This window comes from Gouania willdenowi, chromosome 14 (assembly GCF_900634775.1).
Source record: "Gouania willdenowi chromosome 14, fGouWil2.1, whole genome shotgun sequence".
NCBI lineage: Eukaryota > Metazoa > Chordata > Actinopteri > Blenniiformes > Gobiesocidae > Gouania > Gouania willdenowi.
The window spans coordinates 4,007,605-4,078,165 of record NC_041057.1 but is presented as its reverse complement, the minus strand read 5'-3'; the positions used below and the strand labels follow the sequence as shown (position 1 = coordinate 4,078,165).

Below are 70,561 nucleotides of genomic sequence, written 5' to 3'. Positions count from 1 at the left end.
AAAGATGAGTTTTGATGAGTGATTTGAAGTTGGAGGGTCGGTACAGTGTTGAATGTGTGCAGGGAGTGTGTTCCAGTGGGAGGGGGCATCAATGGAGAAGACTCTGTTTCCCCCAGGTTCGGTGCTTGGTTCTAAGAAGGGGAGATGGGAGGTTGGCTTTTGAGGAATGGAGGCTACGTGCAGGGGTATGAGGTTGAAAGAGAGCTGTATGGTAGGAGGGGGCGGGCCCTGATGTTTCAGGGCTTTATGTGTGAGGAGAAGGAATGTGAGTTGGATACAATAAGGGACAGAGAACCAGTGGATATTTTGAAGGACAGGGATAATGTGAGAAGGCATTGTGGTGGCAAAATTAATAAATCATATTTACTCATATATTTACTCATAGATCTCACTCAATTAAATGTATGCCTGCCTTGTCATATAACTTTCAATCACTCTCTTTGTCTGTTGTTCTTCCTTGGGAAGGTCAGAAACTCTCACATGCCTCACTTGATAAACACAGCTGCAACTCAAGGTTGGTGAGCACCCACAGACTCACACACACACACACACACAATACACACTCACTCACACACACAATACACCACACCTACACACACACACACCTATGCACATCTACGCATATGACTATCATATGCGATACCGGTGGCGCCAAGCCCATGGGGCAAGCAGACCTCCCTTCTTGTCCTATCTTCTGGGGTGGGGCTATCAATCTGTAAAATATACTATGTGAATGGTTTTCAGTCAGTTCTGTGCTTTTCCCTCTGACCGGCCGGTCACATCTCCCTCATCAATCCTGCTTGTACTCCCTTTTTTAATTTAGTTTAGAATACATTTTCTTTTTTATTACTTCTTCACCTTTTTCAGTCTGGTTCTTATCATTTATCAACGCAGAGCAACCATCACAAGTTAAAGCCGAGGTAACCGTAAATTTGGCCCTGACAGCATGCAGCAGAGTTTTGGACGTATTGAAGTTTATAAAGGACTTTGGATTATGTGCCGAACAGGATGCTAGGGAGGGTTTTCACAGTCGTGTCATCAACCGCGTCATCCAACCGGAAGTTAATTTGCAGTATTAAACAAAGCAAAACAGGTTTTAGATCACAAATCACGGCACATTCTATAGTGTTTACTGGTTTTACGGTATTTAGGCTACTGTGCAGAGGTCTGTGGCTACACTTACAAAACTACACTACAGCCATTAATCGTTCTGCAAAAAAGAACAATACGCATCATTCACGAAGATGAATATTAGGGCCATACAAACTCATTATTCTTACAGTCACACATATTAAAACTGGAAGATCTCATTAATCATCAAACTACAAATAATGTTTAAGGGGGAAAAATCATTTACTAGCAACAAATATTTAAAACATTTTAATACAAAAAGATTTAATTTAAGAAGGCTATTTCATTTTAAAATACCAAGTTTTCATATGAACGGGAAAAGTTTTTGTATTGATGTTTGGGGGTTTAGAATATGGAACAGTCTGAATGGGGAATTGTCCATGCATTTAAAATGATTTTTAAAATATAGAGTGAGGACAATCCTTAACAGTACATTTCTATTTGTTTACCCTATATATTTATGGTGCTGTTTGATTGTTTTTTTCTCTTTGTAAAATTGTATTTTGGTATAAGTTAACTGTTATTTTGTGACTTCTAACTTTGTAAGATGAAATTAAGAGTTTATGTAGTTCATTATTATTAATAAAAAAGGGGAGTTATGGATAGGGGGTGGGATTATATAAGTACCTTTCAGTAACTTTCCACTCCTTTTCAGAAATGTTTAACTGAATTGCAAAATTGTGTTGAGAGTCTTTTTTGTTTTCTTTGTTTCTTATCATATTTTGTTGACATGTGCGAAATGAATACAAATCTAGAGTAATTTAAAGCTCAGTGTGTTTCAGCATAAAAGAGTTTATCTCCTTCGACTCACCTGACGTCCATAGGCTGCACATTTTCCGTCGAACACTTGTACTTCACATCTAGTGGCTCCAGTTTGATGAATGGTGGGAGTGAAAGAGGCGTCACAGGAAGTTGACTGACCTCAACCTTCATGGACCTTTCTTTGGCCTTCAACTTAGCTGCTGACATCAGCTGGATTTGCTGTTTCCTTACTTCAGCAGCTAGAAGACTTCTTGTCAAGACACAATCTTTTCCCTTCGTTGCGCTGCTTTGGCTTTGGCGAGCTTTGGCACCTACATTCAGCTTAGTCGACTCTTTGTTTATATCATCTGTGGCTTTGACACTCACTCTTTGGTGCTTGTTCACATTCATTTCTTCTTCTCTTTCTTGTGTCATCTTGAAAACAGCAGATTTTGTGTCTTTGTTAGTTTGGCAGCCGCCTTCATCCATTGATTTTTTGTGTTCGGGAACACCGTGCGTTGTTGTCAGAAGTTGAATGTTGTTTTGCATTTGGTCGCTTTTCTTTTGGCTTTCCTTCTGTGCAGATACGTCATTCTTCACATGTAGACACTCTTTGGTATCGACCTGATGATTTCTTATAACCTGATTGTTCACATGATCATGAGCCTTTACCTCGCCTGTGGAGAATAAAGCACAACACTAAGGGCTCCACTGGTACTAATCACTCATATTTCATGAACTGGGATTGAAGATTTTTTTTTTTTGTTAGACAAAAGTGTAGACTAGTAGCAAAAATTGCAAAACCAAAAATGCAATTTAATGTTTTGAGCCAAAAAGACATAACCATTAAGAGTCTTTTACATGTGTCTTGTCAAGAAAGCAAATTATGGCCAAAAAACGAAATTCCGATAATGGCCACCCTAATTTGCTTAATATTCAAATAAAAAAATTATGTTAGGGATGTTCTAACCAGAATCAGAGACCCTTAAAACCTAGAGGTTGACACAAAAATGTCTCTTGTATCTCGCCAAATAAACAAGTTAGGGCCACAAAAACAATTTATATTACGCAAAATACCCAAGGGTGCCAAGCAAGCATCACCTGGATTCTGAATGAGCACCCCTCAAAGATATAAAGTCCGTGGAAAAACTTTGTGGGGACGCCAAAACCACGTTAAGTGCAATACTACTTTTCTATTTCTAATTTAGACCCATATATGGTGAAGTGAAGACCAGAAATGATCTCTCCCCTTTATCTAAAAATATCAGCATGATAGGCTCTGACTTTTTTGCGTTGCCAGCTGCTGAACTCATTGGCTGAGACTAGAGACATTTGATATTAGCTTTTTTCCAATATGCTGATATAATATTGTCCAACTCCCAATTTAAAATGTCAACAATAGCAGATACTGATATATACGTAAAGCCCCTCCCCCTCAACCATATTGTTTTAGTGTTGCATTATATCTATCTACACTAACCCTACTTTTAATGTGATGCCCCACTGGATGTATTTTCCTTAAAAGACTCTACTTTTTAACTAATACCAATGTCAACCGTTAATACAGTTTATGGCAAATATCGGCCCATAATATTGCGCTGTGTTCAAAATGGCACACATATATACATATATATATACTATAAGTATGGTTAGGATGATGAACATTCCCACTGAAGTATACTTCCAAGTTTCCCAAGATACATTTTAAACCTACAACAACAAAAACCCGAAGCCCACTGAGGCTAAATATCTCTGTTGATTTTCCACTTTAGAAAGTTCTGAAAACATTTGAAGTGATAAAGTGATCAACATGTGGTTATTTGATACATAAAACTTGCGTATACACATTTCATTCCCACATTTCAGAGATTTTCAGAGACCCTTCATTGTGCTACTGTCAAAACTTTTGGTTAACGTCAAAACAAGAGCCCTATTTACAAAAGAGTTATAAAACTAATGGAAGACAATAAGAGATGCTTTTATTTTGAAAAGGGGATGTTTGATTTTTAGCTTGAAGCAGGCCCCAGGACCATTTTACACTCCGCTTACAATGCATCATGGGGCGGTTGAGTACGACTAGTGTGCCCACCGTACACACTTAAAAAATGTCCCGATATAGTAAACATTCAGGTATTTCTCGCATTCTCTGTATTTCTGAACGCACTACATTGTCATTTTGTCATCAAACTTAGTATGAATAGTTAGAAGTACGTTAGAATGCCATTTTGAACATGACTTCTGACTGTCACTTACAGTTCCAACTGGGAAAGCAGCTTCTGTTCTTGGAGCACATTTGCCACAACATTGCCCAGGCCAGATGCTCCAAATCTTCCAAACATCTGGCGATGCTGGAATTCAAAGGTTCCCTTGGAAAGGGCGTGTTTAGGTAGCCAGCGAAGGGACTTAAATACCTGAAACTGTTGTAAGAGTGAAAGGACAAACATTGGACGACCTTCTGTCAGGATGTCAAATTTGGAAATTCCTCAATTGTTTGGATGTGACAGGATTAGCCAAAGGAAGGCCCCAAGATGGCTTTGGATAGAGAAGGCTGACCTGATTATCACATCAAGGCTTCATAAAGCTCAGCTCGTCGCCTGGGATGTAATTAAATTAAAAATCCCTACAGATCAATTATCGAAGATGCTGTTTTGTGCCCTTGGAAAGCTAAAAAAAAAAGTATTACCTCCCACCTCAGGGAGCAGTTCTCTCAAGAGGACATTTTCAAGAGCAGATGATTAAAAAATTCAAACTCATATGTGCCTAATCAGCAACAAAAGGTCCTTGGTTGTTGTTTCAGATTACATTAAAAGTCGAGTAAATCATCCATGGAATTTGTGTGCGTGTGTGTGTGTGTGTCGCTTCACAATGTAAATCGTGAAGCGACACTGCGCCCTGCAGTTCATGTATGGTACTGCAGCAAAAAATTAAGCGAAAAGCGGCCGCCTTTCTGATCTTATCATGAATTTACATATGTTACACACATCGTGGCACATCTCGAGACGGTTTGTATTATATTTAATTCTATTTATTCTTTTGGCCACCTCCCCCCCCCACCCCCCTTAAGAATCTCAAACTCCGCCTAACAATCGCAATAGAAAATGTTTTACGACCATATGTGCAACAAGATATGATGTGATGTCAGCAAATCAAACCTTTTCGAGTCATCAGCATTACTATTTCATGACAAGACATCAAACAAAAAACAATGTTGGAACAAATGCTGACGTTTGTCCAACTGTGAAACTTTATACAAGGCAACTCATAAAAGATAAGAATAATTTAGCACATGCTGAAAAGAGGCCGCGCATGCCCTTTGTTTGTATTCTTTCAGCGAGGAGCGAAATGAACATCAGCAGCAAGCAAAAAATGAAAGGATCTGCAGGGCGAGCGAACAACACACTAACCTGGTAATGAGACGGACTTCGTCTCCACCTGCTCCCCCTTTTGATTTGGTGCAGAACAGAAACACAGCCATCAGTAGTTATAATGAAGAGGACACAAAAACCAACGTATCACCAATGATCAAATTTAATAACAATAAGAACAGGAAGTCGTTTCTTTTTCTCTTGTTTTTTTTTTTTTTTTTAGAAATAACAATTGGAAAATAATCTTCAGCAGGTGCTTAAAGGCAGCGGGTCTGTATGAGAACAGAAGGCGTCTCTTACAGTACCTTCAGGTCAGCTTCACCCTTTCTAGTTCTCTTCATGATTTCCTCGATTCTCTGCAAATATAATTAAACAAAACAACAACAACAAAACATTGAGCAACTTGTCAGTCACTGGAATGGTGAATATTAGCATTTGATGATAACCTTTTTCCTGTGCTGCCTCTCCTCCTCCTCCTGTTGGGCCTGATGTTCCCTGTCTTGCCGCTGGCGCTCTGCATCCTCTTGAGCCTGGATTTTAGCTCTTTCTCTCTGTCACAGATCAGACATTTACAAAGTAATGAGAACATTACAATGGGAATGTAATACCAGGGCAGTGGTGGTCTGGTGGTTACAGAAGTGGGCTTGTAACCAGATGCTTGCAGGTTCAAATCCGCTGTGGGACCTTGAGCAAGTCCCCTTCTCTCTTGAAAAAGAGATTATTAACCTCAATGAGACTATCCTGGTTAACTAAAGGTTAAAAAGAAATATATATATCTATATTTAGATTTGTAAATGGACATATTGTAGATCAGGGGTCACCAACCTTTCTGAAACTGGACTCTGCAGTACCTATAAAGTAGCTCACAAAGGGCTACCAGTTTAAAAAACACTTCTTAAATACAAAGTGTTCATGGTTTCACTTGGTAGGAAATGTTACAACATGCAACACTTTATTTATACTAATTTAAAGCAATTGTTTTATTTTCATTACATTTCATAGAAAATTATCATCTTTCTATTTTACAAGCTACTAACAAACAACTTTTAACTAAACGTGTAAACATGTAAATTTAACAATGACACCATATTTTACAAAAATCTACCTTGTGTTTTACCACTGATCATACACCAAATCTGCAACACTTCAAACATTTGTCACAATGTTTAAGTGAAAATAAAGATTTAAAGGTGGTCATTTAATACTAAGGCTCAATCACGTGCAGTAGTATTTTAACTCTACTAAGTACAAACTACATCTGTGTGAGTTTGAATCCTGAAAAGTAACACAGGTTTGAGATGGAGCTCATATGGTGACTAGAGCTCCTGAGGGCCCCTCACATGGTCCATGTTGGTGACCCCTGTTGTAGATGATGTGACGGTCGGTTCTGGATTTTTTTCTTTTTGTTGTTCCTGTGAATCCCAGGAAGATCAGTTGGTTACTACAGTACCAGTTAATTGGGATCCTTAATAACTAAACAAATCAACAAACTTGACTGAATAACCTAGTGTTTAAAGACGGGTTTCTGTGCTCTTTGTATATCAGTTTGGGGTTAAATATTTGTTAAATCGTCTTCTGTAATAACCAAACATTTCCCTATGAATTTGATAGTTTTGTAACTTCAAACCTCTTTTTCCAGCAGTGCCTGATGTTCCTTCTCCTGGGTTTCCCTCTTCAGTTTGTCCTGTTCTTCTCTCAGCTTTGCCTGTTGGATATTCACCTCCTGTTGCTGCTGCTCCTGTTGCTTTCTCAGCAGCTCCGCTCTCCTTCTGACAAACAAGCGGATGCACTTGTCAAACACTTTTTTTAACATCTAGTTTACGCGTGGCCCCAGCAGCTCACCTCTGTTCTTCCTCCTCCTGATGGAGGACGAGTTTCTCTTCCTGCTCTTTCTGAGCTCGAGCTTGACGTCGTCGCTCTGCCAGTAACCTGGAGGCCTCTTCAGCGTTAGTCGTACCTGTGACCTTCCCAGCAGATTCTTTAACGTACAGAGAAAAACCATTAATATGCATTAGATCATCTGAAACAGTGGTTCCCAAACTTTTCACAGTCCTATACCCCTTCAGACATTTAACCTGAAGCCATGTACCCCCTACTCCTGCACATTAAAAAAAACATAAACATATACTATGTAGCCCTAGAGTGACATTTGTATCTGAATGTTACCTATCCTGTTGTAGGATAATCAGAGTTGTAAAGAATACTGATAAATCCGAGTGCTCAAGTAAAATGTAGCTCAATTAAATAGTACTCAAAGTAAAAGTTACTAGTTACTTTCACCCCCCACGTTTATCTTTGGTAATAAATCTTGGTACGGTTCCCTTGCATACAGTCAACATCTCATGTATAAACTTCAAAAGGAAGAGACCAAATCTGTCACAATTGGAACTTAATTGATCTTCTAAAGGCGTCTGTATAAAATAAAAGGTTTGTCAAAATGTACATTTATTTTTAAAATAAAATAAAATCAATTAATTCAATTCAAAATTAAAAAAAAGGCTGAAATTCCTCCGTTTAATGCTGTTTTGGTTTGGTGCATTACGTTTAATCTGATTGGTCGGCTATGATGTGATGCATTTGATTGTTGTCTGGTTGTTTCATTTAATGTAGTTTTACAATGTCTTTTGATCATTTTAAAACAAAAAATACTAAGTTACTCAGTAACGGTTGGGTGTAGATATGTAAGAAATTACTTTACTTCTTTTAAAATGTACTTAAGTACAAGCAAAATTACTGATTTAGAAATATATATTTAAAAAAGTAAGAGTAACCAAATTACAGTAACGTGAGTACTTGTAATCAGTCTGTAAACACACAAGAAAACATTTTATTCAGAATTATCACTTAATTTATTTATTTGATTAATTAGCCTCCTGGCATTTTCAAATCAAGGTCTTTTATTTTGTAAAAATAAATCTACCAAACATTTATTATTAATTGAACATATAGCAGTAATACAACATATGCATCACCCTGAAATTGTGAAATACAGCTCGCTATAACTAAATGAGAATGGTGAGGTTGAGAGGATGTACAAAACTCTGAAATGTTTGGCTGAATTTGAGAACGTCTGAGTTTTAAATCGCTCTCCACATAAAGTCGTGTTCTATAATAGTGTGTTTTCATATTTGTCAAAGCTGAAAATCTACTTTCACACAAGTACGTGGTAGCATTGTAGCTCTTTTATTAGGTCATTTATTTCAGGATCAGTAATTGTGATTATTGTAATTGAACTTTAGTAATTGAGAAAGCATTTTTAATTTACTTTCTGAGGATAAAAAAATTATTGTAATTTCATTGTAATTGCAAAAAACGCTGATCACTGTAATCGTAATTGAATTGTAATTGAACATGGGTAATTGAAAACACAATTGTAACTGTAAATGCAATTGAACCCAACCCTGGTAGTCTTCCAGAGGCTAATGTGTGATTTATGGCAATGCATGGAGGCTCCTGACTACTGCTATTTATATTGTAGTTTTTAATGTTGTCACGCTGTTTTTAATTTTTTTTTTTTTCACGTACCCCCAATGACAATTTGCGTCCCCCACTTTGAGAACATCTGAAGGCTCACCTCCTTTCTTCTCTCCACCCTCAGTGCTGTTCTTAGTTTCCACTTTGGGCGACATGTGGTTCTTCCTGTCAGGACACTGGTTCTTATCCCACGGGTCTCCTTTAGAGGGTTTGTTGCTTGCGTTGATCACGGTCTTCACAGCTTGTGAGGCCAAATGTGAGTCTGTATTTTTCTTCACTGTATTATCGGCTTTGGACGTTTCACAGCTTTTCTCCAACTTCTTGTCGTCCACCTTTTGTCGTTGCCTCGTAGGGGAATAGTGGTTCTGTTGTACATTGATGGGCGACTGGGAACGCACCTTCGACACAAGCCTGCGCAAAAAATAAATGTTTTAAGGATTGAAAGAGGTGTATTTGAGTGTAGTGAAAGGTTGACTCACTTGGAGGCAGTGTGTGGAGAAAGGTGCTTGGTGACGCTGGCGGGGGATTCAGATCTCCTCAAAGGGGATCTGTAACCTGGGGAAGTCGTCCTTTCCCTGCGTAGCCGCTGTTTCTGTAATAGGTAGATTCATTAAAAGCTGCTGGAGATTATACATTTTTTATTAGATAAATCTATATTGTAGGCCTAATAGATCAATAAATCAAAGATTGTTTTCGTGACAGTGATAAGGTTGATAACATATTTACTCGAGTGTTGTCTATAGTCTAGTTTCGGCAGGATTCAGTCCGTGGAAAAACCAAAGATGTGTTGGGAAACACAATAAGAATGAAGTAAAAACAATTGTATGCGTCCATTACGGGACTCCACATCCCACAATGCAATGTGCAAGACTTTTCCACTTTTCTAGCAGCAGTTTCAACCTTTCACATTTTTTTTTCAAGCAAATAATGTTTGATTTGTTGATCTATGAAGCCTAGACTATCTATTTATCTGATTTTTATTTATTTTTTTTAAATCTTTGTTTCAAGCAGCTTTAAAACATAGAATGTATACAGTGAAAGCAAATGGCTTCTTTAGCATAAGGGGCCTGTACGACGAAGCTGGATAAGTACAGTATATCCGGGATATCTCTCTTCACTAGCTTCACTTAACCAAACATTCACCTTCACAGAGCAGCTGTACTATGAAAAAGGCTACCAACACGTTTGACCAATCACAAACACAGAGAAATGAAACCGTGCAGGCTTAGATCACAGTTGAGAATGAATTCTTTAAAAATATGAAGAATTAAAATCCATAATTCAGACCAAAAACAACACTGTTGCTGCAGAAAAAGCAGGAAGGAGTGAATGCAGGCAGAGAACTGATTGGTCAGGAGGCGGGGCTTTAGTACTCGCTCAGACCCTAGCCAGAACAAAACCTACACCCTACCAGGTTAGCTGTTCAACCTAAGTTACCATGGTGATTTAGCCCCGGAAGAAGTTACCCAGTGTGGTTGTAGTACAGCACACACGGAATAAATCTCCGGAAGTTAATGCGATAAGAAATCCAGCTTCGTAGTGCAGGCCCCAAAAAAGTTAATGTTCCCTGTGATTAGTTAGTTTTAACCTTGGGAGTATTTGGAGTGGACTGAGAGCCTCCCTGATGGCCCGCCCTGCTGTGATCCGCTGGGGTCACCGATGTCCGAAAAGGTGACCTGTGAGGGCTGCAGGGCGCTGCATGACGACAGAGGACAGACATTGTGTCAAAGACGGGGTACAAATAGACATAGTGTAATGTTGTGATAATGAAGTGGAATTTAAAACAATGGCGTTACAGACTCTGAAAATGAAATCTCAAGTATGTATTCAGTGAGTTTGTGGAATCACACATGCCAGCGTAAGAAATTGTCCAATCCAAATATTCAACACAATTATACAGCAAATGAAAACACTGAGAAATGTGTGCAAATTCACAATCACCAAATGTCCTGAATATGGGGCGCTGATCGTAAAGTTACACATGCTAAAATAAACTGCAACTTTTTACAACATTTAGCAACAAACCACACTTAGGAATATGTATGTGACTTTTGTTATGTTACATTTAACCAGATTTACAGCAATACTCGTGAAATTTGTGATCATTTTTTGTCTCGTAAAAATGTAATGACAATGTTAAATGTAAATGTAAATGTTAAATGTAAATGTCATGGGTGAAACTAAATATTTAGCTAATATGCAAATTCATCAGAATTAACTTTTATTTTGGTACTTCCAGTGAATTTGCCAATTAGCTAAATATTTAGTTTCACCCATGCCATTTAGATTAACAATTTAACATTTAGATTTAGCTTTAGATTCAGATTTAACATTTAGATTTAGATTTAGATTTAGATTTAAAATTTAAAATTTAAAATTTAAAATTTAAAATTTAAAATTTAAAATTTAAAATTTAAAATTTAAAATTTGCATTCATGTTTCGATTTAACATTTAGATTTAGATTTAACATTTACATTCAACATTTACATTCAACATTTACATTCAACATTTAACATTAAGATTTAACATTTGATTTAGATTTAACATTTAGATTTAACATTTGATTTAGATTTAACATTTAGATTTTATGTTAAATATAAATGTTAGATTTGACAAATAGATTTAACATTTAGATTTAGATTTAATATTTAACATTTAGATTTAGATATAACATTGACATTATATTTTTACTAGGAAAGAAATATTACAAATTTCACAAATATTGCTGCAAATCTGGTTAAAAGTAACATAAATAAATGTCATACATTTTTTAAACGTGATTTGATACTAAATGTTGCAAAACGTTTATTTTAGCATCTTTACAATTGGAGCTCCATACCTGAACAGATTACAACAAGCGCAAAAATGAAGAAAATAAATAAATAAATCTTTGTTTCTCTCATCATCCCTCATCCTCGCAGTCATCCCAGAGCCACGTCTGGATCAGAGTCTATTTTAGTGCACTCTGTGCTATTGTAGGTCACGTATGGTTAATCTGTAAAACGTGACTGAAACACAGCCAGCACCATTTTGCTGATACTCGTCCTGTGATAATGATACACTCTGTGCTCCAAACGATGGAGATTTATCCTCCTGATCCCAGAGCTTTCTAATCTGGAAACAAGTTAATCCTTTGAATGAGAAAGAGTTTGACTCAATATGTTTAGTTAAGCAAAGCCATCACAGAAACCTACTGTGCTGAGTCATGCAGAGGTGAAAGTAATGGAGTAAAAGTACTCACGTTACTGTAACTGAGTTGCTTTTATGGGTACTTGTGTTTTATTGAGTATATTTCTAAATCAGTCATTTTACTAGTGGAAGTAATTTAGTACCTTTCTACACCAAACTGTTACTGAGTAAATTATTATTTTTCGTGATTCTTTTTTTATTTCCGTTTCATGATCTTTTGATAAATATTGAACATAATCCATGTATCATGTTGGGGTTTCTAGTTTCTACCTATCATTATTGTCAGCCACATGGCACATTTTGCATGGAACCGTTTTAAACTTCATAAATGTAGTTATACTTACAGCCTTTTTTTTTAATTGAATTTATAGGTGTTATTTTATTTAAAAAAGAAAAAAGGTTTTATTTTGTACAGATGCCTTTGTGGAAAATAAATTAGGTTCCAATTGTGCAATATTTGGTCTCTTCCTTCCTTTTAAAGTTTCTACATAAGATGTTTACTGTATGCAAGGGAACCGTACCAAGATTTATTACCAAATATAAATGTAAGGGTTGAAAATAACTAGTAACTTTTACTTTGAGTACTATTTAATTGAGCTATTTTTCACTTGTCCTTGAGTATTTTCTGTAGGACTTACTAGTTCTTGTACTTTAGTAGAGTCTCAATCAATAAGTACTTCTACTTGAGTAGTAGATATCAGTACTCTTTACATCTCTGGTCTTTTGGGCTAGAATGTAACTCATTTCGTCAGAATTTCGTCTAGTTTTAGTCAAATAAACTGGATATTTATTTCCTCCCCACTGTAGCTGATGCTTGTTCATGTGGGATTATTGCGCTGTATAAACAAAGTTGAATTAAATGACATTAAGATAGTTAATTAGTCCCGCCTTCCACGCAACAAAAGCAGCTCTGATTGGATTTCGTTCCAATGGAAATATTTTAGTCTCGTTTTTATTAGTTAACAAAAATATCAATGTATTTAGATTTTTTTATTCAATTTTTTGTTGTTTTCCATAAAATTAGTCATAGTCATTGTCACTTAAAAATGTATTTTTTAAAAATGTAGTAGACGAAAACTATGAAGAAATGTTTTCGCTGACAAAATGAACATTGGTGAGATACTGGTGGTGTTTTTTTACAGTTTCATTGGTTTTAATATGCCCATTTTTACACTTTAGGCATTTGATTCAGCTTGTTTACAATACAGAAAGATGCAAAGATTGTGAGTGTTGACACGGGACTTTCTATTCCAACATTTATCCACATTGACTAAAACTTCCTGTGCATCATCCTCACATAATTCAAACCACATTGAACTCTGGGTTCCTCCACAGAGCCTCCAAGTGTCTGAATTATCAGTGAATGTGATTTTCTGGGTGAAAATAACTAGTTATTTTTACTTTGACTAATTTTTAATTAAGCTACTTTTTACTTGTACTTGAGTATTTTCTGTATGACTTACTCGTACTTGTCTTTTCATAGAATTTCAATCAAGTAACAGTACTTCTACATGAGTAGGATATATCAGTACACTTCACACCTCTGGATCTTGGTTATATGATCAAAAATATGTTGTTTATGGTAGTGCGTCTTTTCATTTTCACAGTAATGTGTTCTTGTGCTGACCTTGTCAAGATTAAACCACAGAGTGCAAACATAGCAAAGTGCATTCAGAGCACTGGTTGCCTGGAAACAACCTCAAACATGCAAATAAATTAATATAAATAAAAATATATTCCACAAAGAAAGAAAGTCACACAAAAAATGAAAAAAATGAGCAAACATTGTCGGCCTGTGTTTGTCGCTGATAGTCAGAGGTGACAAGTAATGAAGTACAAATACTTCAGTGGTTTATTCTGGTATCTTTACTTTACTTGAGTATTTTTTTTTTTACTTTTACTTCTTACTTTTTTAAAGAAATATCTGTACTTTCTACTCCTCACATTTTAAAAATGAGCTCATTACTTTCAAGATCTTTGAAGATGACGTCACAAAGTAAAAAGACGCAATTATTTCCAAGTTTTTAAAAATGTTAAAGTCAAAGCTGCTCTGGGTTTTATTGAGCATGTACATTTTTTTTTTTTGAAACATTTTATTTGCAAATATTATCTATAATGAGAGCAAAATCCTCCATATGTTCAATTGTAACAGATTTAACTTGTTTCCATGTATCAGTATTCTACAAGTTCTTAAAAAAAAAATGGAATTTGCTGTCTTATTATTCAAGGGACGTTTGTTTTACTTTTTGCTTTTTAACTTAAGCACATTTAGTAGCATGTGCTTTTTTACTTTTACTCCAGTAAAGGAGCAATCTCAATACTTTTACTTTTACCAGTCATTTTTATTCAAGTATCTTTACTTTTACTTGAGTACTGAAGACTAGTACTTTTGCCACCTCCGCTGATAGTTCAGGCGTTAAAAACAAAACAGACAAGCAGTGGATGGACTTGAGAAAAAGGGGCATTTGAAAGGGGGGAGAGGAGGGGTGGGGTGGGTGGGTGGGGTTCTTAACTTTACCAGATTCGCTGACAGCAGGAAGGGGGGAGGCAATGCCATGGGAAAAGGCGGAGGCAGCAGAGAAAGGGAGTGAGGCATTCTCAGAGTCACCTGCACGCAGCGGGCGGAGCAGAGCAAACACAGCAATTACCACAACTTTTACAGGCAATTCCTGACTTTAAGGTGTCTATTATCTCACCAGCAGAGATGATTACTGTGTGGAAACTAAATCACCTGGAGAAAATGTATTATTTGACTTATAAGGTGAGTTTTAAAACTCAGATTTTTGTTTTGTCATTCCAAAAAAAAAAAAATTGTGTATCCTTCGATCTTTGGTTATTCCGTTTTAAAACCAAATGAAATAACAAATAAACGGTTATTTTGTTTTACTGACTTAAAACCAAAATAGAAATACAGAAAAAATAAAAAAAAAAATAAAAAAATAAAACAGAAAAGCAGCGTTTTTCTGTTAAATATCAATGGTGAAATCTTGTTCTGCTTGTGAGATATTTACAAGCAAATTAGAGCGAGAGCTTCAGCACGCCACATTCTGTCAGCGCAAACAGTGTTACGGTCCAAATAGCATCTAAATAAAATGGTGACTGACTACCAACTGTGAGGAACAATAGATGTTAGAACTTCTACTATTTGACGCTATTGCGAAAACAATTACACAGCTTTTTTGAGGACAGTAAAAATATCTATTTTGCACGTTATAATACAGCTAACCGCTGCCATACGATCACAAGAAACGAGGGGCACCAGTAGATTCATTACACCACCTCTGTTTTCTTTAATCACATATCATTTTTTTAATGTATTAATAATGTTTCAATTCACCACTTCATTAGTAATGTGACTTATGCGTTGCTGTTTTTTTTGTCGGAGAGCAAAAGTCCTCCCCCATCTGTGGGTCCCCTCTGTGTGGTGAGATAAAAACACGAAGCTGTCGTCCTAGTTTCCCCATCAATGTTAAAACAGAAAAATGATGCTTGTCTGTTTTTTTTATTTTTCTGTATTTCTGTCAGTAAAACTAAATAACCACACTGTATTTTGATTTGGTTTTGAAACGGAATAACCAAAGAACAAAGGTTACACGGATTCCAAAAGAATAAAAATGTTGTAATTTACCAGCTCCCATGCAGACATGCATATTTATATTTCTACTGTCAGAAAAAACAGAAACAAGTTCATGTTTCTGTTTGTGCACATGTCAGCAGCCAGGATGTAAATGGTTACGGTATTTTTCAATGCACCTTCATATACTGTACTCCTACAGCCTGTATTCAGACCACATGGGTTTTGGATTATTCCATGACATGACAAGTATTCCCACTTTATACTCCAAGGTATAATTTAGAGCAATGGTGTCAAACTCATTTTGGTTCAGAGTTCGAAATCTGGGCCACAGATTTTATGCTGGAAAATGAGTAATTTCAACATTATTGTTCCCTAGTTTGCACTGCTACTCATACATAAAATACTAAAGATATAAGAAACCGACAATATCCAAGCAATAAGTGATGGATAGGGTCTCCACTTTAAATTTCCTAGATTTTGTGACCAATTTTTACTTATTTAAGGGAAATATTATGTAATAATTTGAGGAAGAATTGTAAGAATTTTGAGTTTTTTCAATTGTTTAACATTAAAAATGACTGCCATCATGAGATACAAGCACCAGCAATATTTGTGTTGCTATCTTTCCTTCCAGACACGTACCTGCCCCCATGCAGCCCCTGTGCCAGCGTCTGTGTCTCTGCTCCAGCTGGAGGCTTCGCTCCAGAGAGCGTTTCATCAGAGCCTCGAGCCGCTCCTGAATGCAACACAGCACAGTAGAGACTGCTCTTTAAAATGAGGGTTTGTTATCAACTATTGTCATTGTGTAAAGCAGTGGTTCTCAAACCTTTTTTGGCCCAAGTACCCCCATTCTCATACTTTTGAATCCCAGTACCCCCTTAAGTCCGACTACTAAATTTTTTAATCAGAATTCTGTAAACAACAACTACACAGCATAATAATGGAATGGATAAGTGATAACACATTTTAAAGAATCTCATTTTGTAAATAAGTGGAATGAAACAGTATTTAGTGCTTCCTGAACAGATTTATTTCTATAGTTTTTATAATCTCCCTCCTGATGTGGGACCAAGTCTGATCCTTGTATTTTCAGTTCATGTTTTAATCAAGATCATTTCTATTATTGTTTTGTGTTTTTGGTGTCATTTTGTGTATTTTGCTGTTTTTGTCTGTTCATTTTATTATTCAGTATATTTTACTCTTATTTTTTGTGTGTGTTGTGCATGGTATTGTGTGTGTTTTCTATGGAATCAGAACAGTATCATAATGAATGAACTGTTGCAGGGTTTTTCACAAATGCACATGCGTTGTTTCGCAGTTGTATTTCAGATTCACAAATTCACACAATCTGTTTCGCAAATATATATTTTATGCAAACTTGTAATATAAATTCTGAAATGCACACACTCCACTTCACAAATATTAATTTGAGGCACACTTGTAATATAAATCCACTGATAATGCAAATTGCTGAATGTGCATTTACAAACTGCTTCTGTGCTGTGAAACCTCTGTGTATTTGTGAGAGAAATCTCAAAATTCACCACACAGACCAGACATATATATTTGTGAAACAGATCGTGTGCATTCGTGAAAAACCCTGCAAGAGTTCATTCATTATGATACTGTTCTGATTCCATAGTTTTTGGTGTCGTTTGGTTGTTTTTTAAGTTGTTTTGTATGTTTCTCTATTATTTCCGTGTATTTCGCTCATTTAGTCTTTGTTGTTGTTTTGTGTGTTGCTGGTATAGTAAGTATTTCTCTCTCTTAGTGCGTGTATTTTCATTGTCGTTTGAGTGTTGCTGGTAATATTAATTCAGTGTGATTATCATTTTTAACGAAAAATAAGCATTATAAAACCCAATATTTTTAATGCTTTCATTTGTTTATTTTCCTCTCTCTCAAGTACCCCCTGTAGTGACATGTATTCCATATTTCCCTATTTGAGAAAACGCTGGTGTAAAGTGATAGAAATCCTCAGCTGACCCTCTCCTCCTCCAGTTGCTGCCTCCTCTTCTCCTCCACTGCAGCTCTGCGGAGCTCCTCCTTCTGCCTTTGCTCCTCCAATCGCCTCCAGCGCTCCTCCACTGTGCGCTCGTACTGAAGCCGGGCTCGACGCTCCTTCTCCTTGATCAGCTGCTCCCGGGCCGCTGAGGGACACACAGAGGAAGCGTAATTTATCTGATATCTGATCAAATGATCATAATAACCAAAGGTCAATAGGTCAAACTGGACATCTTTTGTCGTGTGTGAGCAAATGCAGGTCAAACTAAGAGGGAGACCTACTTCTACACGGACTAATCTGTGCTGCTGTAATGTCCACCAGTGACATGACTCATCACTATCAAAAGCTCAGGGAACTTTGTAGCAGTGGTGTGCCTTCTCATAGTCAATTAAACTGTAAAATGAGACGCTGCACAGTGGAGAAAAGCTTCAAATCAGGAAGTCAGAGCTTCTCAATGGATGTGTTCCAAATGGCGCAGTGTCTATATACACTCCAAACACAATTACCTTCATTTTTCAACCTTGCATGAAAACAAGTCTAAGGTCTAATTCATGAAACATTCGTATCTGACCAAAGATCAGGTGTTGATAAATGCTGCAGTTGGATTCGATTGCCATTAACATGTTACGCTCTTAAATCTTCCTGGTTCGGCAGCCCCGCCCACTGAGGTAAAAAAAAAAAAAAAAAAAAACAACAACACAGAAAAGAAAGGAATTCCTCACATCTGAGCTGGAGCCAAACAAAAATGTGCTTTTTGAATGTGTGAAAACTGGGCTTTAAGATATAGTTTTGCAGCGTTCGTGTGTTTGCAGCGTTTTTGCTGTTTCCTGTGCTCGCTGCGTACAACTTCACAGCAGATTCTGGAGAGACACGCTGAAATATACCATTTATATCAGCATCATCTGTCTGTACGCTTCAGGCAATAAATAAGACATTTAAAGAAATTAACGGAAGCCGTAAAAAAACTAAATGTTGTCCCTTGTCTGTGTTTATTATGCCTTTAGTTGATTTCACCTATAATTCCTGATATTACTGATGAAGTATAAGGTATGGCTTACATTATACAAGCATGAATGACCGTTGACCCGCTCCGGCTCAGACGGTGGTAATAAAGTGGAACTTCAATTAATTTGGTTGAATTTGTTTTAATAATTTGTTTTGATATGTTCTGAATGTGTGTCTGCTTATACTTAAATGACAGCTGAGGTTAATTTCACACTCAGTCAGATTAGGCTGTGTGGCTCCGCAAATCCACTCAGATTATCGTACACGAGGTCAGACCTGACGTGACATCTGATCGTAGTGTACGCTCACATCACAATAGATAAATACCGAAGTTTGTGTGAATATGGTTGAATGCGCGTTGTATGCTTAGATTTCAACGTACGAACAGTTGATAAATGAGGGCCAATTATATACTGTCTACTATATACTAGAAGTATGGTTAAGATGATGAGCGTTCCCACTGAAGTATACTTTCAAGTTTCCCAAGATGCATTTGGAAACTACAATAACAAAAACCTGAATCACACTGAGGCTAAATATCTCTGTTGATTCTCCACCTTTACTTTGAAAGTTTTGAAATAATTTTAAGCGAGAAAGTGACCAAGTAAAATATCAACATGTGCTCATTTCATCTATAAAACTTGCAGAAAAAAAACGTTTCGGAGATTTTCAGAGACCCTTCATTGTGCAACTGACAAAACCTCCGGTTAACTCCAAAACAAGAGCCCTATTTACAAAAGCGTTATAAAACTAATGGAAGACAATAAGAGATGCTTTTATTTTGAAAAGGGGATGTTTGATTTTTAGCTTGAAGCCAGCCCCACCACGATTTTATGTTCCGTTTGCAATGCATCATGGGATTGTTGAATATGACATCCAAGAGATCACCTACCCAGGCTTTTCTCTCTTTCTTCTCGTCTTTCTTTGGCTAAACGCATCCGATCATCTGTCGTCATGTAACCCTCCACATCTGAAAGATAATTCAATGTGTCAAAAAAAAAGAAAAAAAAAGGAAAAGCTGGATTAATCAACAAAGCAAAAGACCCACATCGAGGTTAACTTACTTTGTTTACCTCCATGGATGTTATTGACGTTGGTAGTTAAGTGAGAAGGGGAGGCATGTCCATTAATGGGTGGTTTCTTCTCTGAGTTTGATGGAGCTGGAACCACAAGAACCAAAAGAGATAAAAGACAGCTTTTAGCCAAATCAGCACCAGCTCAGGATGGTAGCCTAACCTAGCATTCTCTGTGTGGTTTTCCCTTGTGTTTAGTGCTTATCTAACAAATCTCACATCATAGATCAGATTTATGTTCTTCATGCAACTAACGTTTTAATCTGTGCTCAACAAATAGCATTTAAGCATCAAGATTGAAGATGTATGAAATAAAAAAAGGTGGAGGTGAGGGGGTTACAGATATACTCACTACTTCTTCCAGTTCGGGCCGGAGAGCTGTGGCCATTGGTTGGAGACTTTTTGTTTGGGAGCAAAGAAGGTGGGGCCATTTTTTCACCTAATGCACAAAACATTTTTTTGTTACTGCGGTGATTTAGCCCAGTAAGAAGTTAGCCAGTGTTGCAGTACAACACACACCAAATAAATCCCGGAAGTTAGCGTGATAATAAGAAATCCAGCTTTGTAGTACAGGCCCAATGGCTTTTTGAAACCAAAAGAAACGATCAAACAACTACTTGTATGTTTTTTTATATATAAAAATTCCCATCATAGTTTTTGTCAACTTGATTTTTGTAAGTGACAATGACAAGATTGTGATATTAAAAAAATAGAACAAAGAAACATTTGAATAAAAACTAAATCAAAATATATTGATATTTTTGTTAATAAATACAAGACTAAAATATTTGCATGGGACGAAATACAATCGAAACTAAATGGTAAATGGTATAGACTTGAATTATATATACTGAGGTATAACCACTGAGGTAGTCAGTGTCTTGCAGGGGCGTGTCTAGGAAATTTGGGTTAGGGGGCACTGCAGGGGCACAGTCTCCGATTATGGTGGCATTTCAAATAATAAAACAACCACTTAAAATTACAGTTAATAATACTGTTTACCCTAAATGATATAATTATTAGCAACATGGGCATTTATCTTATATGTTCAAGCAACAAAACGTGTTACACATCTAAAAAAAAATGCCAGCTGCTCATTGCAACAACTTATACATACCAAATAAATGTTTACCTATAATAAGAAACACAATGCCTTATACATGTTTAAAGTTGAAATATGTAAAACTACTGTCACAGCAACAGCTATAAGGAAAGTGAAATCATAGGAAAGTGGCCTAACCTGGTTTGAAAATATTAGATTCCATGACGACTTTTTTTAAAAGCAAAAAAATATTTTATCCTGCCAAAAATGTATATATTAATTAAGGTTGTAGATGTATCACTGTTTTAACAAAAAAAAAAAAAAAAAAAATTAATCACAAGCTACAATTTAATTGGCAGTGGCTATCCATACAGTTGCCGTATCAACATACTGACATTCTATCAGTGCGCAGCGCCCCTCATTGGCCAGTTTAGGTCACGTGACTAAGACTAAACAAACCTAACCGTAAACCTAGACCTAACCCTAAAAATTGTTGTGATATAGGGTTATAACCGAACCCTAATCCTAAGACGCTACATACGTCTACTTTGGTAAACGTACCAATAGCACCGGGTGTTCTCCGTACGGCAACCGTACAAAGAGACACTTTCAATTAAATTGAAGTGAATCTGGATGGGCAAGGCAAGGCAAGGCAAGGCAAATTTATTTGTATAGCGCATTTCATACACAAGGCAACTCAATGATAAAACGTTCAATTGTTTAAAATCAATAAGAACATTTAAAATTATCAGTAAAATCAATTCAAATCATCAACAAACACATTACATCAACAACATGACCAAAAATCTCCCTCTCAATCATATGCAGTAGAGAAAAAAAGTGCCTTTAACTTTGATTTAAAAATGTTCACATGTGATGCTGACTTCAGCTCTGCTGGCAGTTTGTTCCACTTCTTTGCAGCATAACAACTAAAAGCAGCATCACCATGTTTACTGTGAATGGGGTGGCATTTGGGGAGGCCAATCAGTTTTTAGGGGTGGCACGTGCCACTCTGTTGGCCTCGCCCATGGTGTCTTTCCCAAGGACACTTCAACACACAGACAGGCAGGTATAGATTGGTATCAAACCCCAACCTCTCGATCAGTAGACGACCCCTCTACCATCTGAGCCACGGTCAACTAAATTTCTTCATCAAATCAAAACTGCTTTTGTTGCGTAGAAGGCGGGACTAAAATCTTAATGTCATTAATTTTACTAAAAGTGGACTGAAATAGTCCTGATGATTTGGATTAAAACTGAGTTATATAACTCAAACTAAATCCAAATTAACACTGTATCCCAGGCTTCATAAAGGCATGTTTCTTCTTTAATATCCATGTCTAAATTAGACTATTACCTACAGGAAGACATTGTTGTGCTCCGGCTCAGGAGGAGAATTAAGCCTTAATTTCTCTGCAGAGTCAGTGACACATGCGCTTTGATGCTCACATGACTTACACTGAATCAAATGGTCAACCCTGAGTCATGAACTGTGCAGGGCAAGCACATCATTAGGCTGCAGTGATTCCTTCATCCACCCATGTACACAACGAAACTCAGAGCTGTATAATAATAATATTATTAATAATAATACAGATAGGCCGTCATGTATTATTTCATATTAATAGAATGGATCTCAAATGATGTGGATTTGGATGAACGCATCATTTCTGTCCCCTGCAGCTCCATCATCTGCTGCTGACAGCCTGGACACAGTTGGTGTTTATTATGTCTTATAATAAACAAAGCACAGGAGCTGGATCAGCACCGCACGCGCATAAAGCGGCGTAAATGCGTCATTATTCGCTCGTGCGCTTGTAATCTGGTATTAACACTGGCAACAGTATCATTGGTGCTTACCTGGTACTGGGCTGGATGGTGAAAGCGTTTTAGCCATTGTGTGAAACTGAAACCAGATCACATCCAAATGTTGGAGCGGATCAAACAACGCAGTGCCGCACGTGACCGTCGGTTCTCCACACTGGGAAAAATAATAATAGTCAGAATCCAGCAGGAGGTTTAATACCGGTGTGAGCTGGAGACTAGCGTCGAGCCATGGATGGATGAAGCGAACATAATCGAGTTATTAGCAGCAGCATCCGATCATCCGACCACAGCGTGCGTCGCAGCGCAAGCGCGCACAGATGAGACCGCCTTTACATGTACGCATCCAGCTATAGATCACAAGAAGAAAAAAAAAACTGTTTTATTTTATCTGGTTTGTGATTTAAACTGATCACAATCATAATATTACATCATCTGCATATCCAGGGCCGGCTTTAGATCCCAGGTTCCCAAAGTGAGGTACGGGTACCCCCAGGGGTACGCAAATTGTAGGGGGTATATGAATAAAATATTTCAATTTGAAACTATAATATAAACTGTATATATATTTTTCCTCAACAGGATAGGTAAAATACAAATTTCACTGCAGGGCTACATTGTATGTGACATTACATCAGTGGTTCCCAACTTTTTTGGGTCATGACGCCATTTTAATATTACAAATTGTTGGTATCTCTTGACAATTGGTAATATTAAAATGGCGTCACGACCCAATTTTTTTTTTCTTTATAGAATTACCTTTTAATAATAGAAAGTGCATGGCTATTGTTATAAATTATTAGACTTTTCAGGGGACAAAACACTGCATTACATTATTATGTTTTTGTTTTTTTTGTTTTTTTTAAATGTGCAGGAATAGGGGGCACATGCGCTTCAGGTTATATGAGTGAAGGAGTAAAGGACTGGGAAAAGTTTGGGGATCACTGTTTTAGGTCACTCTGCACCCCACCACCAAGTAAATAAATAAAACATATTTTTTTACATTTTATTTTTAAAAGTCCAAGACAAAACAATGAAACTCTGCGACACAACTAACCATTGAAAAAAAAAAAAAAACAAAACACTATATTACAATATGATTGCTTGTAAGCAGCACAGACAATCTTAAACAATCACTAACATCTCCAATGTAATTTCAAACTTTACACGTCACTTCCTGGCAGCAAATGCATCTATGGTTTCATCAAAAAAAATAAAAAAATAAATAGATTCATAATATTAATATTTAATTTAGAAAAAAAAACGTGTACAGTGAATGTAAAGGGTGTGTTTCACATTTATTATACCTTTTTATTTATTTATTTATTTTATTTAGTTATTTATTTGCAATGTGCAAATTTGTTCGTACGGTCTGACTGAAGAGGGCGGTACAGTCTCCCCCAGTGTGACCGGAGATAAGCAGTAGAAGAAGAGTGAGCCGGAAGTGCAGCTTTGACAGAAGGACGGAACCTGTGCCGCTCCCTGTGTCGTTCTGTAGCCGTAGCGGACCACGGACCTCTACTGTAAACATGCTGACTAACTTCTCCACAGTGTTGAGGGCCTGCGCCCAGAGAAACGTGAGTGGCCATATTTATCTCTACAGTAATGTGTGCAATCTAACAGTTGAGCTGTTTGAGTCTGAAGCGGCACAGAAGTTTATGTTCTGACCTTGTCAGGCTAACGTTAGCATGTTGTGCTAACACCGGTACAGTTAAACAGAGATGGACTGTTTTGTAGTAGCAGCTTTAGCTAGTGCTTTGGTTTAACTACACTTTAATCTGTTAACCTAACATAGGCATTCGTTTAGAAGCAATAAACTACATGTTAAACAGGGCAGAAAAGCTTATAGATTGTCTGTGTGACATTAGTCATTCACAAATAAACGCTCAATGTTTATAGTAGATATATGTAATAACGTTGTCATTGGCTATTACTGACTGTTTCAAGTCCCTAAATTATGATTAAAGCCACAAATATGTTTTTGTCTGATCCTAGGGTCACATTATCAATTCATGTCAGCAGTTAGAATAATCACATTTTGTGCATTTTTTGTTGTTTTGCTTTTTTTTTTCCCCTGTCGTTTTGTTTTTGTGTGTATTTTTCTGTCATTTTCGTGTATTTCTGTTGTTTTTTTTATATTCTGTCATTTTGTTTATTTTATTGTCTGTTTGTTAATTATTCTGTCGTTCTGTTTTGTTGTCCTTTTGTCAATTTCTGTCGTCATTTTGAGTATTTTGTGCATTTCCTAATACAATGACCAAGGTACGTAATAAGGTACTTATTACTATCAAACAATTGTGAATAAAGAAGGTTAGTCATTCAAAAATAATATGAGGAATCTGATAGACAAGCTCAGTTTTTTTTTTTTTTTTTTTTTTTTTTGCACTAGGTGGAAAACTTCAGTCATCATGAAATCCTTTAAAATTATTATTAAAGATTCAATGCCAAGGATTTTTTTTTTCTTCAGTATTCGAAAGTTGTGCTGTCGTTTATTTGTTTTGGCCTAATAAAAGAGTGAACACAGGTAATCATTGATGTATGTTTGCTCTAAAACCATCTAAAATCTAAATAAGTTTTACACAGTTATGCTAAAGTTGCTCAAAATAGTTTAACACACCTGCTCTTTAAATATTAATGCATAAAAAGTTCTCATTTTAATACATGACTGTGCACAAAATTCACATCTTTGGAAAAATGTGATGTCATATTCCCATGAAAGTCACAATAATAATTTGTTTCTTTTCAGGGGGCTGCAGTGGTCATGTCAGCTCGTACATATGCTAACTTTACTAACGAGGCCACCTTTGAGATTAAGGTAAGACTAACGTGGTCTCCATTAGGTCCTCATCTGACCTTAAATTAACAATGTTATTTATGAAAATGGCCAAAAACAGGGTTGGGGTCAATTACAATTATGTCTTCAATTATCCATTTTTTTTTTTTTAATTACAATTATAAATTTTCCGCTGAAAGTAAATTACAATTACGTTCTGAATTACAATTAATCACAAATACGGATCCTGAAATAAAAAAACTAAATCTGTTTTGAATCATGTCTTTAAATACACAAAAATATGATCTATCATCTAATTTGTTTTTAATCTCTTGGTTTCCTTGTTAGGCTTCTTTATCCATGAAAATATTGGTATTAATAGTTTTGGTGTGGGCGTTTGAGGTGTTTTTTCTGTCAGGATACCCCTCGATTTATATATTTGTTTAATGGTAAAAATGATCCTGCAGATTCACCGACAGGAAGTGGGAAAAGTTGATGTGAAACGCATTTTAATAATTGTTAACTATGTATGTGTAAGCCATAGAAATGTAACATTGTTCAACAGTTGTTTTGCATTTAATTAAATTATAATTGACTATTTTTTTTATAGAATTTTCATGACAATTACAAAGTCTAAAATCTGAACTCAATTATGATTACAGCAGCAATTACAATTGCAGTGGACCCCAACCCTGGATACAAATATTAGATTTGACATAATTCTGTTTTGTTTTATTCATTTGTGAATGAGTGTGTCCTGAAAGGATCTATTTATAAACGTTTTTATCTTTGTCAGAAAAGCGACATATTCAAACTGGACGAAGGCCCTGCCACTCAGGTGGTGATGACTCGGGATGAAGGTCTGCAGTACTATCGCACCATGCAGACCATGAGGCGTATGGAGCTGAAAGCAGATCAGCTGTACAAGCAGAAGATCATCAGAGGATTCTGTCACCTTTACGACGGCCAGGTTTACCTCCATTACACGCGCACAAAATGTGTTACGGTAGGCTTCCAGTTATGTCAACTCATTGATTGCGTTCTCACAGGAAGCTTGTGCGGTCGGCATCGAAGCCTCAATTAACCTGTCGGACCACCTGATCACTGCGTACCGTGCACACGGCTACACCTACACCAGAGGAGGAACGGTGAAGGAAATAATGGCTGAGCTCACTGGTGAGTTACACAGTATATTACATTTATTCCTCAGTGAGTCTGTTTTTAAATGAAAGCAGTCAAAAGTTGTTTCTACTTGTGTCAGTGGCTCGTGTGTTTTATCTTTCCACATCAACGCCTCTGTTTGTTTTCATCACAGGCAGAAGAAGCGGGATCGCTAAAGGCAAAGGAGGCTCAATGCACATGTACTGTAAAAACTTCTACGGAGGAAATGGAATAGTTGGAGCTCAGGTACTGCACTGGAGTTTCAATCTGTTACAGCAGGGGTTCTCAATCTTTGGGTCAGGACCCGATACACTGGGAGGGGGTCGCCAGATGCCTTAAAGAAACAGAATATTGTTTTTGTTTTTTGTTTTTTAATCAATTTGAGCCCATTTTTGCTTATTTTTACCCTTTTTCTGCTTTTCCACCAAACTTTCCATATTTTAACCTATTTTCATCACTTTTTCTTGACATATTTTTGCTCCTTTTAATGCATTTTTTTTTTACCTTTCTCCCATTTCTGCCACAAAATCTGCCATCAAATTTTAAAATGCCTTTTCTGCACTTTCAAGACATTTTCAGCACTTATAAACCCTTTCCACCACTTTTTCCACCTAATGTCACATGTGTTGACCCATTACTGACACTTTTAACCACTTTTCACCATAATTCATGCTTATTTTTTGCCAATTTAACCACATTCACTATTTTTCATAGCCATTATTTGCCAGTTTAAACTTATTGTTTCTACTGTTTAAATTACATTACCACTATAATTTAGCAAAGTAAAATTCAGTTTTGATGACATCTTTGATTTTATTCTTTGAATTGTTTTGATGCTCTGCTGTGATTACAACCTTTAGACCACATGTGTCAAACTCAAGGCCCAGGGGCCAAATCTGGCCTTTTAGAACCTTCAATGTGGCCATCAGGAGAAATTAAAAAAACCGACTGTAAATTACCAACTAATTTAGTTGTAGACCTCTTAGCCTCTACAAATGGCAAATGTCACATGATTGCAATCACTTTTAATCTGAAACTGTTGAAAAAAACTAAAAATCCTACAAATTATTCACAAAATGTCCCCAAATTAAATTGAAAAAACTGGTTACAAAATGAGGGAAATTTAAAGTAAAGATCCTGCAGGGATCATCTGTCACCTATTGCTTGGATATTGTCAGTGCCTTGCATACGTTAGATATCATTTATATGTGGAAGTGTAAACTAGGGCGCAATGTTAAAATTACTGGTTTTCCTGCTTAAAATCTGCGTCCCATTTGTGATTAAACTGCTCCGTATTTGGCCCCTGAACTAAAATGAGTTTGACAAAAGAAGATGTGGCCTGTTTTAATAATTGCGGCTCTCCTCAGGTTCCTCTCGGTGCAGGTGTGGCTCTCGCCTGCAAATATCAGGGTAACAACGAGCTGTGCGTTTGCCTGTATGGTGATGGTGCAGCCAATCAGGTACCACAATGCAATCACATCTGGAAGCTTTGCAGGCTTAAAAAGCCTTTTTAAAGTCATATTATAATTACAGTACTGTTAACTGATCTATATCAGTATCTACAGAAATATCTAAATTGTCAGAATTTTCTTCTTGTATTTCACAGGGTCAGATTTTTGAAACCTACAACATGGCAGCTCTTTGGAAGCTGCCGCTCATTTTCATCTGTGAGAACAACCGATACGGCATGGGCACGTCAGTGGAGCGAGCGGCCGCTAGCACCGACTACTTCAAGAGAGGAGAATTCATCCCTGGTCTGAGGGTACGGCATTTTAATCTGTCAGCGAGGTGGAGAGGTGCGTTTCTAAACAGACAATTCAGGTTTAAATTTGCTGATGCAAAATGCCACACAGGCTAAAAATAACATGACGGTGCTGTAAGGTTGGTTAAAAAATGTAACTTGTGCGAGTATCACACACGGGCAACTAGCGACCCCCAAAAGTAAATGCACAAGATGACAGCAAAAAGTACACAAAAGTACTTCAAAAACATATATTAACAGAGAAATACACAAAAGAACAACACAATTACTTAAAGCTGCTATCTGGAGTTTCTGAGAAACGTCTCAATGTCCCGCCCTAAACAGCCTCACTTCCTCCCACTGCCTCTGCCAAACTACCAGAAGCCACGCCTCTACTTTTCTGCACCGCAAAGCGAAAACTTAACAATGTTGCATTGATATACTGTAGGTCTATGGGTCAGGTAAGAGCCAAAATCATATTTAATAGTTTGCTGTTGTGACACGTGGTCTTGTTAACGTGCACAGTTCTGCATTCACTTTGATTGACAGTCTCAGAAACAGGAAGTCGTATTATATACATTATTGTATATGAATGAACACCAGCAGTACAGTAAAGTATAGTAAAAGACTAGCTAGGTATTTTTTTGCATTTCAAAATAATGATACATAAACATAGATTTCTCAGAAACTCCAGATATTAGCTTTAATAAGACAACAAAATACACAATAGGACAACAGAAATACATTAACAAAAACCCTGCAAAAATGGAGAAATACACAAAAGAACAATAAAGATACACAGAAAGGACAACAAAATACACAAAATGAGGGGAAAAAATAAACAATAGGACAACAAAAATCAAAGAACAGCATACGTACTAAAAAAAATACACAAAACAACTCGGAAAAACATCCAAAATTACCGAAAAATACACAATACATGCCACTTTTGGCTTCTTCTCCAATAAGGGACAGCACGTGTGAGTGAGTTCTGTAGTGGGGCTTGTGTAGGGGAAGGTCTGGGTTAGGACGCACTGAGAAATCATCTAACTGAGCTTTTCATGCTGTTCTGAGAAGTAGTGAAAGCAACTACTCCTAAAACAAGTATTTTAATAAAAAATAAGCTATAAAAAATATATATATATATACAGTATATATCGATATAGGCAATGTCGTAATTTTCTATATCGCCAAAACAGAAAAGTCGATATATTGCCCAGCCCTACTCCTCCCAGTCATTTAAAAATGAGCGTTTCTGTGTTCCAGGTGGACGGTATGGATGTTCTGTGTGTTCGGGAAGCTACAAAGTTTGCAGCTGATCACTGCAGATCTGGAAAGGTGAGATAGAGTTAAAGTGATCACACGTGATGCGTCAGGACTTGAATTCTCACAAACAAAGCCCGTTTGGTTTCCCTTCCTCCTCATCCACCAGGGTCCAATCCTCATGGAGCTTCAGACGTACAGATACCACGGACACAGCATGAGCGATCCTGGCGTCAGGTAAATGTTTGTTAGTTTCCCTAATCAGACATCATTTAGTTAACTATTCATATTCATTTATTATTCCTCTGCTGTATTTCAACCAAATTTGTGTCTGTTTGCTAACGTTGCTACACATTAGACCAGTGGTTTCCAAACTGGGGGGCGCGCCCTTTATTAATACGGTTTAAAAATATGTGATTGTACATTTGAAGTTATTTTTAAGAGTTTTTAGGCAGAATAATCACAATTCTGACCTTTTTTAAGTAAAGGTAACATTTTGATGCGATTGCGGGGCCCCGAAAACAGAAAAGGTTTAGGAACCACAGCATTAGACCACCTGTTTTGTGGTGGAAAACTTTGTGTAAATGCTTCATATTGTCTCAAAACATATTATGTCATACAGTTATTTCCTTTTCAGGGTGAAAGCATAATCATATTGTGTAATATTAAGTCACCTTTTGCGCAATAATTGAATTTTCTGTCTCTCTGACCATCCGTTTACAATGAAAAATAGCAATGCAATGGTTGATATTTTCCTATACGTGAGGCTGTATTATAAATAATAGTCATATTGTCATTTCTGTTGTATTTCTGGGATTGGCCGCCAGGGGGAGACAGCAGCAAATAGTTGGGTTGATATTTTGTTTGATTCAGAAGTGGAAAAACTGCAATAGTTTCACAGAAAATTTGTCTTTATTTACTTGAATTGTCAGGTTTTTTAGCCATTTTTTAATCAGATAATTAACGTTTGTTGTAACAAACAGAGAAGAAAATCTGAATCCTCAAAGGGTGATTAGAACAGCATATTAAAAAAACAAACCTAAACCTTATAAAATAATTAAAAATAACAATATTTCCCTTTCAGGAAATTATTATTGGTTTTTTTTCACCGTCTAGACTCTAGGTTCCCAAAGTGGAATTATGGGTACCCCCAGGGGTACGCAACGGCACTACAGGGGGTATTTGAGAGAGATGGTGTAGAAAATTACAAATTAAAGCATTAAAATATGTGATTTTATATTGTTTATTTTTGGTTTAAAATAATAATCATACTAAAAAAATTACCCGCAACTCACAAAATGACAAACAAAGACGTACTAACTGAGAGAGAAATACACAAGATCACTACAAAAATAACAAACATACAAAATGACATAAGAAAAAACCAAACGACACCAAAAACACACAGACTGAGATAGAATGATTTAAATAATACCAACAACAAAAATACACAAAATGACACAGGAAACACACTAAATGATGATAGATATGAACTGAAAATACAAGGAGATGACCAGAAAAGATAAAAACTATAGAAATAAATCTATTAAGTAGGCACTAAATACTGTATTATTCCACTTAAAATGTGTGTTATCGCTCATTCATTCCATCATTATGATGGAAAGTTGTTTTTTCACAGAATTCTGAGCAAAATGTTGCTTTTTTTTTTTTTTAATTAGTTTTCCACTTTTTCTCTCTTTACTGATGTAAGACATGTAATAATAGAAGTCAGTTCTGCAACAATAAGAGAGAAACAGTGGATATTTAGCACAATGTGTTGAATGAATTGTACACTGATGCGTGTCGTTGCTCGTTCAGCTATCGCACACGTGAAGAGATCCAGGAGGTGCGCAGTAAGAGTGACCCCATCTCCCTGCTGAAGGACCGCATGCTCAGCAACAACATGGCCAGTGTAGAGGAGCTCAAGGTTTGGAAACATTCTCATTTCTTACATTAGGAGATGAAAGAAATTAGTTAAAAGTTACAAATTAAAGACAGAAAAAGTGGTAAAAAGGGTTCTAAGTGTCAATATTGGCTTAAAAGTGGCAGAACTGGGGGAGGAATGGGTTGGGGTAATGATGCTTATGGAAAAAAGGTAGAAAATTAAAACATTTATAACTTACAGTATATATTCTAAAAACCGTCATGAATTAAAAAAGAAACAAACATATTTTTCTTGAGTTTAAGGTACATGTTTCCCGTTTTTGTCCATTTTTAACATTTACAATTTTCCTGACGCAGGAAATCGACGTGGAGGTGAGGAAGGAAATCGAGGACGCGTCCCAATTTGCCACCACGGACCCCGAGCCCCCACTGGAAGAGTTGTGCAACCACATCTTCCACAACAACCCGCCGCTGGAAGTGCGCGGCACAAACCCGTGGTCCAAACTCAAATCTGTCAGCTGAACTGTTTCCAATCCAACGACCTCTCCTCCCCCCACTCGACCTTAAAATAGTAGCTTCTCCCTCTGCGCACACACATACACACACACAGAGAGACACACACACACACATACACACACACACAGAGAGACACACACTCCTCAGACTCACACGGGACGTAAAGTACCAGAAACCAGTGCCTGACGCTGAAAGACTTGAGCTTTAGGAAGCACTGATGTATATTTGAACAGCATCGACTATGTTCACACAGATCTGAGAGTTAAACTGGTTTAAAAACAGGTCAAACCTAATGAATAAAAGTTATTTTTTTCTGTAGTTTGCATAGAAACAAACTTCAACCTCCAATTCATCAATTTGGACAGTTTTTGTCCCATTTTCTCAACCTGGCAGCTGTTATAATCAGTCGTCGTGACGCTGAGGCTCGTATTAAAGCAGAACATATGTTAAAAATCTATTTATAACATTAAAAAATGAACTTTCAGCCCATTCACTAGTTTTTTTAAACGTCTTTCATTAATCGGGGGTTAAATTTAAGCCACTTTAGTTCATTTATTCTTCAACTTTGAAGATTCTTTTGATCATTAAATATTGAGCACTTTTATAACATTTAAAGGTGAACTTTATGAAATAGTCCTGCTTCCAAATACTTCATACTGTTGGTTCAGAGACGAGTCACTGCAGTGAACCCTGTTATAAATACGTCCATAGTTTGTCGTCGTTTGTTTGCTTTAATGTTGTGTAACTACATAAATGAGAACGCAGAGGGAAAGGTCTGACGTGTGACCATCTGCTTATCGACTGTTGGCAATGGAAAAGTGTTATGTTTGTATCACACTCTAAGTAACACAACGTGTGTTTATGACAATAAAACATAACCCAACCTGGAATATTGGTAAAAAGTAAAGAGTTTTTCATTTATGAGTAAATAAATCTGCGATTCTGACACTAAAATATAGCTATTGGCTGATGTATGTTAGTTTTATTGAGCATTACATGACATTTGCTTAAAAACCATCTATTACATCAGCTAAAGAGATATAATGTATCACAAAGTTGTACATTCATTTAAATAATTGAAACCTGAAAGAATACAATTGTTCATATTCATTTCATAGGGTGTGAGTTACTTGTAAAGCAGAGGAAAGTTGAAATCTCAACATTGCAGCAAATGGTAATAAGAGGATGTGGTTGTAAACTGTTACAGATTAAAAAAGGCCAATAAAGGCTGTTTAAACTTTGGTTTTACATGTGAGTCTGAAATAAAGACGAAGGAGCTGCATTTCTGTACCAGTGTTTGTTTCCTCAATTCATCTGAATAATATACACTGTAATCCAGGAAGTTTATTATTATTAGTCATCTTAAAGCTGGAAATCCTTGTTTTAATCAGAATTAAAATAGGTCAAAAGTGATTAAAAAATAGAGGAAAAGGTGGTGAAATGGGATTTTAAAAACCACTGAAATTGGTTAAAAGTTGAAAATTAGAGTGACCTAAAACAGACAGAAAAAGGGTTCAGTGTCGCTTAAAAATGTCAAAAATGGGGCAGAGGGAGGTTGGAGTAATAAAATTTACAAAGTAGGAACAATTAGTTTAAACTGGTAAATAATGGGCATGACAAATTGTTAACGTGGTTAAATTAGCAAAAAAACAAGCATGAAATATGATGGAATGAGGTTAAAAGTGACAATAATGGATCAACATGTGTGACATTAGGTGGAAAAAGTGTCGAAGATGTTTTAAAAGTGGGGAAAAAAAGTGGAGAAAAGGTGTTGAAATTTGATGGAGAAGTGTCAGAAATGGGAGTAATGTAGAAAGAAGAAAAAGTGATGAAAAAAGGTTAAAATATGACAAGTTTGGTGTAATTGCAGAAAAATGGGCTTGAATTGTTCAAAAAATATTCTTCGATTCTCGAAGGCATCTCGCGACCCCCTCCAAGTGTCATTTGACCCCAAATGGGATCCTGACCCAAAGGGTGAATACCCCTACTCTAGGGGGTTAGAAACAAGCATATATAGTGGTCGAGTCATTCTGATGTCTTGAAATATATACAACGCTGTGAAATCAAAACAAGTGGGTTTTAAGTATAATATATATTTTTAAAACCCGTAAACATATTTAGTCTAAAAAATGTTCAATAATGTATAAGAATTTTTGACGCATGATATTTCATCAAATAGGCATTAAAATGCAAGATTTGCATGAATATTATGATGAAAATAAACTTAGAAATACTTCGATATCTTATATAGGACTATAACATAACCAAAATAGGGCAGAAAACAAATTTGCAGTCAAAGTCAAACAGTCGCACCACATGATATTTTCACACTTTGAATAACAGAATAAATTAAAGCAATAAGTTAGGAAAAAATGTAAAAAAAAAAAATGGTATATTTGGTATATTTTTGTGCATTAAAATATTTTTTTAACACCAAAAAAATGCAGTTAGAATATGTAGGCAAACGTCATTGACACATTAATATATGCTGAACTTTAACTACATACAGTAAGTCACAGTAAGGTCAACAGAGACCAAACAGACAAAAAAAAAAAAAACCTTCAGAGGAAGTATGTTTATACATCTTTATTTATTTTCTTATACATGAGACAAAACACAATGATTCCATAAAACCAATAAGAATCCCACATCTAAATGTAAAAATGATGCTCTGTTGATTTCAGCAACAAACACTCAATCAAAATGTTTTAAATCATGTGATTCAAGGAAAGGTTAATATATTTGTATGTGTTTTAATGTGCTAGACACACTCAAAGGTGCAGCATTTAAAATAAACAATAAAAACAATACAAACACTAAAAATTATGAAATCAGCAATAAAAACAATCATTTTAGGTCCACTTCTTTGCAGCATAACAACTAAAAGCTACTTCACCACCTATTTAACCTGTATCAAAAAGTAATTTGTACCAATCTGACTTGTAATAAATCATTAAATATTCTATAATATCAGCAGAAGTGAGTCTGAATCTGAAGATAAAGCTGTCGTCGGTATCGTTCACCGTGGATCTTATTGGGACGACATTTTCAGCAGATCCTTTTTGTCGATTTCAAACAGACGCCATCCTTCCTCAGAGGACAGATCAGCTGCTCCTCTCCTCTTGTAAAACTCTATAGACTTGGAGTTGTTTTCTGCTACGATGAAATGCATGCTGCTGCAGCGCGTCTTTACCGCCGTCTGCAAGAAAACAGAAAGAAAGAAAGAGAAGAAAGAAGGAAGAAGAAGAAGACAAAAGAATGAAAGAAAAACGTAAAAAGAAGAAAGAAACAAAGAAAGAAAAAATGAAGAAGAAGAAGAAAGAAAGAAAAAGAAAGAAAGAAAGAAGAAAGAAAGAAGAAAGAAAGAAAGAAAGAAAGAAAGACGGAAAAGAAAAACAAAGAAAGAAAAAGAAGAAAAGAAGAAAAGAAAGAAAGAAAGAAGAGAAAGAAAGAAAGAAAGAAGAAAGAAGAAAGAAAAAGAAGAAAAGAACAAGAAAAAAGAAGAAAGAAAGAAAGAAAGAAAAAAAAGAAAGAAGAAGAAAAAAGAAGAAAAAAAGAAAGGAAAGAAAGAAAGGAGAAAGAAAGAAAGAAGAAAGAAAGAAAGAAAGGAAAGAAAGAAAGAAAGAAAAGGAAAGAAAGAAAGAAAGAAAGAAAGAAAAAGAAAAAAGAAGAAGAAAAAAAAAGAAAAAGGAAAAAAAAAGAAGAAGAACAGAAACACATACAGTAAATCACTGATCAAAGGTCGTATGTAGTAAAATGTCAGTAAACGTTACCTCACTCAGAACTTTGAGGATGTGTGAGCCGATGCCAAGACCTACGGAAAGAAAGACGTCAAAGTCGTAAATACCATCGTTGCACAATCACTGCTAGGTTAGCCGTTGACCTTTGACCCCGTACCTCTGTACTGATGCATGACAAAAAAGTCCTCCAGGTAGAGAAGTTTTCCAATCCACGGATCGTATGTAAAGTAATACATTGCAAAGCCAATCACAGTGGAACCTAAAGAAGAAACACAGAACCCTTTAGAACCCTGGCTTTTTATCCATTAATAATAAATAAATAACCAAATACAAATACTTCACTACTGTACTTAAGTCGTTTTTAAAACAAATATCTGTACTTTCTACTCCATTTTAAAAATGAGGTAGTTACTTTTATGACCTTGGAAGATGACGTAAAAAGACAGAAAAAGCTAGTTTTATTCTGTTAGGCAGGTCCTTTAGTTTTATGGTTAACATTTTTTTAAATGTTCAACTCAAAGCTGTTCTGGGTTTATTTAATTCATGAGCTAAGTTCTCAAAAGTAACCGATTTAACTTGTTTCCATGCACCAGTTTTCTACAAGTTCTTAAAAAATAAATAAAATATATGGAATTTGCTGCTTTGGAAAAACCTGTTTTATTATTGAAGTGACTTTTGTTTTAGTTTTTACTTCAGTACATTTAAAACACGGAACCAGAGTCATTTTTTATTCAACTATCTTTACTTACTGTATCTATACTTTTACTTGAGAACTTTCGCCACCTCTGCTTTTTTTCTCACCTTCTGAGCACTGATCTTCAGGCACTTCAGCAACTAAGCAGTGGTAGAACGGATGGTCTCCAAAGCCATCTTCAAGTAGATCTAAACATTTAGGAAAAACATTTATGATTCATAAAATATTTGAAACCAAATCAATCCGAGAACGTAAACGGACTTACGCACCTTTTTCAGTCAGAATCACCTTTTCCTCCATTTCTTCAAATTTGGCAAGTTCCTGAAAAATAAGAAAAAAAAAATGTGGATATTGTCTTAAAGATAAAAACATTTGATATATTTCATAACTACCGTACTTTTCCACTCACCTTTATGAGTCGCAAGATATCGGAAACATCCTTGGGTTCGGCTTTTCGTAATATGAACCTTGCCATTTTCTTTTCTTGCCCTTCTTTCCTTTGCTTACTAGTCCTCTGAATGTGAACAAAAGCAAAATTTGTTTCTTCATTCGCTCCTCAGGAGTTCACCCCCCGGAAAAAAAGAAAAGCAGCATAAAAAGAGTGGTTTGGGCTGTGTCACTGTTCAGTCCAGAGGCTCCTGGTGATGTTTCTCCTTTTATGTGTTCCTCACACCAATAAACCTTTACGCTATCACTAATATGGGCAGAACGCCCAGTGCGTCCTGTTGTTTTGCTGCTGCGTTCAGCTCTTATCACTGTTTTCTTCTTTAGACTTCATTGGGATGTTGCTAGAAAGGTAAACATTAACCTGGCCTGGATCAATAATTAAAATAAAGAACAGATGACCTGGCACCAGGACACAGGTAGAGGAAAACAACAATCTTGTTCTTAGGAAAATCAATCAAAGTGAAATGCTTTTAACCTGGTTAGAATTTTTATATTAAAACCTTCTAGTTGTAAAAAACAAAAAAAACAAAAAACAAAAATCGAGCTGTTTTATTTTCTATCATTTATGTTCAACTGTCACTTTCAATATTAATTTACTTCCTGTTAATCAGCAAAAGTGTAACTAGAATATTTGCATTTCCTGAAGAAAATGCAAGTAAGGTTGCAGATGCTCGCCTGTGTTGCGCTGCATTAGCTTAGCATTAGCATTGGTTAGTATTAACACACATTCTAATTAGCATAACTAGCATTAGCCTAACATTAGCATTAACTTAGCAATAGCATTAGCCTAACGTTAGCATTAACTTAGCAATAGCAGTCGGCCCATTTTCAATAGGCCGACTGTAAAAGTCACTGCAATCACGTGAAGAAGTATAAAAAATATCTAAGGGTGTGGTCATGATCTGTAATGATTATATTAAAATCAAGGTTAGCAGATGGCCCTAAAATTAGCTGAAAAGTGTTGAATATAAATGTCCAGTTACATGTATCTAATGTGAAAAAAATAATCATATAATAGTAATACTTGAAACAATATGTCTGCTTCATAAATGTCAGTTATCAGTTAATGTTATTACATGTTTTTTTTTTTTTTTAATTTTTTAAAAATTGTTTATACATATCGATTAGCATTAGGGATAAAACAGTTATAGTATTTATTATTATCAAGTCCCTTTCACAATATGTTGTGATTGTATTGTTGGTTCCTTTTCTGTTAATATTTATGAATATTTTGTATACAAAATATGAATATTTTGTATACAAAATATACAATATTTTGTATATTTTGCAATAGCAGTAACCAAGCATTAGGAGGAGGGTCTAGCTGCTACAAAATACGCCCCATTTCCACTTACCTCAACCGCTACCGCCTCCACTGTTCTGGCAAATTTGGAACTTTGCAATACTGAGCCTAAACCAGAGCCTAAACCAGAGCCTAACCCAGAGCCTAAACCAGAGCCTAAACCAGAGCCTAACCCTTGTGCTGTAATTGTTTTACAGTTGTTGATATTGAACGTTACCTTGAGCTGCTGTTGGGATCAGCCAATGGAGTGTGTGTTGAATCACGTGTTGGGTCGCAGGCGGGTGACGTGTGAGGCAGTGTAAAAATATCAAAGTGATGACACATGGTTCGACTCTTGTGTGTATTCCTCCAAAGAATAGAATACACGACAACCCTGAGCCTAACCCTCAGCCTAACCCTGAGCCTAACCCTGAGCCTAACCCTGAGCCTAACCGCTACTGCCTCCACTTTCTGGCTAAATTCCAGGTTACATTGAAAATTTGCTTTATCGGCCACCGTCACACAATCGCTTGCGTGGCACATGTGGACGTTTTTTAACGCATTGAAAAATTGCTTGTGTAGGCGTGGTTTGTAGGGGGCGTTGCTTCAGCTGTAGCTGGATATACTTGTTACAATGGGCGTGGTTTGGAGAGTCTGTAGTTGGATTTACTTGAGCATTAGCACAAAGTTAGCATTAGCCAAACAATGTCATTAGCCTAGCATTAGCATTACTGTAGCATTAACATTAACTACCCGTCAGTGCCCAATCTTTTCGGATCCTTTCAACACATGCGCGTAGACTACGTCACTTCCTTCACTCGCAATCTTTACGACAGCGCTCCTGGGACGTGATGTTTAAATGCAAACCGACCATACGACGTTAAATATTTTAATAGTACACATATAATATGTGACTGTTTTGTGGTGTTTATAATTGTTAATTTAAAAAAAAAAAAAAAGGATAAAAACACAATACACAACATTGACAATTCAAAACCAAACAGAAAACAAGATATAAACCAAAATAAATAGGAATTCACTCAAAATATACATTTCTAATTATTTTAAAATAACAGAGTTTCAACCATTTAAATAGTACACAAATGGCCATAAAATAGGCCGACAAGATGGAGACGCGCTGCGTGCATTTTGAAAGGATTCGGTGACAAAGCTAACAATGGCATTAGCCAAGCAACAGCATTAGTGTTAAAATTAGCAGAGCATTGACATTAATTAGCATTAGCACTTCAGTGCCCAATTCTTTCGTGGGCCTGATCGTTTCAATGCATGAGCGAAACGCATCTACATCTGGTTGGCATATTTTATGGCAGTCCGTGTACTATTAACGGTTCGTCTCATGAAAATGAAATTTATGAATTACTTTTTTTTTTTTTTTTTTTACTTCCACTGCATCAGATATTTTCAACTACTTCAGATCCATCCATAGATATACAATGTATTATAATTTTCAAACCATTTTTGTGTTTGTATGGACTTTTTATCACGGGAACCTCTCGTTTTTTCAGTCGGAAAAACACTAAATATGCAGTATTTCCCAAAATGAATGAGGGCCAAAATAAAACATTTGTAATGAAAATATTACAGCCTTGACTGTGTCATTAATTGATAGCAGAATGGAATTTAATGTATTATTATTTTTGGCACAAGGACAGTTTTAAAGAAAATAATTACACTTTATGCAATGGTCTCTGGTTGGTAGGAGGTCATTACACCTAAAACATATTTTCGAGGATTCATCTTGTGAAGTTTCAATATCGCAGTATTTGTAACACACGATATATCGTCCCACCCTTTACCATAATTTGAATTTACACTTGTAAACATTTATGTACATTTTTAACAGCCCAGATAAGTTGCTCTTTGAAACCTGTAAACTCAGCTTCTGTAAGCTGAGTTTACATTTAGAAAATAAATGTTCTAGAAATGTGCCACACTGACCGTCAGACGTTTGGGAAATAAAAGAAATATCTCTTTAAGAAAAAGATTCTTTATTTGAACAATGAACAGGAAGTGATGTTTTTTTTTTTTCTTTTTTCAACTAGGACACGATGAGGGAAGGTCAGTTGAGTTTATCAAAATACTTCAGTTTGCCTGAAGGGTCTGGAATGATCTGTGGATAAAGAAACATATAATAATGCAATGAGAAGACATATATAGTACTGTAGAGATTATCCCAACCTAAATAACAGCACATATTGAGCCATCACAAAGTAAAAGCACAAAATAAATACAAAGACATAGAATATGACAGGAAAATAAACAAAATGTCAACAATGCAGAAAACTGACACTAGAACAATACAAAACAACAAAATACACAAAATATTTTTTAAAAACCCACAAGATACCTACATAAACATGTCAAATGATTTAAAAAACATATAAAATATTAAAAAAATACATAAAACAACAAAAAACACCAAAATGACTCAGAAAACACAATATTGCAACAATAAGAGTGGAATAACACACAAAACTATGATAAAAGTAAAGAAAATGACTCCACATTATACAAGAATATACTGACACAAAAAAACACTGAAATGTCTCCAAAAACATACAAAATGTCAGAGAAATACACAAAATGACTCAAAAAACACTAAAATGGCTCCAAAAACATAACAGATTGCATCAAAGTGGAATAACACACAAAACTATGATAACAGTAAAGAAAATGGCTCCAAATTACTTACATTATACAAGAATACACAAACGGACACAAAAAACGCAAAAATGAAATGACTAAAAGCATACTAGCGGTAAATGTCTGAAAAATACACAAAAAACACTAAAATGGCTCCAAAAACATACAAAATGTGAGAAAAATAGATAAAGAAACACCTAAATAAGTCAGAAAACATAATGCAACAAAACATGAGTGTAAAAACACACAAAACTATTATGAATGTAAAGAAAATGACTCAAAATAACATATTATACAAGAATCTACAAACGACACAAAAAACTCTAAAATGACTTGGAAAACATAAAATGTCAGAGAAATACACAAAAAAACACTAATTACAGACCTTATTTATTGGAAAGCAAATATTCAAGAACAAAAACTGCTGGACAAATTATGCAATCCTTACATTTTTTATTTGAGCCAAAAACCTCCATTTAAAAATGACTGACCACATTTAACTGAGCTCTAAAATGGTGCGTTCACTTACTGTGTCACTGCCTGGTTTCCATCCTGCTGGACACACTAAAAAAACAAGAAACAAAATACAGATCATAATTCAACTTTTGACAGAAAACAACTGAAATATCTAAAAGATTTCTAAGTATTTCTCTGCTCCTCAGCTTAGAAATCCTGCCATGTTGGTTTTTTTTTTTACCTTCTCCGTGTTTGTCCGTGTACTGAAAGGCCTGAACCAGGCGTAGAGTCTCATCTACAGACCTTCCAACAGGGAGATCGTTCATGGTGATCTGTCTGAGGATCCCTTTACCATCAATGATGAAAAGACCCCTGGAAGACACAAACAGTGGGAAATGGACTTTGATCTCCTGACATGTTATGTATATTATTAATTATTTTCTTAAATTTGTGAATCATTACATTATTCATATATTTTCTGTATAAAGAACTCATAAGAACACATCAAAGCGATCAGCAGACGCCTCTGAGGAAGACCGACAGTTGGCAAACATGTCAGGAAATCAATGTAAATCTCCTGGAAAAAAGTTGACTGAATAAATGAAATCTTAACATATTATTAAAAAAAGAAGACAAAATGAACTTGCTGTAATTATGTGAAATATAAACTGATAAAAATCATGAAAGTGAACTCTCTGAAATCACATCACGTGAAAACATACGAGAACAGAAATGGAGCAAATGAATGCAACGCTAAACCTCAACGTGTGTCCCTGGTCCTCCAGGTAGACTCCATAGTCTTTAGAAATCTGGTGAGTGAGGTCCGACAACAAAGGGATTTTCATTGGTCCAAGTCCTCCCTGTTTTCTGGCAGTGTTGATCCTGTCAAAGAGAAGAGAAAGAACCATTGAGTCTCATTCAGTGGTTCCAAAACAGACATACAGTACACCAAAAACTTTGAACAATGAAGTAGGAGCGAACATTGCAGTATGAGAACCGCTTTCAATCAAATTTATTGCCACAAAACCATAAACAAACAATAACAAATGTAAGTTATTCAATGAAGTGAGTGAGTGTGTGTCAGGGTTATTATACTTCTTGAAAATAAATTTGTTTTGTTTTTTATTTTGTTTTATTGAGGTTCAGGTGACTTTATTAGTTTATAACGTTGAGAAGCAGTTTAATACTGGTTTGAATATTTATTCTTGTTAATGTTGATGTAACTTAGAACAGAAAATTTAAGTTTGTTGCTTAATGCGTATCTGACATCACGTTATTTTCCTCTGCTAATTTATGTTCTTAGGTTGTGATTATTATAATTATATATATTTATACTCAATAATCCTGTTAATAAAATATATCTTCAGTCAGGCCAACTTTTGTCAAAGCTATTTTCAGGACAAGGACGAACAGTTATCTGTCATAATATTTCATGAGATGTCTCACTCTCTCACATTTTTTACTTGTTCTCGTTCTACATCACGTGTTTTTATTATTTGTTAAATATGTTTTACTTGGTGTCGTTCTACCTCACCTCTGTTCATTTCAATAAATGTTCTTTTTTTTTTAATTGAGACATACCATTTGTTATCATCATTGTGTAATTTTTATGATGTAAACTGAGGGAGCAAAAGTAGTATCAGCTGAAAAAAATGGGCAGTCTGTATCAGGCATCGGCTAAAGCTGATGGAAAAAAAAATCGGCATCGGCCCTAAAAGACCCATATCAGTCGATCCCTACATATGTCCTCTTTAGTATCAGGTGTGACAGAGAAATGCGTATCTTACCAGGCCAAATGTGTGAACTGTGAATCCACGGAGCAGGCCACCACCTCCGTGTTAATGGCTTGAAACTCGTGCACACGGTCGCTGAACGCGATGATCTCAGTGGGGCAGACGAACGTGCTGAAAGAGCCAAACTTATATTAAAACACAATAAACACAGATGGCATTAAAACACTCAGTCCAAACTTACAAGTCCAGAGGATAGAAGAAGAAAACCAGATATTTGCCTTTGTAGTCCGATAACTTCAGCTCTTTGAATTCTCCGTTGATGACGGCCGTTCCTTCCCACTGTGGAGCAGCTTTGGAGACTACAGCACACAGCACACACGTACATGAACATGTACATAATGAAATAACGCCCCCAAGTTCTCCCCGTTTAGCCCTTAAAGTATGAATAGAGTAAAGAATAATAGTATGAAATAATAAAAAAATAGAAAAACACCAGTAATATAAATAGAATATAGACAAAAATAATACAATAATATACAAAAGAGAAACCTGACAGCAGCAGCAATTAATAAAATTGCGGTAAACGAGAAATAAATCAGTGGTTTTTTTGATTCTGCTACACAAACTAGCAGCCATATGAAATAATGACTAATATTGTTTTGGTCCATTGGTGATGGGCTGTTGAATTTATTTAGCATTAAAATATACAAAAGTTATAAAAGATGTAATTTAATGGACATGTGTTGCAAAGTGCAGCTTCAACGGATACGACATAGGGTCATTCAGGACATCCTACACACTTCAGTTTCCAAAAATTCTAAATTTTTTGCCAATTAATCCATAATTATTTAATAGGCACACTGTACAATTTTTTGTTTGATTGGATCAATACTTTTTGAAATATGGCCAAGTTAGTGAGGGAGGTGTGTGTTGATTTATGTATTCTTATTTTTCTTCCATTTTCAGCTTCTAATATCTCAAGAACTACATCACATGGGAAACTGTAATGTGGTATAGTAATAGAGCTCCACCTACTTTATCAGAATATACAAACATATCTGCTATACATCATATCTGGTGAACATGCCAGATCCTTGAATTTGCAAGGATCTGGCAATTTCTTACATTCCCACTGCATGTGGGAATGTAAGAAAAAAGTCAGGTCTCTGTTGTAATTTATAGTATTATGATGACTCTTTCTTGGGATATAAAACTATTTTTCTTTATGCAGGTTCTTCATTTTTATTTTGGACCCCAACTTTGGGTTATTTCTAGGGATGTAACGATTAATCGTGAGGCAGTTAAAAATCAATTCATAGGTATCACGATCCATATGGATTTTCTGAAAATTCAATCGCAGCACTTTTTTAAACAGCAGAGGGCGCTATATATTTATCCTTCTCTTGTCCAAATGCTGAGGCGACGGGCAGAATCTGCTACTACTTTCTTTCTGGCCGCCTTCTACTCTTAAACATGTTCATAAATGATTCCTTACCCCTTTAGCACCGAAAGAATATCTGTATTATTACGTGAATATCTGTAAAAGGCACGTTTTTCTATTAGCTCTGTCTGCTAGCACGTAGCATCTCTTCTTCACTGCACAGAATAGCTGCATGCCAACCGACCACTGGGTTACCAGCGTCCTCTGCTGGTCCAAACAAATATCTGACGTAAATACAGTGCAGACTGTTTTTTTTTTTTAAAGTCTAATTGGGCACAAAATACATTTTTAGTTGCACTTTTAAAAAGAAAAAGAACAATTATGCAGTTTTGTATTGTTTACTATAGAAACAGAATTTAAATGAATAGGCTTCTTCATTTGTATTATTCCTTTATTTATTTCATTCAAGATTTATTTTTAGTTAAATTGCATTGTTTTGAATAGTTTAACAAGGGATTATTTTGACAATGAAAATTAAAAGGAAAATAGTAAAGTATTTTCTAGTTTTCCCCCCCCCAAAAAAATAAAGGAATATTTTTCAATCATTTGTCTACAGTCCTATTTTGTAAAATAAATTGTGAGAGAATCATATCGTGAACCCAGTATTGTGAATCGAATCGTATCGGGAGTTGAGTGAATCGTTACATTCCCTAGTTATTTCACCACTTGCCAATATTGAAAATATATAAGGACGAATGAAAAATCGACACATACTGTACCTCTATTCTAAATTGTCCATATCTCAGAAAGTATTCATCAGATCAAACTAAAAATGTACAGTGTGTCAAATGAATAATCACAAAATAATTGGTAGTTTTTTTTAGACCAAAGTGCGTGGGCCATTTGTTGGAATGACCCTAAAACAGACATGGGCAACTGGCGGCCCGGGGCCACATGCGGCCCTTGCGCTAACTTTGAGCGGCCCCTGGTGTCCATTTATCATTTAAATGCACAAAATTAGTTTAAAACACAAACAAAATTACAGAACTATACACTAGACAACATAAACACACAAAATTACTCACAACAGCAACAACAAAAAAAAACACCAAATGAGAGAAAAATTATAAAATTACAAAACAAAAACACAAAAATGTCTCAAATCACAAACTGACAACAAAAATAATACACAAAATGGCTCATAACAACAAAATACAAACAAAATGTGAGGAAAATAAATACACTAAATGACTTCAAAAACACACAAAACGACAACAGAAAGTTCAAAATGAGGAAAAAAAAAATTACAAAAAAAATGAAACCAAACCATAAATTACACCAAAATTATTAATGGTCAGATTGGTCATTATTCTAAATGCTGACATGAATGTTGATGATGTGGCCCTTGGAAAAATCTGAAAAATCACATTTTTATGGTCCCACTGTGAAATAAGTTGCCTCAATTCTGCCCTAAAACATGGCATCACAAATTATCCATATACTTCCATCACAGCTTAATCAATAAAGGTGTAATGATTCTCATCACACTCACGCGAGCAGAGAAACTTTGATAAAATATCTACATTATTAATAATAATAACCACCTGTCATTTATTCAGAGTTAAGGCTAATGTGCAAAAATAGATTTAGATTTTTTTGGATGAGCAACTGGTGAAAGCAGAGTTAAAAGTGGATGTAAAGCCTGAAATATGAGTTTTGTAAATAAAGTGTGAGTCATCATTAGATTGTCTCTAATGGTGCTTCATGAAACCTTGGCTATCCTGTTGAACCACAGTCAGTGTATTGAACCAGTCTGTTGGTTCTGTCAGTGTGCCATGACCAGTGGGGGGAGGGGCGTTTAACCTAATGCTGCCCACATAATGACGTGTCCTAAAAACAGACACGTTTATAATGCAATCTCACTAAGGTTTAAAGGAATTAAATAGTGCATTATTATTATTATTCAAAAGGAGCTAAATTAACCAAAACAGAGCCTGAGACAGAAGCTTTGCTGCAGGCAGTGGTGGACTGACTGCAGTGGTCCATAAGTGGCAAGAAAAGAGTGTAAAGTGACTAAAATGGGCCAAAAACAGTCAAGAGTGGCCAAAAAAAATGGGCAAATAAAGAAAAACCAGGTAGTATTTAATGGCAAAGGGTAACTTTAATGAGCAAACTGTGGCAAACAACAGTGAAAAAGGGCAAAAATGTGGAACAAAAAGGAAACAAGTGGTATTTATGAGGCAAAAGTTGGCTCACTAGGGATGAAAAGTGGCCAAAAAAATTCAAGAAAGGACAAAGATTGGATAAAAGTGTCAAAATGAACTTGCAAAAATGGACTAAAATAGTTAGAAAGGGGTATTGGTTGGCAAAGGTAAGCTAAAGTCTGAGAAATATGTCAGAACTTTTTGAAAAAGATGGGACAAAGGAAGTTGCAAAAATACCAAAGAAAATAGGTAATAAAAAGGGGTTAAAAAGTTTCCTCCTTTTAAGGTTTTCTGGGGGAATAATAATAAAAATTAAGACAAAAAGCCACATGTTGAGCATCAATGACTTAATAACATACATAATGTCTGATGATAATGTAGTGGACAGGTCTGGACACAAAATGCAGGGATGAATTTGAGTTTAGATGTGTGAGGTTCACAAACACAGATGATGAAGCAGATGTTAAACACTCACTCTTGGCTTTGCTGAGGTGCAGAGAGTGGTCGGACCCCGCAACGCGGAAAGCCTCCCCGGGATAGACGTGTCCTCCTGCGTAGTTGTGGCACTGTGAGTTTATTCCAGGCTGCGAGGCTTCCTCCACAGCTGTGACCGAGCTGAGGAGCAGCAAAACGGGGTAGAGCGCACGGAGAGCCGCCTTCTTCACACCGGTGTGGAACACGGACTCCATGATGCAGGTTTGTAAACTCTCTGACTGAGATTGTGTGACAGACTTACAGGAGTTAATGCTTCCGCCTTTTCTTCTTCTTCATCCAGGATGAGCTAAAGCTAGCGCTCTTGTTGCTGCGCTGCTGCCACCTGCTGGAGGAATTAGGAACCACGCGACCCAAGCTTCTTCTTATTATTCTTCTCCTTCTCCTTCTTTTTTTTGTGTGTTTTATGGCAGTTTTCCAAGGAGCATTACCGCCACTCACTGGGCTGGAATTAGGCAGTTCCAGTCTAGATCAGTGGTTCAAACTTGAAAACAATGACTGTAATTTAAAGTGGAATTTATTTAATTTTTTTTGTAAATACTATGCACTTTTATGTGATTACTTCAATAGTCAGTAAATAGTATCCTTTGTAAAATGTAGCTAATTAATGTCTGCTATTGTCAGAAGTGTGATATAATAATGGCCTCTACAGCATAAAATAATACTGTTTAAATATATTTTAAGAAAATATAGTATTTTAGTAGGCAATAGTAGTGTTAGTTTGTGGTGACTTTGCCCAAAAATAGCCTAAAAAGGAACGAGGAACATTTCCCAATTATTTTTAAATTAATTGTTCCGAGTGCCCCCTGCAATGTGCTTCTGTAGCCCTAAAGGTACACGTACCCCGGTTTAGGAAACAGATCAGTTCTTTCCAGATGTTAAACACCACTGTGTTACTTGTTTTTTATCTCTATTTTCCACACTATTAACCCGGAGGCCATGGTTGAATTAAAATGTTCTGTTCTTTCACGTTAAGTGTCCCTGCAGCTGACCCGGGACACTGACACTGGGGACGAAGGTAACGGCGGTAAAGGCTGTGAGTGTAACCCGGGCGAGCAACGACAGTCTCCGCATCATGGCCTGCTCGGTGCCCGTCGGGCTCCTTTCCACAACCCTTCCGCATTTTCCTGCCGCGCTGCGGCTGTGACGTGTCGCGCTGCTGGCTGCTCTGGAGCGGACAGATCGGCACGGCGGAGACCCTGGCTGCCAGACCACCCCGTCCTGCTTACACTTAATACAGTGCTGCTGTGACCCCTCCTTCTCTGGTCCTCTCCGGCCCGCCCAAATAACGCTAAATTCCCGGCTGAATCCTGCCCGAGTCTGGGGGAACCAGGCGGCCTGGGGGATCCGAGGAGCGGACCGAGGCCAGCAGCCCAAATCTGGTACGCCAGTTTTTCTACGCATGGAACGCTTGTTTGTAAAACGTACACATGTCGGTGTCGGTGCCTTTTGTGTGTGCATGCATGCATGTGTGTCGATATATTTCTTTATTTTTTTTCCCGAGAGGCCGCAGAGGGCTGGGCCTTTTCTTCTCAGGCCCGGGCCGCAATGGAGGCCGTCTCTGGTAGCACAGGCCTCTCCGGTTAGCTTCCGTTAGCTCAAATTACCTTTGTTGATGAAGTATTACTCCATGTTTTACGTGTTTATGTATACGGAAAAAAACCTGTCTTTTTACATTTGCTCAACATCATAATTTTTTTTTTCAATCGCTTTGTGTTTTTAATAAAGGTTGACATCGGCTAATGTCCTCACACAAAGCTAACAAAATGGCGGATGCTAGAACGAGAATAGGATGTTGAAACGATGTGTGTTTGTGTGTCTGCCTGTGTGTGTGTTTAGGTCACTAATCTACACAACACATCTGTACACGTGTAATAACCACACGTCCATGGTTTGTTTTATTTATGTTTTGGCCACACGTTCGTTGAAGCAGGCAGGTTTTTGTTTAGCTAGCGTCCCGACAGTGAGTGTTATGGATCTATCGGCTTTCATGGTAACTGGTGACTGACTTGTCGCTGCGTCGTCGGTTGCCGCTGGTTACCGCAGATGTTGCATTGTTGTCTCCCTGTTGTTATTATCTTACACTGACAAACGCACACAACAGCAATTCTTATACTGTCTACAGAATATGAATTGTGTGAGATTATTAACAATATAAGGTAATGTTTATATTGCGTTGGTTGAATTGCATATTTTTAAGCACAATAATATACAATTTAGTGAATACATTTTACACTTTCCCTCCTGTTTTTATTGAAAATTTAAATGGTTATGATAAAAAACAACATTAAGTAGGCTATAAGCTACATTAAGGGTGACGGTGACCAGTGTTCACGTATACCAGTTGATCCAGTACACCTGTCTTTGAATGTGGATCTCGTTGCTAGCTAACGTTGCAGGTGATGAGTTGCTTCTTTTGCTTTTATTTATTTATTTATTCATTTTTTAGCTTGTCGCTTTCTATCAGATTAGTGGATACAATGGATTTTTGTCCTTTAGGTGTATTTTTGCACATCTATCTCCTACACGCACATCTCACCCACCTGGGGGTGGGGGTGGTGCATTCAAGGGATGCTTAATGGCACCCTGGATGCAGACTAGTGCCAATTGAAATATATACAGAAACATAGACATGTCAATGTAACTGTATGTGAGGAAATTATTACCTTTACACAGACATATTTTGATATTTATTGTACAATTAACGTCTGAGCTTGCTTTCAGTTTTTTTTTTGTTTGTTTGTTTGCAAGCACAACAAATCAATCACAAAAAATCTGGCCAAAAACAATTGCAAAGCATATATATTTCCTTGAATAAGACAATTAAAAATAGAGATGTTCAATATTATCTTTATAGTAATTTTGTCCAACAATATGTTTGATATTGTTGGACAAATACAATTTGTATCTTCTTGGAAATAATTTACATTTTATACCTAATTTTAATCTGAAGTATTCCACAAATAAACATAATTAAAATAATAGAAAAGAATACCTTTTTAACGTCAGATATAGAAAAAGTTAGGGCTGTTATGATATTCTTTGTCCCGAAGGCTTTTTCTCAGTCAATTTTAATGTAAATTTTTCATTTTTCATTCTCAGGTATGGAAGATACCATCATGAACGCAGTTAGAAAATGACCAACATTCTTTATAATGATGTAATTGACAAGACAAACTATCTTTTCTCATTTTTATTTTATATTTTATTAGTTCATTTTGTAATTTCTATACAAATAATCCTGCTGCAACATTATATATACTGTAAAGTAGTAAATACTGTTACTATTAAGGGTAGTTATGATTTTATCAATCGTCTGAGTCAAAACTTTTAGTGTACATTACAGTTTTTGTGATATTCCCAAGGTTTTAAGTGCTTTTATTTCATAAATCTTTGACAGTCATATTATTGTAAATGTATCAGTCTTGTAACACTAAACCTGTCCTGCTTTTGTGCAGTTTATTTGCTAAATCTGAATCTTGCATATGATTTCACGCCATCTGATTAACCTGATGTATTAGAATGTAATGGCATACTGTTCAAAGTGACTGTTTTATTTAAACTGTTTTATTTAAATTTTTTTCTGCAGCTATCTAAATGTTTCATTATTTGTTTTCAGCTCTACAGTAACAAATGCAGTGCGAGGACAATGGATGAGGATGTCAGCCGGCTTTCAATTCATTCTGGAGAGCCTAAAATAATACTACACGGATCGGGTAATTATTTTATTAATGTTGCCATTAAAGCTGCAGTATGTAAGTTTGTTTTTTTTTTGGCATAATTTGGTCAAAAATCCATAATAATCTCTGAGCATGTTGTAATCCAAAGTGTTCTGAGTGGACAGTGAATCTGTTCTCCTTCTCCTGGTTCTGTAAATGAAGTTTAGAAATCCAGAAGCATGTTGCTGGATGTCAGCCAATCAGAGATTTTTCTACAAACACGTGTGCTCCATGAGCTGTTTTGGGAGTTACTATTGGCTGCTTGACTGAAGTTAGGCGCGTTCACGTACCATCGGCAGTAAAAGTGTAATGACGGACCTCCAAGCAGAAGTCTCCATAACAGCGTTAGATACAACAGTTACACGGCCAATCAAGCAGGAAGTCGCAAACACTGAGGAGGAATGGACTGCGTCCTCGTGGACATCCGTGACTGCCAAGGGTCCGCCCCACACACGGGTGTCAGTAGCCATGTTTCAGTTACCCTTGGAAATGCGCAAAATCTAAATATTGCAATAAAAACTGCTAATGGGAACACCTGAATTTAAAAAAAAAAAAAAAAAAAAAAAAAACACTCAAATCTCTAAAAAGTTTTTACACTTCAGACTTCTCGATATTGAAATGTTTCGCAAAAGCGCTATGGAAATAATTTCTGCAAATGCACGTCACAGAATGTGACATACTGTACCTGGGCACATGACCACTTTTGTCAGAGAAAACATGGCACGGTACGTGTAAACAGAAGAGGAGGCAGAGATATTTCAAAGCATTATACTTTAAAATGATTACTGCCATATTAGAAGAGAAACAACAAAGGAATAGAGTGTTTGAACATTCTTTTCCAATGTGGTTTTCATACTGCAAATGGCTAATAAAGTGAACTGAGTGTTATAAGTAGGTTCTGAGCGTCTGTCTCCTGCAGCGAAGTCTTGCGGGATGAGATTATACGGGAGTTTCGAGGTGCCTGCCCAAAACAATGTTCAATGGAAACACATTCAAAGCACAGTTATATTATACTTTGTTCACATTTAGAAATATCGCTTTTATTTTGCATCCCAGCTAATGTCTCTAAAATACCAGAAAAATCTCCAATAACACAAGATAAAGTCCATACATTTGTCACTTTTGTCTCTATTGAGAAAAAAGTCGCGAAGAGCGTTCACACAATATACTGGTAAGGTATAAAATATACTGGGAGGCTAAGTTTCAGTTTCGGTTTCTAAACAGAGCAGAGAGAGGATTCTACATACTGCAGCTTTAGCCTGAATAATTAAGATGATTTTTTTGTCTTATTCTTGTAATGGGGGGTATTTTAAAGAAGCAGGATTTCTTGCTTAGATATAACAAGTTTATAGGCAATGTGTAATTCTGATTGCATGATTTTAGTGAAGGCTTTGTTATGTGGTTAACTGGTATTCCTGCTTCTTTCAGATGAGGGTGGTGCCGGAGGGCAGGAGTTTGTTGTGGAGCTTCAGGAAACTGTGTTGGTGTCAGAAGGCGAGGGGGAAGGCATGGCGGTTCACAGGTTTGCCCCAGACGAGCTAGTCATCCAGGATGCTGTGGAGGACGTGGTTTCCGAGTACGTGCACTGCGAAGAAGATGAAGATGTCGCTGTAGAAACCTGCGTGATGGCCCTGGATGGCGAGGAAGAAGGCGTTGCTATGGGAGACATCCCTGAAGACGGGCTCGACTCCGAGCCACAGGACGAGGACCAAGATGGCTGCGGAGATTATCTAATGATATCCTGTGAGTAAACGAAAAATCCTTCACAATCGTTGGCTTTAGAATTTTCTCTGCATTCAGAAAATAAACAGACGTGAATAGGGGCAGAAAACGTCCAGTAAACTTAAGCTCGGGAAAATATAATCTTCTCATTGAGAATTATTTCTTGGAATTAACTGGAATTTGGGAGTCATTTAAATAACTGTCATATCCAAACATTAATATTATCTATGCAACATAAAACAATTAAAAAACAAAAAATTTCAACTAGGGTTGCTAAATTCCGTCAATTTATAAAGTTGGAAACTCCATGAAAATTCAAGGGAAATTTTCAAAATGAAAGGTTGGTGCGCAATAGGGATATTAAATATATTTTAGGATCAGCATCAGTTATTACTCCTAATTTCCAATGTTTATATGTTTGAATATTCCTAAACTTTCCGAGCTTATGCACCAGTTGAAATTTACCAGAATTTTTCACGTGTTACAAATTTGCTGCTGTTGTAAGACGACCTCAATAGCTGACATTTCTGAGTAAGTTGATGGCTTTATATAAGATTATAGGAATTCATGTATCGTAACTGACTCCAACTCTTGTCACAAAATAACTTAAACGAACTGTTGTGTGTGTGTGTGTTTTTTCTCCAGTGGACGAAGCTGGTAAAATGGTGTCTGAGGATGGAACGGAGGTGACGGTGGAGGGAGCCGTGGAGGATCAGGAGGTGGAGAAGGATGAGGATGGACAGGAGGTGATAAAGGTGTACATCTTCAAGGCTGATTCTGGAGAAGACGACATGGGTGAGCTGCAGTGAAACTTAATATGTAGGCTATGTTTGAAATGTCACACTCCGTACTACACACTACAAACTCAATGAGTATATACTGTCTGCTATATATTATAAGTATGATTAGGATGATGAGCGTTCCCACTGAAGTATACTTCCAAGTTTCCCAAGATGCATTTGGAACCTACGACGACAAAAACCTGAATCACACTGAGGCTAAATATCTCTGTTGATTCTCCACCTTTGAAAGTTCTGAAAACATTGAAGTGAGAAAATGACCAAATAGAATATCAACATGGGCTCATTTGATCCATAAAACTCACGGAAACACATTTATTCCTACATTTCGGAGATCTTCCAGTGTGCTACTGACAAAACTTCTGGTTAACTTCAAAACAAGAGCCTTATTTACAAAAGAGTTAAAAAAAAAAACTAATATAAGACAAGAAGAGATGCTTTTATTTTGAAAAGGGGATGTTTGATTTTTTAGCTTGAAGCCGGTCCCAGGACCATTTTACATTCTGCTCACAGTGCATCATGGGATGGTTGAGGATGAGTAGTGTGCCCATCGTATATACTTAAAAAATGTCCCCATATAGTATACATCTGGGTATTTCTCACGTATTCAATGTTCAGAATCCCTTCATTTGTCATTGTACAAGAAAAGCATGAGATCTTTTTTAAAATAGCAGCTCTCATTAACAGTCCAAGACACAAGACAGCATTAAAAAATAGTGCAAAAGATATAGGCAATAAAAATAAAAAATACTATATGTATAGAATATATAAATGTAAGGCCAATATGAAATAAAAAAATTAAATAAAGAAATAATGCACAGTGAAAACAGCTGTTCAGCGTTTCAGTAATTTTGGCGTTCTTGTCATACTATCTAATGTGAATGTACTACATACTCATTTTGATGTCAGTGAGTAGTACGTTACTATGACATTTGCAACACAGCCGTAGATTTAGTGGAACTTCAGCCAAAAATACTAAAGTGAAACATCCTTTATTTACTGCAGGAGACGCTGTGGACATCAGTGACGGAGACGCAGAGAGTTTAGCATTGACTGAGACGTCAGGGCACACGCTCAGAGAGAAAATGGTTTACATGTCAGTCGGGGATTCTCATCACATCCAAGGAAACCACGGTGAGTCCTCGCTGCTGTTTGTTTAATCTACAGGTGTCTTTGTGTTTTGGCTTTAGCTTTATTTGCATCATAGATCATTCCTATCATGTGTTTGTACAAACCAAAGTCACTTCTCTCTCACAGGGGGAGAGGACGAGAGCTGCGAGAACCGAAACGGTGCCGCCAGCGCGCTGCTGCACATCGATGAGTCCGACGGCGTCGACGCGCTCAATAGACAGCGCAGCAAAAACAGGAGGCGGTCAGAGCCACGACAAGTTCAGACGGGTATGAACAGCCTCAATAAAATAACAAGTCACTGCTGGAATAATACAAAGATGCATCAAAGAAAAAATCTACAAAACTACATCTAGCGCTACTTAAATTTGTACTTTGTTCTGCAATTGAAGCGATAATACAGTGCTGTGTGACTTTAAGTGCACTTGTTGAGAATTCCTCTGAATCCCAGTTTCTTAGTAATTAAAACATTTATTTTAACTGCTAATTTAAAACTGAAAACATTTTTTGTTGAAAGAATAATCAACTGTCTTTGGTGTCAATGTAAACGTCTGCAGGCCCTGGTTGGTTCTAAGACCCAACTTGACTTGTTTAGCAATATCACCCAATACTTGGAGCAATATAGTTTTCATCAGAAGTAAGATAAGATTTAGAGGGATCCCCCATTGTCTTTTTTTCATAAATTTGGGCTAAAATCTTTGAAATGTACTTATTAGAAGAGTAATCACGGACTGTTGAAGAGACACAGAGGATAGAAGGGTTTTTGCGTCACACTGTATAAAGTAGGGATGTAACGATTAATCACAAGGCAGTTAAAAATCGATTCATAGGTATCACGATTCACATTAATACTCTAAAAATTGATTCGCAGTACTTTTTTCACTTCTCGTCCAAAAGTGTAGGTGGCGAGCGGACTCTGCTACTACTTTTTTCTAGCCGCTTTCTACTCTTAAACATGTTCACAAATGATTCCTTACCCCTTTAGCACTGAAAGAATATCTGTAATATTACGTGAATATCTGTAAAAGTCACGTTTTTCTATTAGCTCTGTCTGCTAGCATAGCACCTCTTCTTCACTGCAATAATATCTGCATTTCAACCAACCACTGGGGTACCAGCGCCCTCTGCTGGTCCAAACAAATATCTGATGTAAATACAGTGCAGACTGTTTTTTTTTTTTAAAGTCCAATTGTTAAGGCACAAAATACATTTTCAGTTGCACTTTTAAAAAGAAAAATAACTATTATGCAGTTTTGCATTGTTTATTATGGAACCAGAATTTAAATTAATAGGCTTCATTTTCATTTGTATTATTCCTTTATTTATTTCATTCAAGATTTATTTTTAGTTAAATTGCATTGTTTTGAATTGTTTATCAAGGAATTCTTTTGACAATGAAAAATAAAAGGAAAACAGTACAGTATTTTCTAGTTTTTTTCCCAAAAAAAACATTTGTCTACAGTCACATTTTGTAAAATAAATCGTGAGAGAATCGTATCGTGAACCCAGTATCGTGAATCGGATCGTATCGGGAGTTGAGTGAATCGTTCCATCCCTACTTATTTATATTTCACATTAACCAAATCTAATTTTAATTATACACAGTCAACATGGGACATGAAATAAGCTTAATAAATCTTTAAATAATTTAAACAATTTGCCAAAGTTTGCAAATAAATGAACAAGAAATTGATTCAAATTCAACAATGTTGAAGTCCAAGTTTCCCGATTACTTTTGAATTAATTTTCCAAGCAACAGAAGTTTATATGAAGCCCGTGGCTATATTTCGAGGTCTTACCATGAGTTGTTCATCCAAACGTGTAAAAAGTCTTTCACATAACAGTTCAGTCCCAATTTAGGGGAACAAACTATTTCCTCTGTAGCTGCTAAGCATGCCCTGCCATTGTCCCAATCCACCCACAGTGATAGGTTAGTGTCATTAAAAGAATCAGGTGTGCAGACTCACAAGTGGGAGGGGCTTCCACCTGGCCCCTCCCCCTGCTTAGCAGGAGATAGGGAGGCAGCTCACAGGCACTTTGACAATACTTGTAAAAACAGTGGAAGATTTTTTAACTTTTTCATCAACTTTCATTGTTTAAATCACGTGTCAAACTCAAGGCCCGGGAGCCAAATCCGGCCCTCTAAAGCATCTAATTTGGCCAGCAAAGAGAAAGTAAAAATGACAGAAAAACATGTATCATTGTGGAAATTACAAAATAATTCAGTAATGTGTGTATCACATTATTACAGTCCATTTTTAATCTAAACATAATGGAAAAAATAACAAATTTTGTACAAAAACGTGTATCTTTGGCCTAATGTTTTTTATTATCTCAAACTTGCTATAGTTGATTGTAGGTGATTGATACATTAGTTCAATTGTTCCTGCTTTTACAGCCTTCGATAATGAGAATTTACTTTATATTTATGTAAATCTTTAGGTTTTTTTTGGGGCGGACTATAGATTTCTGTATTTAAAACATGATTTATTGTCACTCAGTATCATACTTCTCCAATATTTCACATCATCTGTAACAACTTAGGGTCCTACTTCAGTCTGAAAAAAAAATTAGCCATGTAGGTCATGTAAAAACTAAGAAAAACGTTATTTGTTATGGTTATGTGATTTGTGGCGAAAAGTGTCTGGGGCTTAAGAGGTTCATGTTGAAATTGCTCTTTCTCCTGCCTAAAATGGGTGGCCCACTTGAGATCAAACGGGTCTGTTTTTGGCCCCTGAACTAAAATTAGTTTAACACCCCTGGTCTAAATTTCTCCTTGATGCAGTTTGACACTAAATGAGACGTTTCTATCTTTCCTGCAGCCATCATCATCGGCCCGTATGGTCAGCCGCTCACCGTCTACCCCTGCATGCTCTGCGGTAAGAAGTTCAAATCCCGGGGCTTCTTGAAGCGCCACACGAAGAATCACCACCAAGATGTCCTGACTCGGAAAAAGTACCAATGCACAGACTGTGACTTCACCACCAACAAGAAAGCCAGCCTGCACAACCACATGGAGGTGCACGCGCTGAGCAGCAAGGCTCCTTTCGAGTGTGAAATGTGCGGTAAGGAGTTCCACCAGCAGGCGGCGCTGTTCTCCCACAGACTGCAGCACCATCACCGTGAGCCCAAGAGCCAGCCGCTCCCAGTGCCCACCAAGATGCATAAATGCAAGTTCTGTGACTATGAAACCGCTGAGCAGGGGCTGCTCAATCGGCATCTGCTCGCTGTCCACAGTAAAAGCTTCCCGCACATTTGCGTAGAGTGCGGAAAGGGATTCCGACATCCTTCTGAGTTGAAGAAACACATGCGTACACACACCGGCGAGAAGCCGTACTCCTGTCTCTTCTGTGACTACAAGTCTGCAGACTCGTCCAATCTTAAAACTCACATCAAGACTAAGCATAGCAAAGAAATGCCATACAAGTGTGAGCGCTGTTTCCAGACTTTTGCTGAGGAGGAGGAGCTAATGCAGCACGGACTCACACACGAGGAGAACAAGACCCACCCTTGTGCCCACTGTGACCATAAAAGTTCCAACTCCAGTGACCTGAAGCGCCATATCATTTCCGTTCACACCAAGGACTACCCACACAAGTGCGCCGTGTGCGGGAAGGGCTTCCACCGGCCGTCTGAACTCAAGAAGCACTCCACGTCTCACCGCTCCAAGAAGTCCCACCAGTGCCGCCACTGCAACTTTAAGAACGCGGACCCCTTTGTTCTCAGTCGCCATATCCTGTCTGTGCACACCAAGGAGCCGCAGGCCTCACCTGAACGCAGTGAGCCTAAGAGGACAGAGAGTCCACCCCCCGCCCCGACGCCTAAAAAGTCCACCCCGAGCGGGTCAGGAGGGTCAGGAAGCTCGGGAAGCTCGGGAGGCTCGGGTGGCGGCGGCGCCACGCCGGCTAGAGTGAGCGCGGCTAGCTTAGCCAGCAGCGTGACTGTAGTGATTGGCAAAGGGCAGAAGGAGAGGAGAATCTACCAGTGTCAGTACTGCGACTACAGCACAGGGGACGCGTCAGGTTTTAAGCGACACGTGATCTCCATCCACACTAAAGACTACCCCCACCGCTGCGAGATCTGCTCTAAGGGCTTCCGCCGGCCCTCGGAGAAGAACCAGCACATCATGCGCCACCACAAGGAGACGGCGTAGACGATTACGTGACTCTGACTGAGCCGGATATCGTGCCACAAGCTTAGAACAATGTTAAATACAGAAGAGGATAAGGGCCAATTTAGATGGAGAAATAAATTTTGAGTAAATCAAGGCAAATGTATTTGTATAGCGCATTTCACACACAAGGCAACTCAATGTGATTTACATAATGAAAAAGTGCAACAGAAAACATTCAACAGATTCAAAAAACAGTAAGATAAAATTCAGCTGCAAAAACATTTAAAATCATCAGTAAAAACATTTAAAATCAGCAACAAACACATTACATCAACATGTAATGTAAAAAAAAAATCAAGAATTATGTCAAAATGTGGAGAATAAAATATACATTTTGAAATATAATATTGAGATTAAAGTCAAAATTCAAAAAAGGAAGTAAAAATAGAATATGGTGATAAAAGTCGAAGGTTTGCTTTTTTTTTTTTTTTTTTTTAAACCCTTGTCTGCACATGGTGTCGAAGGTCAACACTGTACGTAGTGCAATCTTCTCACCACAGCAATGCATGTTTTATTGCAATGAAATAAATACATTTATTTCATTGCAATAATTGTGACCATCACCAGCCCTCCCTAAGGTAGGATAAGAAACACTTTATCAAAGGGAGAATATTAAAAGAGAAAACTGTTACAGCTGGGTGAGGGGGAAGGGAACAGGGGAGAGGGAGTCAGGGTGGGGATAAGTAGACTTTTTTCAAAGTCGAAGGTTTGCTAATAAAGTGAAATCTACGGAAGATGACGAGGGCCAATTCACCACATAACAACAAACAGCAGATCGTGGCCGTGCATCGATGAATGCGTTTAACCAGTGTTTTTCAACTTTGGGTCGGGATCTCATGTGGGGGTCGCCTGGAGTTTAAATGGGGTCACTTGAAATGTCTAATAATTGATGTAAAAAATATATACTGATTAAAAATAAGTTTTGGTAATGTTTTAACATTATCCTTTTTGAAATTAAAACCACACTTTATTAACTGTATTCTATACTTTCACTTTATCAAATAAAAATCTAGTTCCAGTAAAATACAGTACAAAAATATCTGAGCTTGCACAATTTGTCACTAATCCTGGCTTCTCTGTAACTGTAACACAATACAACAAACATGATTAAAAACTATTTATAGAAAGAAAAAAATGTCTTCAGGGTCACGATCCAAAAAAGGTTTGGAACCTCTGTGTTAGGGCTGCACGATTATGGCTAAAATGATAATCACGATTATTTTATGATGAACATTGTAATCTCAATTATTTATCATGTTAGGGAAAAATCTGTATTTCTTTTGCACTACTTTAAAAACAAAACAATATATGAAGAGTTTACAGTGCAAAATGAAATTTTAAATACAAATTATACCAACAAAAAAAAGAAATCAACCTAAGAATTTAAATTGTACCAAGGGTTAACTGAAGAAAGAAACTATTACAGAGTGCTTTCATGAAATGCAACTCATTGGAGACAATTACAGCTCATTAATCCACCAAATGACTCAAAGCTGCTGCTGACTAATGGTTAATTAAGTGTCTGATTAGATTTGTAGCACAGCACACATTTCAAATGTAAATATTACCGACAGTCAGGTTAATTTAATCGTGATCACGATTAAAATGGGATTAATTGTGCAGCTCTATCCTAGTCAGCTTCCGTAGATTTGACTTTAATAACAAACCTTTGACTTTTATCACGACATTGTATTTTGAGTTCATTTTTTACTTTAATCACAACATTTTATTTCTACTTTATTCTCAAAATTTCGACTTTAATCTCGACGTTTCGACTTTATTCTTGATTTGCTCAAATGATTTCCTCTTATCAAAATTGACCCTAATCTGCTTCCATAGTTAAAGCATTCATTACACCCTGAATCTAACCACTGCAGCCCCCCCCCAAAACACTTAGACCATTCCCTGGTTTTCTCCCTCTAATGTTTGTCTGTAAACACATGTACATAACAACAGCTCCGTCAGTTAGCAGCCGAGCCCCTCCGTTGACTTGCACTTTGAACTGCATGTCCCCCCCCCCACGTCCCCCCTCCGGTGACAGTGTGCATGGCAGATTGTGCAGATCTCCCTCTGTAGATACACATCGCCTTCATTTCACAGGTAGCAATAAACTCCCCCAATCATCACCACACTAGGGCTGGGCCATATGGACCAAAATTCACACCTTGATATTTTTTTTTATAGGATACAAATCTCGATCATTTTAATTCAAATAAAGTCTGACCAGGAAGACAATTTAGGGTTAAAGTTTACTGATGCCAAATGCCACACAGGCTGAAAATAACATGACGGTGCTTTAACTTTGGTAAAAAAAACAAATGACAGCAAAAAATACTACAAAAACACACAAAATAACCTCACAAATACGTAATAGGACAACAAAATAGAACAAAAAAACAATATGACAACACAAAAATACACAAAATGACAACAGAAATACACAAAATGGTAACAAAATACACAATATGACAACACAAAATGACAAAAATATACAAAATGGCACAAAAAGACAACAGAAGTACACACAATGACGCAAAAAGACAAACCGAAATACACAAAATGAAACAAAAATACACAAACCCCTGGATTGATTATACAAACAAGCATTTGTGCAAAAGAAGAAAACTAATTCAACTTTAGTTATGGAGAACGTGCTGTATTCATTAATTTCTTAATATGCTGTTTTAAACAACACATATATATATATATCAATATAGGCGAAATTGTAATTTTCTATATCACCAAAATAGAAATCTCGATATATTGCCCAGCCCTACACCACGATCCTATTAAATCATCTTAAAACCAAACGTTACTTGATCCTTCCGTTCATCCAAACGTATGTAAGACTACAGTTTGAATTAGCGACGTGTTCCCTGTAACACTTGGTTTAGGAAATGTCTGTGTGAGAGACGACAAAATGCTGTCGGACAAGCTTTATGTTTGTCTGTGTGTGTGTGTGTTGTATATTTGTATTAACATGGTCCCAAAGCCAGGGATGCTACCAGTAACGATACTCTACCCAGGGAGCAATTCACTATCAATTTCAAAGAAGCAGATTTTTATAAAAAAAAAAATCCTACATTTGTGCAGACAAACTGTTCTAAATAACTGTAAAATGACAAATCTGCTTTAAAGAAAAAAAAAAAAAAAAAAAACAGACAAAGCGCACTGTCAGTATACCACAAATATTGGTTTTTACATGATGATCCAATTGGGAACTTTACTGTGTTGTTGCTGCTGGTTTGAGACCAGAGACTGAATATTTACAGTATCATGTACTTTTACCAGTCACATGGAAAAATGTACGTTTTCTTTTAGATGCAACTCCAGGTGTACATGTACTTTGACTTTTTACCTATTTTTTTGTTTTGTTTTTGTTTTTATATTTATTTCACTTACAAGTTGTTGTATAGTTATGTGTAACTAGACTTCTATTGGACGTAAATTATTGTTTTGTATACAAATCTGTACAAAGCGTGTAGATGTGAACACTTGAAGACGAGGAAATCTCAGCTGTGTTGTTATGGATGTACTTCAACGTATTTGTTAAAAAAGATAATAAAACAAAGTATTTTAAACCATTTTGTCTTTTATTTGAGCATCCGCGTTGGCATTGTGTGTGTTTACAAAGAAAGGCTGGAGGATAGATTTAACGCTGAAATCGTCTCAGGGTTTTTCACAGTAGATCTTCAGATGTTCCTGTAGTTTAAACAGCTGGGCACTCGGCTGAAGAAAGAAAGAGGGAAAGATTGTTTAAAATTCCTCATCTGCAGATGTTGGACTTCCCAATGTGTAGCCGTACTGTTTCTAGGAAGAATAACAATGTTCTCAGGCAGGATGCCGCTCTCCAAGGAGAAGGTTTTGAACTTTTCCTTCAGGCTTTCACTGAGATCCTCACCACGTCCTATGAAGCCACGACATCAACATTCAAAATAACATCACAGTGCTTTAAGGTTGGTTAAAAAAAAAAAACAAGACAAACATTGGCAACTAGAGGCCCCCAAAAGTAAATGTGCAAAATGACAGAATAATACACAAAACCATTGCAAAAATACACAAACATACAAATTAACAGAGAGACAAACAAAAGAACAACACAAATACTTAAAAGGACAACAAAAAACAAACACAAGAGGAGAAAAAATTCAAAATGGGACAACAAAAATACAAATAAATGAGAAATACACAAAAAGAAAAAAAATGCAACAAAACTACAAAAACATACAAATGAACAGAAACACACAAAAGAAGAAATATTGCACAATGGGACAACAGAAATACACTTAAAAAAAACATACAAATAAACAGAGAAATACACAAAAGAACAAAAACACACAAAACGACTCATAAAGACGTCCAAAATTACTGAAAAATACATAAAAGAAGAAAAATACATAGGACGACAAAATACACAAAAAAGGGGAAAAAATACAGTGTGACAAAAATAATAAAAATACATAAATACCAAAAAACACACAAAACGACTCTAAAACTCATCCAAAATGACCAAAGAAATTGTCAAAAGAAAAACAAAAAAACATATAAGGCAACAAAATTACCAGCAAATACGGTACACAGAAGGACTATAAGACCACCCAAAAGGACAACAAAAAACTGTTAAAAAAACATAACAAAAAATGACAAAATAACAACAAAAACACAAAAAATGACAGAAAAAGAAACAAAATGTGGCCTTTTGATCAGACAATTACATTTTTGTGGCCCCTGTACTGTAATTACCGTATAGTTTGTTGACAGCTGTGTTCTCGCTCTGTTCAGTTTTGATGGTGTGAGTCAGTGCGTACTCGTCGTATTTCACATCAACGAAGTGCATGTTGTTGAAACTCCCCGAGCCTGGTGAAACAAAAAGAAAAGGGTCAATAACAATATTTATAATAATAATAATAAAAACTAGGCAGGACCTGTATTCACAAGGCGAACACGTATTTGACAATTGAAAATTGCCTAGAATGACAACCTATATCTGGATTTGTTGACAAGTTATATAATGCAGGAAAAACAGAAGACTGACCTTCACCTTAAATATGACCTTGAGTGAAGGTCAAGGTCACACATTGGAAGGAAATGTTGTTCAATGGTACCAGTCTGTGTACTGGATCTCAATTTGTGGCCAAGTAATAGTGGAAAAAGTATGTATTTTATTTCTTTGTGATATCATGAACTTTGACCCCTACCGATCCTTTTACTGGTAGGTCACAGATATATATCAAGGTGTGAAAAGAAATGTTGTTCAATGGTACCAGTTTGTGTACTGGATCTCAATTTGTGGCCAAGTAATAGTGGAAAAAGTATGTATTTTATTTCTTTGTGATATCATGAACTTTGACCCCTACCGATCCTTTTACTGGTAGGTCACAGATATATATCAAGGTGTGAAAAGAAATGTTGTTCAATGGTACCCGCCTAAATAAAATACTCCACTTGAGTGAGCTTTTCATAAATGTAAGCATCAAACTGGTACGGTAAATATTTGTCGAGATATAGAAAATTTGACGTGATCTTAACCTTGACCTAAACATTTTGGCTCCAAAAAAGGTCGACTACACATCCTATGAGATGACATGTGTCATTAGTGCTGCATTAATAGCCTAGGAGGAGTTCTAGAACAATTTTCAATTGCCAATTCCAATAATAGAGAAATGTTTCTTCCTGCTGTGTGTGAGGATGTGTTCACTCACGCTGACTGGTGTATGTGAACTTTCCAGGAATGTCTGTTTTCTTGGCCAAGTTGTTCATTCTCCAACAGGATCCGTCTGAACTGCAAACAAAGATAAGGAAGTCAAGTCATACAGAAGTAAAAAGTTGCTAAATTAAATAGTATTAAAGTAAAAGTTACTTGGTTTTTGGCAATATATCTTGCCACGGTTCCCTTGCATACAGAAAAGAAGAGACCTAATCTAGCACAATTGGAACTTAATTTATTTTCCACAAAGGCATGTGTATAAAAAAAAAGGCTTTGTCGAAATGTACAATTCTTTTTAAAACAAAAAAATAACACCAATGAATTCAATTTGAAATGATAAAAAAATGCTGAACCCGAACCTTAGAATGTGGCTGGGAACTGATCAGAAATGGCACGACTACGAAACGGAAATAAAAGAAATAATCACAAAAAAAGATAATTTACTCGGTAACAGTTGGGTGTAGAAATGTAACGTATTACTTTACTTCTTTTAAAACGTACTTAAGTACAAGTGAATTTACAGATTTACCTCAGGCTGGCGTACGATATGTCCACGTCTCCATCAGAGGTCGGGGTGAACACACTGGTGCCCATCTTCATGCTGTCCCTGCGGCTGACGAACCACTCGCCATTGGTGGCAAAACCAATCAGGTACCACTTACCAGCCATCTGTACATACAACACAACACAACACAACACAACACAACGCAACACAACACAACAACAGTCTGAAACTGGCACTGAGGCCTAAATGACATCCATACACGTCAATTTTCACACTTTGTTATTTTTCTTCCATTTCCAGCTTCTAATATTTCATGGACTACATCACATAGGAAACTGACATGTGGTATAGTAATACAGCTCCACCTACTCTCTCAGAATATACAAACATTTCATCTGGTGGACATGTCAGACCCTCAAAAGTGGAAAAAAATGTGTCGGGGTTTGGGTCTGGAACATGTTTGGGCCTTCTGTAAACCACTTAGCATATGTCTCAGCTCCCTGTAATTTAATCAGCTTAGAGCTATGTACATAGACTGTTCACATCACTAATGATTAGTTACATATATACATTGGTGAAAAAATAGTTCCTGAGATATTGGAAGCTAAAAATGGAAGAAAAGTAAGAACGCACGATAATTGACACATAAAAAATCTAAATTATTTGAGACCAAAGTGTGTGGACCATTTGTTGAAATGAAATAGAATGACCTAGCATTAATTTTTTGAAGTCTCACATTAAAACACTATTGTAATTATAAAATATTTAATCTATTTACCCTTTAAAAACCTTAAAATTTGAGCATTTTTGGACAGATTCGGCAAAAAGCGAAAGGATATGTCCTTTAAAATGTGTGCATTATTTGATCCATTTATCATAAATGACCAAAGCAATGCACATAATACAGTCTATATATGCATTTAAAAACATACCCCTTGGATATTGAAATCTGCCTGTGGTTGGACATCAGATGAAACCATCATGGAGCAGAGCAGAGCTCCCAGTAAGGTCAGCAGTGATGAGCTCATCATGGCTGCAGAGAAAGAGCTGAAAAACGCTGAAATTCTCTCCGTTTCTAACCCAAACTCAGCCTGGGGAAACTTTATATATAGTGAAATGTGAGATGATGATGATGATGATGATGATGATGATGATGATGATGTCCCTCCCACTATAAGAAACACCCGCACATGCTGAGATGAGTTCTAACTTGTGAAGCTTGGTGCAAACGTGTGCACTGTTTCACTCACTGTATATGATGTTTTCAACTCTGTAATGTACAACAGTATCAACATTAGACACATCAGTTTGTTTTCTACACAAACATCTTTCTCACACAAAGCATGAATACACAAGATTAGACGAGCGATAATAAAGCCAACCATTAGGACAAAGAAGGGAACTTTAATCACAGCAGGAGCCACAAATGTCAGCATTTATAATAATGACCAATCTGAGCATTAATACAGAAAAAAACACAGAGTTTGTGTGTTTTTGGAGTCAAACTGTATTTTTGTTGTTTTTTTTATGTCTTTGGAGTCATACTGTGTATCTTTGATGTTGTTTTTGGAGTCATTTTGCATATTTTGGTTGTTTTGGAGTAATTCTTTGGGTCAATACTGTTTTTGGGTCAGTATGTGTAAAAATGTAATTTTTTGGAATCCTACTATGTATTTTTGTTCTTGTTTTGTGTGTTTTTGGAGTCAACTGTGTATTTTTGTAGTTTTTTGTCTCTAGAGTTATACTGTTTAGCTTTTTTGTTGTTTTTGGAGTCATTTTGCAAACTTTTGTTGTTGTTTTGTGTATCTTTGGAGTAATTCTTTGTATTTTTGTTGATTATTTGGTCTGTTTTGGGGTCAGTATGTGTATAAATGTAATTTTTTGGGTGATTTTGTGTGTTTTTGAAATCCTAGTATGTATTTTTGTTCTTGTTTTGTGTGTTTTTGGAGTCATTTTGTGTGTTTTTGTTGATGTTATGTGCGTTTTTGCGACTGTTTTGAGTTTTTCAGGGTCAACATGTGTATAAATGTTAATTTTGTAATTATTTTGGGTAATTTTATGTGATTTTGGAGTCAATCTGTGTTTTTTTTGTTGTTATTTTGTGTGTGATTACATTTTGTTGATTTTGTTGCCGTTTTGTGGATTATTCTGAGTCATTGTGTGGGTTGTTGTTGCTGTTTTGTGCGTTTTAGGGTCAGTATCTACATAAATGTTATTTTTGTATTTATTTTTTTTGTCATTTTGTGTGTTTTTGGAGTCATTGTGTGCAGTTGCTTTGGGGGCTGCACAGTTGCCCATGTCTCTTCTCAGTTCAATTCCTTCTCGTGGTTCTTTGTGGCATTTTACAGGAAGGGTTTAAATTGTCAGCATTCATTAATTTCTAAATATGAGTCTAATACATTTTTAATGAGTGGAAGAAAAGAATTGCTGTCAGCAGCAGTTTTTTTCCTTTGAGTAATCAGGAACAGGCTCAGACACATCATAGTGCAAAACTCCTCTGGTCCACATACTTTACCAGCAGGAGTGGAATTTTCATTTCCCCGAGAGAACAAATACTTAAGGTAGCATTGCACCGAAGGGCTGCTGTAGATCAGTGATTATTAAACATTTTTGGCTCAAGTACGAACACATTTTGCCCAGAATTCTGTGAAAAAAACCACTTTACAGCATAAGGATGGAATGAATAAGTGATAATACACATTTTAAATCATCTCATTTTGTAAATAAGTGGAATTAAACAGTATTAAGTGCCTCCTGAATAGATTTATTTCTATAGTTTTGTATCATTTCTGGTCATCTCCCTCCTGATGTTGGCCCAAGTTCATGTATATCCTCATTTTGTGTGTTTTTGATGTCATTTTGTGTATTTTGTTGTTTGTTCTTTTCATTATTCAGTATATTTTTCTCTTATTTTGTGTGTTTATTCTCTGTGTGTGTGTGTGTTTTTTGGTGTTGTTTGGTTGTTTCTGATGTCTGATTGTATGTTTCGCTGTTGTTTTTGTGCATTTTGTAGTGATCTTGTGTATTGTTCTCTCATGTGTCTTTGTTGTCGTCTTGTGAGTTGCTGGTAATTTTTTAATATGATTATCATTTTCAACCAAGAATAAAGATAATAAACCCCATATTTTTAATGCTTTTATTAGTAATTTTCTACACCGTCTCTCTCAAGTACCCCCTGTAGTGTCCTAGCGTACCCATATTTGAGAAACCCTGCTGTAGTTCACACATGTATGAGCAGGTAAATACCAAACATCACAGTGCTGAACGTGAAATACTTTAAGTTGATTGTTTTAACTAATTCTATTTCCAGCAAGTTATTTTTGAATAATATGTTATTGTGTAACTTATTGAGACAACTGTTCTTCAGATCAAAGTACATTTTGTGAAAAACAGTAGTCTGAATAAATGAAACCTTAACATATTTTCTTTGAAAAGAAGACAAACTGAACTTGCTGGAATTACTACGCAGAAGTCAAAGAAACATCAAAGCAATAAGCAGATGCCTCTGAAGAAGACTGGCATTTGACAATTGAAGCATGTCAGGAGATCAAAGTACATTTCTTGAAGAACAATTGTCGGAATAAATGAAACCTTAACATATTTTCTTTGAAAAGAAGACAAACTGAACTTGCTGGAATTACTACGCGGAAGTCAAAGAAACATCAAAGCAATAAGCAGATGCCTCTGAAGAAGACTGGCATTTGACAATTGAAACATGTCAGGAGATCAAAGTACATTTCTTGAAGAACAATTGTCGGAGTAAATGAAACCTTAACATATTTTTTTGGAAAAGAAGACAAAGAGAACTTGCAGGAATTATGATGCGGAAGTCAAGGAAACATCAAAGCAATCAGTAGGTGCTTCTAAAGAAGACTGGCGTTTGACAGTCGAAAAAATGTAAGGAGATTAAAGTAAATTTCATGAAGAACAATTGTCTGAATAAATAAAACATTAACTTTTTTTTGTCAAGGAAACATCAAAGCAATCAGCAGATGCTTCTAAAGAAGACTGGCGTTTGACAGTAGAATCATGTCAAGAGATCAAAGTACATTTCTTGAAGAACAATTCTCTGAATAAGTAAAACATTAACATTTTTTTTTTTCCGAAAAGAGGACAAAAAGAACTTGCTGGAATTATGACGCAGAAGTCAAGGAAACATCAAAGCAATCAGCAGATGCTTCTAAAGAAGACTGGCGTTTGACAGTAGAAAAATGTCAGGAGATCAAAGTCAATTTCTTGAAGAACAACTGTCTAAATAAATGAAACAACATATTTTTTTTTTTTTTTTTTGAAAAGAAGACAAACTGAACTTGCTGATATTACTATGCGGAAGTCAAAGAAACATCAAAGTAATCAGCAGATGCCTCTGAAGAAGACTGGCATTTGACAGTAGAAAAATGTCGCGAGATCCAAGTAAATTTCCTGAAAAACAGTTGTCTGAATAAATGAAACCTTAACCTTAAACTTTTTTCGAAAATAAGACAAAAAAAACCTTTCTGGAATTATGACGCGGAAGTCAAGGAAACATCAAAGCAATCAGTAAATGCCTCTAAAGAAGACCAGCAGTTGAGAGTCGAAAAATATCAGTAGATCAAAGTAAAATTCCCAAAGAACAGTTGTCTGAATAAATGAAACCATAACACATTAAGCTAATTATATTAATTCATTATTAAATAAAAAAAAAAAAAAAGGTGCCTATGTTGGTGACAATGTGCAACTTTGGGAGGTGGAGCCTCTATAAAAATTATTGCCATTTTTAAATAATAGAATTTTCATGGAATTAGTTGGATACAAAGTTTGAAATTGAAAATGTCATCTTGTGTTTTTGATTCTGCAAAATTTCACAAATATAAATCTTCCCTAATAGATACATATTCTGCCATCAAAACTAGAATTTGAAAAGTGTATTTTGTATTGTGTTGTTTATGTATTTCATTCAAGACATTAAAAGGAATTTATTTCTCCTCCACGTTGAAAAAAGAAAAGATGAATGAAAAGGCCACGAAGAAGTAAAACTTATAACAGTTTTAATTTACTACTAAACGGAAATATTTACAGGTACATTTTCTGTCATTTTAAAGTTATTACTTGATGAAAAAAAAACTCTATAACTTTCTCAGCCAGAAGATGGCACCAGATGACCTTCATCATATAGTGATTAAACCCTTTATCTGGGCCTTTTAAATGGAATGAATGTATTGATTTAAACAGTCTGGTCGATTAGCCTTTCCTAAGATGTGCTTTATGAGAAGTGATGATCGTAAATAGCGGAAGAGACACTGAAGATTCTGATATGACAGTAGAATGACCACTTTTACCAGAGCAAGTCACTTGTTACGGATGGATAAAAAACGACAATAAAGTAAAAGTACACAAAATTACAGAAATATACAAAACAACAAAAACATCTCAAACCCTTTATTAATGCTCAGATTGGTCATTATTCTAAATGCTGACATAATTGTTGCATAATGTGGCCCTCACATCGGACAATCACATTTTCGTGGCCCCCACGGTGATAACAGTTGGCCGTCCCTGATCTAGATTCTAGACCAGGTCGGTGCAGCTGGAACGAAGAGAAACCGAAGCGTCCTTCATGGTGAGGAAGTCAACCCAGTTCTGGAAAAAGCCACGCGAGTGTTCTCCTGTGTCGATAACGAGTCCGAAGAGGCGCCTCTGGCCTTTTTTGCTCCTCAGGGCCAGCCGGGCCTCCCGTTCTGTCACATTAAAGCTGATGTTTAGAACTTGTACCAGCAGCACGTAAAGTAGCCCGCCGGTGATGATGCTGCTGTACCAGGAACAGGTGAAACACAGCGCTGTGCTGCAACAACACACAGATTTCACACAACACATCAGTGCGTTACTACGGTGTCCATAAAAGCTCACAACAAGCAGTCCGATAAAAAGCCATGAAGAAGAGTGACATTAACGGAGGTACACAAAAAATG

General features: G+C 36.4%; 7 protein-coding genes across 10 annotated transcripts in view; 2 read left to right on the top strand and 5 right to left on the bottom strand.

Moving 5' to 3' along the window:
- The window catches only part of map7d2a (MAP7 domain containing 2a), a 23,902-nt gene extending 1,139 nt beyond the window's left edge, over positions 1–22,763 (bottom strand). The window contains exons 1-16 of one of the 4 annotated variants that reach the window (XM_028465813.1): positions 22,464–22,763; positions 19,914–20,000; positions 19,553–19,648; positions 19,381–19,458; positions 17,465–17,628; positions 16,121–16,214; positions 14,420–14,509; positions 10,300–10,406; positions 9,191–9,303; positions 8,812–9,122; positions 7,080–7,215; positions 6,865–7,006; positions 5,684–5,788; positions 5,543–5,593; positions 5,277–5,313; positions 1,943–2,549 (exon numbers count right to left, since the gene is read on the bottom strand). In XM_028465813.1, coding sequence (XP_028321614.1) covers positions 1,943–2,549; positions 5,277–5,313; positions 5,543–5,593; positions 5,684–5,788; positions 6,865–7,006; positions 7,080–7,215; positions 8,812–9,122; positions 9,191–9,303; positions 10,300–10,406; positions 14,420–14,509; positions 16,121–16,214; positions 17,465–17,628; positions 19,381–19,458; positions 19,553–19,648; positions 19,914–20,000; positions 22,464–22,500 — 2,255 coding nt within the window. In that variant the 5' untranslated portion in view covers positions 22,501–22,763. The remainder of the gene's footprint in view (positions 1–1,942; positions 2,550–5,276; positions 5,314–5,542; positions 5,594–5,683; positions 5,789–6,864; positions 7,007–7,079; positions 7,216–8,811; positions 9,123–9,190; positions 9,304–10,299; positions 10,407–14,419; positions 14,510–16,120; positions 16,215–17,464; positions 17,629–19,380; positions 19,459–19,552; positions 19,649–19,913; positions 20,001–22,463) is intronic. The other 3 variants (XM_028465814.1, XM_028465815.1, XM_028465816.1) reach the window with 3 other exon arrangements.
- Positions 22,764–23,847: 1,084 nt separating this feature from the next.
- pdha1a (pyruvate dehydrogenase E1 subunit alpha 1a) lies at positions 23,848–33,047 on the top strand. Its single transcript, XM_028467171.1, has 11 exons — positions 23,848–24,004; positions 25,174–25,242; positions 25,997–26,170; positions 26,250–26,376; positions 26,516–26,607; positions 27,729–27,821; positions 27,968–28,123; positions 29,369–29,440; positions 29,535–29,602; positions 31,184–31,292; positions 31,607–33,047. The coding sequence occupies exons 1-11, from the start codon at positions 23,957–23,959 to the stop codon at positions 31,769–31,771; spliced, it is 1,173 nt and encodes a 390-aa protein (XP_028322972.1). The 5' UTR covers positions 23,848–23,956; the 3' UTR covers positions 31,772–33,047.
- Positions 33,048–34,336: 1,289 nt separating this feature from the next.
- On the bottom strand, positions 34,337–36,879 carry LOC114475527 (diamine acetyltransferase 1-like). The gene is made up of 6 exons (XM_028466414.1): positions 36,609–36,879; positions 36,469–36,520; positions 36,307–36,387; positions 35,663–35,764; positions 35,539–35,579; positions 34,337–34,964 (listed from the first exon to the last, which is right to left on the bottom strand). The coding sequence occupies exons 1-6, from the start codon at positions 36,672–36,674 to the stop codon at positions 34,797–34,799; spliced, it is 510 nt and encodes a 169-aa protein (XP_028322215.1). The 5' UTR covers positions 36,675–36,879; the 3' UTR covers positions 34,337–34,796.
- A 3,099-nt stretch (positions 36,880–39,978) lies between these two features.
- prdx4 (peroxiredoxin 4) lies at positions 39,979–47,155 on the bottom strand. The gene is made up of 7 exons (XM_028467037.1): positions 46,842–47,155; positions 43,023–43,140; positions 42,836–42,952; positions 41,808–41,930; positions 41,290–41,420; positions 41,122–41,156; positions 39,979–40,059 (listed from the first exon to the last, which is right to left on the bottom strand). The coding sequence occupies exons 1-7, from the start codon at positions 47,053–47,055 to the stop codon at positions 40,009–40,011; spliced, it is 789 nt and encodes a 262-aa protein (XP_028322838.1). The 5' UTR covers positions 47,056–47,155; the 3' UTR covers positions 39,979–40,008.
- Positions 47,156–47,981: 826 nt separating this feature from the next.
- On the top strand, positions 47,982–58,622 carry LOC114476105 (zinc finger X-chromosomal protein). The gene is made up of 7 exons (XM_028467384.1): positions 47,982–48,240; positions 50,478–50,574; positions 52,006–52,320; positions 52,945–53,094; positions 54,105–54,233; positions 54,357–54,497; positions 57,050–58,622. The coding sequence occupies exons 2-7, from the start codon at positions 50,508–50,510 to the stop codon at positions 58,378–58,380; spliced, it is 2,133 nt and encodes a 710-aa protein (XP_028323185.1). The 5' UTR covers positions 47,982–48,240; positions 50,478–50,507; the 3' UTR covers positions 58,381–58,622.
- A 3,351-nt stretch (positions 58,623–61,973) lies between these two features.
- Positions 61,974–65,706, bottom strand: LOC114476229 (lipocalin). The gene is made up of 6 exons (XM_028467603.1): positions 65,546–65,706; positions 64,638–64,777; positions 64,104–64,183; positions 63,145–63,258; positions 62,207–62,308; positions 61,974–62,130 (listed from the first exon to the last, which is right to left on the bottom strand). The coding sequence occupies exons 1-6, from the start codon at positions 65,642–65,644 to the stop codon at positions 62,111–62,113; spliced, it is 555 nt and encodes a 184-aa protein (XP_028323404.1). The 5' UTR covers positions 65,645–65,706; the 3' UTR covers positions 61,974–62,110.
- A 4,388-nt stretch (positions 65,707–70,094) lies between these two features.
- The window catches only part of LOC114475882 (palmitoyltransferase ZDHHC23-like), a 6,507-nt gene continuing 6,040 nt past the window's right edge, over positions 70,095–70,561 (bottom strand). The window contains exon 5 of the mRNA XM_028467045.1: positions 70,095–70,434. Within this exon, the coding sequence (XP_028322846.1) occupies positions 70,161–70,434 (274 nt within the window). The 3' untranslated portion in view covers positions 70,095–70,160. The remainder of the gene's footprint in view (positions 70,435–70,561) is intronic.

Excerpts from the sequence above, each read along its gene's own strand:
- LOC114476229 (XM_028467603.1), bottom strand. The coding sequence starts at position 65,644 with ATGATGAGCTCATCACTGCTGACCTTACTGGGAGCTCTGCTCTGCTCC. Across the intron at positions 64,778-65,545 it reads CAGATTTCAATATCCAAGGG|ATGGCTGGTAAGTGGTACCT; the intron begins GTATGTTTTTAA and ends TTGTATGTACAG. Across the intron at positions 64,184-64,637 it reads ATATCGTACGCCAGCCTGAG|TTCAGACGGATCCTGTTGGA; the intron begins GTAAATCTGTAA and ends CTTTGTTTGCAG.
- LOC114476105 (XM_028467384.1), top strand. The coding sequence starts at position 50,508 with ATGGATGAGGATGTCAGCCGGCTTTCAATTCATTCTGGAGAGCCTAAA. Across the intron at positions 52,321-52,944 it reads AGATTATCTAATGATATCCT|TGGACGAAGCTGGTAAAATG; the intron begins GTGAGTAAACGA and ends TTTTTTCTCCAG. Across the intron at positions 53,095-54,104 it reads TTCTGGAGAAGACGACATGG|GAGACGCTGTGGACATCAGT; the intron begins GTGAGCTGCAGT and ends TATTTACTGCAG.
- LOC114475527 (XM_028466414.1), bottom strand. The coding sequence starts at position 36,674 with ATGGCAAGGTTCATATTACGAAAAGCCGAACCCAAGGATGTTTCCGAT. Across the intron at positions 36,388-36,468 it reads GGTGATTCTGACTGAAAAAG|ATCTACTTGAAGATGGCTTT; the intron begins GTGCGTAAGTCC and ends CTAAATGTTTAG. Across the intron at positions 34,965-35,538 it reads TCCTCAAAGTTCTGAGTGAG|ACGGCGGTAAAGACGCGCTG; the intron begins GTAACGTTTACT and ends GTTTTCTTGCAG.
- prdx4 (XM_028467037.1), bottom strand. The coding sequence starts at position 47,055 with ATGGAGTCCGTGTTCCACACCGGTGTGAAGAAGGCGGCTCTCCGTGCG. Across the intron at positions 42,953-43,022 it reads TTCTTCTATCCTCTGGACTT|CACGTTCGTCTGCCCCACTG; the intron begins GTAAGTTTGGAC and ends TGGCTCTTTCAG. Across the intron at positions 41,931-42,835 it reads CAGTTCACACATTTGGCCTG|GATCAACACTGCCAGAAAAC; the intron begins GTAAGATACGCA and ends TCTCTTTGACAG.
- pdha1a (XM_028467171.1), top strand. The coding sequence starts at position 23,957 with ATGCTGACTAACTTCTCCACAGTGTTGAGGGCCTGCGCCCAGAGAAAC. Across the intron at positions 25,243-25,996 it reads AGGCCACCTTTGAGATTAAG|AAAAGCGACATATTCAAACT; the intron begins GTAAGACTAACG and ends TATCTTTGTCAG. Across the intron at positions 29,603-31,183 it reads ATGAGCGATCCTGGCGTCAG|CTATCGCACACGTGAAGAGA; the intron begins GTAAATGTTTGT and ends TTGCTCGTTCAG.